The sequence below is a fragment of the Dipodomys merriami genome, unplaced genomic scaffold, assembly GCF_024711535.1.
Source record: "Dipodomys merriami isolate MVZ:Mamm:240054 unplaced genomic scaffold, mDipMer1.0.p SCAF_59, whole genome shotgun sequence".
Lineage (NCBI taxonomy): Eukaryota > Metazoa > Chordata > Mammalia > Rodentia > Heteromyidae > Dipodomys > Dipodomys merriami.
In genome coordinates, this window is record NW_027206168.1 from 3,465,495 (window position 1) to 3,519,533 (window position 54,039).

At 50.2% G+C, this 54,039-nt stretch overlaps 7 protein-coding genes across 12 annotated transcripts; 5 read left to right on the forward strand and 2 right to left on the reverse strand.

Annotated features, from left to right (window-relative positions):
* Window positions 1-4,702: 4,702 nt before the first annotated feature.
* On the forward strand, window positions 4,703-6,925 carry Cldn7 (claudin 7). Its single transcript, XM_070001549.1, has 4 exons — window positions 4,703-5,326; window positions 6,091-6,255; window positions 6,341-6,425; window positions 6,537-6,925. Exons 1-4 carry the CDS (start codon window positions 5,104-5,106, stop codon window positions 6,697-6,699), a joined length of 636 nt encoding a protein of 211 aa, XP_069857650.1. The 5' UTR covers window positions 4,703-5,103; the 3' UTR covers window positions 6,700-6,925.
* Window positions 6,926-7,389: 464 nt separating this feature from the next.
* Window positions 7,390-18,482, reverse strand: Elp5 (elongator acetyltransferase complex subunit 5). Of its 3 annotated transcripts, none has more exons than XM_070001552.1 (9): window positions 18,365-18,482; window positions 18,138-18,283; window positions 17,912-17,972; window positions 17,746-17,826; window positions 13,458-13,675; window positions 9,699-9,802; window positions 9,054-9,146; window positions 8,381-8,481; window positions 7,390-7,733 (listed from the first exon to the last, which is right to left on the reverse strand). In XM_070001552.1, the coding sequence occupies exons 2-9, from the start codon at window positions 18,181-18,183 to the stop codon at window positions 7,619-7,621; spliced, it is 819 nt and encodes a 272-aa protein (XP_069857653.1). In that variant the 5' UTR covers window positions 18,184-18,283; window positions 18,365-18,482; the 3' UTR covers window positions 7,390-7,618. The 3 variants fall into 3 exon arrangements, with proteins under 3 accessions (XP_069857653.1, XP_069857651.1, XP_069857652.1); XM_070001550.1 differs by having other exon boundaries at window positions 9,621-9,802; XM_070001551.1 differs by lacking the exon at window positions 18,365-18,482 and having other exon boundaries at window positions 9,621-9,802; window positions 18,138-18,335.
* A 170-nt stretch (window positions 18,483-18,652) lies between these two features.
* Window positions 18,653-26,743, forward strand: Ctdnep1 (CTD nuclear envelope phosphatase 1). Its single transcript, XM_070001554.1, has 8 exons — window positions 18,653-19,499; window positions 22,977-23,043; window positions 23,135-23,253; window positions 23,459-23,530; window positions 24,150-24,266; window positions 24,381-24,492; window positions 25,725-25,809; window positions 26,106-26,743. The coding sequence occupies exons 1-8, from the start codon at window positions 19,398-19,400 to the stop codon at window positions 26,164-26,166; spliced, it is 735 nt and encodes a 244-aa protein (XP_069857655.1). The 5' UTR covers window positions 18,653-19,397; the 3' UTR covers window positions 26,167-26,743.
* A 1,080-nt stretch (window positions 26,744-27,823) lies between these two features.
* Window positions 27,824-30,753, forward strand: Gabarap (GABA type A receptor-associated protein). Its single transcript, XM_070001555.1, has 4 exons — window positions 27,824-28,030; window positions 28,614-28,692; window positions 28,843-28,961; window positions 30,254-30,753. Exons 1-4 carry the CDS (start codon window positions 27,941-27,943, stop codon window positions 30,317-30,319), a joined length of 354 nt encoding a protein of 117 aa, XP_069857656.1. The 5' UTR covers window positions 27,824-27,940; the 3' UTR covers window positions 30,320-30,753.
* Window positions 30,754-32,397: 1,644 nt separating this feature from the next.
* On the forward strand, window positions 32,398-36,933 carry Phf23 (PHD finger protein 23). 2 transcript variants are annotated; one of them, XM_070001556.1, is made up of 5 exons: window positions 32,398-32,605; window positions 34,143-34,174; window positions 34,327-34,419; window positions 35,175-36,018; window positions 36,138-36,933. In XM_070001556.1, exons 1-5 carry the CDS (start codon window positions 32,572-32,574, stop codon window positions 36,350-36,352), a joined length of 1,218 nt encoding a protein of 405 aa, XP_069857657.1. In that variant the 5' UTR covers window positions 32,398-32,571; the 3' UTR covers window positions 36,353-36,933. The 2 variants fall into 2 exon arrangements, with proteins under 2 accessions (XP_069857657.1, XP_069857658.1); XM_070001557.1 differs by having other exon boundaries at window positions 35,376-36,018.
* A 555-nt stretch (window positions 36,934-37,488) lies between these two features.
* On the forward strand, window positions 37,489-47,207 carry Dvl2 (dishevelled segment polarity protein 2). 2 transcript variants are annotated; one of them, XM_070001569.1, is made up of 15 exons: window positions 37,489-37,872; window positions 40,886-40,955; window positions 41,232-41,377; window positions 41,511-41,620; window positions 41,745-41,880; window positions 42,032-42,122; window positions 42,245-42,314; window positions 42,400-42,539; window positions 42,623-42,699; window positions 44,203-44,270; window positions 44,470-44,598; window positions 44,705-44,836; window positions 45,205-45,384; window positions 45,803-46,021; window positions 46,165-47,207. In XM_070001569.1, the coding sequence occupies exons 1-15, from the start codon at window positions 37,679-37,681 to the stop codon at window positions 46,611-46,613; spliced, it is 2,211 nt and encodes a 736-aa protein (XP_069857670.1). In that variant the 5' UTR covers window positions 37,489-37,678; the 3' UTR covers window positions 46,614-47,207. The 2 variants fall into 2 exon arrangements, with proteins under 2 accessions (XP_069857670.1, XP_069857671.1); XM_070001570.1 differs by having other exon boundaries at window positions 41,511-41,608.
* Window positions 47,208-47,250: 43 nt separating this feature from the next.
* Acadvl (acyl-CoA dehydrogenase very long chain) lies at window positions 47,251-53,390 on the reverse strand. 2 transcript variants are annotated; one of them, XM_070001571.1, is made up of 20 exons: window positions 53,254-53,390; window positions 53,101-53,176; window positions 52,770-52,835; window positions 52,611-52,683; window positions 52,455-52,519; window positions 51,989-52,123; window positions 51,079-51,223; window positions 50,690-50,819; window positions 50,474-50,599; window positions 49,678-49,876; window positions 49,300-49,404; window positions 48,779-48,865; window positions 48,637-48,699; window positions 48,447-48,548; window positions 48,257-48,354; window positions 48,110-48,182; window positions 47,953-48,025; window positions 47,776-47,848; window positions 47,617-47,692; window positions 47,251-47,544 (listed from the first exon to the last, which is right to left on the reverse strand). In XM_070001571.1, the coding sequence occupies exons 1-20, from the start codon at window positions 53,295-53,297 to the stop codon at window positions 47,404-47,406; spliced, it is 1,950 nt and encodes a 649-aa protein (XP_069857672.1). In that variant the 5' UTR covers window positions 53,298-53,390; the 3' UTR covers window positions 47,251-47,403. The 2 variants fall into 2 exon arrangements, with proteins under 2 accessions (XP_069857672.1, XP_069857673.1); XM_070001572.1 differs by lacking the exon at window positions 52,770-52,835.
* Between the last annotated feature and the right edge of the window lie 649 nt (window positions 53,391-54,039).

The window sequence follows — 54,039 nt, forward strand, 5'->3', positions numbered from 1 at the left end:
CATAAACAGAAAAAGCTGGAAGAGGTGCTGTGGCTCAAGTAGTAGAGTGCTAGCCTTGAGTAAAGAAGCTTAAGGACAGTGCCCAGATCCTGAGTTCAAGCCCCAGGATTGGCAAAAAAAAAAGTCTCATGGATAGACTTTCTTGTTTGGGCTGGCTTCAAACTGCAATCCTCAGGTATCAGCCTCCTGAGTAGCTAGAATTATGGGTGTAAACTTCCAGCGCCCGACTATGACTATAAATCTCAAACAGGCAATTGACACAGGGCCTTTGCTCTTACAGTTCTTTCTGTCTGTAACTGGTTCACTCATGTCTGACTCATTATTTAAGTCATTTCCCTGAATAGAAACTCTTCCTGACCTCAGTTGGGGTTAGATCCAATCTCACTCAATACCCTACTGCATTGCCTTTGAAGCATGCACCATTTTATTGTCTGTATTGCCTGCTTCCTCCTTTTAGAAAATCAGTTACAGGAGCATAGAATCCTTATCTGTTTTTCTCATTCCTTATGCCTAGGGTTAAATATAGTGTTGGTACATTATGGCAACTCAGAAAATGTTTGTTGAACAGTAGGCAAAAGTATTAGTTATTTGCAATTCTTTCTTCCTTCCTTTTCTTCTTCCTTTCTTTCTCTCCCCCTGCCCTTCTCTCTTTTTCATCAAATCGCCATTGGTAATAAAATCCAGACATATCTCAACCCTTTTGGAACTTACAGTACAATGGGAAAACTGACATTGACTCAATGTGCACACAAAGTAAATAGTTTCAGACTAACAGAAGGACTTTGAAAGAAAAATCCAGATAGCCTGAGAGTATTCATGGATGATCTGACTCAGTCTGGGGTGGGATAGTTAGGCCAGGCTTTCTAGAAGTGACACTTAAGCAGAGAGCTGAAGGGTGACTCAGTTATCTGGGGAGCGGTGGGGAGGATGGCAGAGTATTCAGGCATAGAGAACAGAGTGGAAAGTGCTTTGCAGGGACAGAATGTATGCAGCACGTTTCCAAAACAGAGAAGGACAATGTGATGGAGACAAGGACTCATGTATTTATCTCAGGAGCACAAGAGCCACTGAGGGCTGAGGCTGTAGCTTAGCAGTAGAATACTCATGTGAGGCTCTAGTTCCATCCCTAGTACTGAAAAAACCAAAACAAAACCCAGAAGTGTCACTTAATGATTTTCAAAAGAAATGACAAGGTCTCCATTTATATAAAAAGATCAGTGTTTAGAAACAGATTTTAGGACAAGGGTAGAAGCAGGTAGATTAGTTTTGGGGGCAGTTTCTTTTCTTTTCTTTTTTGCCAGTTCTGGGGCTTGAACTCAGGGCCTGGGCACTGTCCCTGAGCTTCTTTTGCTCAAGGCTTGCACTCTATCACTGGAGCCACAGTGCCACTTCTGGCTTTTTCTGTGTATGTGGTACTGAGGAATTGAACCTGGGGCTCCGTGCATGTGAGGCAAGCACTCTATCACTAAGCCAACTTCCCAGGCTTGGCGACAGTTTCAGAGAGTTTGTAGAGAGATAAACCCAGGGCCTTGAGCCTGTTAGGCATGCAGGTATAGAGTTATATCCCCAGCACTTTTGTTTATATTTTGTTTCTGAGTTGGGATATAAACATAACTTTGTCTGGCTTGGCCTTGAACTCTCAGTCTTCCTGCCTCTGTCTGCAGAATATCTAGGATCAAAGGTGTTTACCACCACTCTAGGCTGGATAGACTTAAATAATGAGAAATGTGGACTCAGAGCTGCAAAGTATCTTCCCTTGCCCCAGGTCTTGCTATGGTCCAGGTTGAACTCAAACTATTTATTTATGCACTTTCCCCACCCACCTCCTCTCCTGCTACATCCTCACCTGTGCTGCCTATTTGTTTATACTTTCCTATCACTCTAAAGCTTGAATCCCCTTAGATCTTTTTTTTTTTCTTCTCCAGGCTGGCACCTTACTACTTGAGTCATATTTCCACTTCCAGCTTTTTTTTTTTTCCTGGTTGGTCGTGGGGCTTGAACTCTAGGCCTGGGCACTCTCTCTGAGCTCTTCAGCTCAAGGCTAGCACTCTACCACTTGAACCACAGTTCCAAGTCAGCTTTTTCTGCTTACGTGGTGCTAAGGAATTGAACCTAGGACTTCATGCATGCAAGACAAGCACTCTACCACTGAGCCATCTTCCCAGCCCAAGAACTCAAACTCTTGATCCTCTAGACTCAGCCTGGGATTACGGGTGTGGTCCACCACACTCAACCTGGACCGTACCTTTAATCTCTCTGCTAGTGGTTTACACCTGTAATATTAGCTACTCAGGAGACTGAGATCCAGTGGATTGTGGGTTTAAGCCAGTCTGGGCAGAAAAGTCTGAGACTCCATCTCCAAGTAGAGATGGTGTGGCTCCAGTGGTACAGAATCAGCTATGAGCAAGCAAGCTAAGAATGGAGATCCTGCTGGTACTGGCAAAACAAAACAAAAGTCTTTCATTAGTCTAAAGTACAATATATATGAATAACAAAGTTCACAAAGATATAAATGTTATATGTAAAACAGCTTAAACCAGTTGGACACCATCACCCAGTAGTATATTTGATTAAGAGTTACCAAAACAACGGGCTGGGAAGGGGCTCAGTGGTAGAGCACTTGCCTTGCAAGCTCGAGGCCCTGGGTTCGATTCCTCAGCACCACATAAGCAAAAAGAAAAAAGCCGGAAGTGGCGCTGTGGCTCAAGTGGTAGAGTGCTAGCCTTGAGCTGAAGAGCTGAGGGACAGCGCCCAGGCCCAGAGTTCAGGCCCCACGACTGGACAAACACACACACACACACACACACACACACACACACACACACACACACACACACACACACACACACACACACACACACACAGAGTTACCAAAACAAGGCAGCGGTGGCTCACACCTGTAATCCTATCCACTAAAGAGGCTGAGATCTGAAGATCGCAGTTCAAAGCCAAGCAGGGAAGCAAAATCAATCCGTGAGACTCTCATCTCCAATAAAACCACCAGGAAACCAGGAGTGGAGCTGTGGCTCAAGTGGTAAAATGGTAGCCTTGAGCTGAAGAGCTGAGGGACAGCACCCAAGCCCAGAGTTCATGCCCCAAGACCTACAAAAAAAAAAAGAGTTACCAAAACAAAAAAGTTGAAAAGGAAGAACACAAATGGAATATGTGAAGCAACTGAGGTAAAAAATAGATGAAAACCAGACCCTGGTGGCTCACACCTGTAAATCTACCTACTCAAGAAGCTGAGATCTGAGAACAGCAGTTCAAAGCCAGCCTTGACAGGAAAGTCTGTATGTCTTCAACACGCCCCCCTCCTACCAAGCCAGTAGTGGAGCTGTAGCTCACTTGGTAGAGTTCCAGACTAGAGAGGAAAAAGGTAAGGGATCCCAAGGTCCTGATTTCAAGTCCCTTACCAGAATACAACAACAATAATAAAAATAATGATAATAGTACCGATGGCTTACATCTATAATCCTAGCTTCTCAGGAGGCTGAGATCTGAGGATCATGGTTCAAAGCCAGCCCAGGCAGGAAGGTCTGTGAGATTCTTATCTCCAATAAACCACCAGAGAACACCGAAGTGGCACTGTGGCTCAAGTGGTAGAGGACTTGCCTTGAGCTGAAGAACTGAGGGACAGTGCTCAGACCCAGAATTCAAGCTCCACGACCGACAACAACAACAACAAAAAAAAAAAAAAAAAAGGAGAGAAATTGTTGCCAAGCTCCATGCAGCTGGAAAAAGGGTACCAGGGCAGAGTAAATGGGGGAGTGAAAAAGGATGCTACAAAGTAGAAAAGGCAGGAAGGGGGAAATGATCAAAAAGGGGAATGAGAAAGTTGGAAAAAATGTTGCGAGGAGGTCCGGGGCATAGGAGAGACTAAGAAGAACAGGTGGTAAGGTGGTAAAGATGTGTGCTCAAGGATGGTAGGGAAGTGAGTGGAGGTGGGAGGCGAAAGTGGAGAAAACTCATAGGAAGGCGAATGTTGGGTGTGTCAGAGATTCTGACCTCCACCTTACCCTACCCCCATATGCTGTCCTTAGTGGTTTCTTCCATATGCTAGGAGAAGCCTTGCTGCTGCAGAGGATGGCCACCCGCTCATACATTAAACTCTGCTAGGGTTAGGAATGGGGGACCAGGAAGCTAGAGTTGTTGGGAGCCATGCTCAGAAGCCAGCTGTCTGTTTGTTGGAGGGCCTACCAGGAGGGCAACAGTAGAAAAAGGGAGGGGTGCTGAGAGTTGTCTCTGGGAGCAGAAACTTCAAGAAAGGTGCAGCGAGAGTTGATTCTCTGGGGTCTCTGAAGGTGGAAAGGACAGCTTTGGAAACAGAAGAAAAGGAAGAAAGACTGCTTGAGGCAGAAACAGGAGGGGAAAGGGTGGCACCCAGTCTTTCCAGGAACATCCCCCAGCTCGGGCTCCGCGGCGTCTCGGGCACACCGACTGCAAAGGGTGCCAGAGGGCTGTCCAGCTTGGATGGATTTCCGAGAAGCCACAGCCTCTCCTTCACCTGCCGTGGAAGCCGAGCAAGTGAAGGGGCGTGACCCTGGGGCTCAGGTTTCTTCCTCATCACCTGCGCTCGGAGGGGGGTAGGGGCCAGGACTTCCGGTTCAGGTGAGTGTCCCTTCAGTGACGTCAGGTCACCCTCGGCTGCCCCTCCGGTCCCGCCTCCCCCTCGCGCGCTCCCTGCGCCCTACTTATACTCAGGTGCGCCGCACCTGTCCGCCCTCACCTCCGGACTCTCCGCGACGCCTCTGCCCGCTCCCTACAGCCTGGGGCCGAAAGGCCCAGATACACCCCGGGGATCGCGCCCACACGGCTCCTCCATTTTTTCGGGGTAGGGTCGTGAGAGCGCCTGGCCTCCGGGCACTGCTTTTGTCTGGAACCTGTCCTTCGAGTGCAGCCAGTTCCCACGGCTGCCAGGGGTGTTTTTGTTTTACTTGGGGTGACAAGATTTTGCAGTCACTGGCTACAAACTTTTTTTTTTTCTTTTTCGTCTCAGGGTGACTTAAAATTCCAACCGGGTTGTCTTTGGTGAAGCTGTCCTTTTCGATTCTATTCGACTTGTAGGCTCGCCCTCCCAGGTTCCCATCTTTTTGGAGGGCGGAAATGGCCAATTCAGGCCTGCAATTGTTGGGCTTTTCAATGGCCTTGCTGGGCTGGGTGGGCCTGGTGGCATGCACCGCCATCCCGCAGTGGCAGATGAGCTCGTACGCGGGCGACAACATCATCACCGCCCAGGCCATGTACAAGGGGTTGTGGATGGACTGCGTCACGCAGAGCACCGGCTTGATGAGCTGCAAGATGTTCGACTCGGTGCTCGCACTGCCGGGTAAGGCCGAGGGGCCGACGGGACGGACGCGCCCGGGTGGGGCAGGGCCGGAGCTCCTCGGCCGGGCGCCCTGTGGTTTCCAGGGAGCTGGAGAAGTGGACACACCGGGGGCCTTGGCTAGATCTGGCCTAGATTCTGGAGGCCCTGCTGTGAGTCCGCACCTGGGCCGCCCGCCGGGCCCGCTCCCTCGGCTGGAAGAGTCCAGGCCAGGGCGCGCGCGCTCCTCTGCGACCCCGACCGTCTGTGGTCAGGTTTGTCTTGGACAAAAGGGCGCGGCGCGGAAGCCGTGGCCTGGGCCGCCAGACCGTGCTGTTTTGTTAGACGTGGGCCGCCACCTGCGACCTCTAATCTTATCGGCCGATTAGCCGAAGCCACAAACCCCGTGGCTTCGATAGCGGGGTGAGAGTTGGGACTCGAGACGGCCGGCGGCTGAGCCCTCGTGCTGCGCGTCCTTTCCCACGGCCCCCTTCCCCCTGCCCAGCGCGGTTTCATCGAAACCCAGGCGCCCCGGGCGGGTTCTGGGGCAGAGGGCGGGGCCGTGCGTTGAGCGGGAAGGCCTCGGCCTAAGGCGGGGCGGGGGCGGGTGGCTGCGCCTCGGGCTTTGGCCTGGGGCAGGGGGCGGGGAGCGTTCCAGATCTGCTGGGGAACGGAGAGCTTCAATGATAGTCTCTGAACTTGGCGGGTGCAGCCTGGGGCTTGAAGGCTAGGGCCTTCCCGGGCCTCCCCGCATTTCCAGCGATGACAGGGCTCTTTCTTCTCCACAGCGGCCCTACAGGCCACTCGGGCCCTCATGGTGGTGTCCCTGGTGCTGGGTTTCCTGGCCATGTTTGTGGCCACGATGGGTATGAAGTGCACGCGTTGTGGGGGAGACGACAAAGTGAAGAAGGCCCGGATAGCCATGACTGGAGGCATCATTTTCATCGTGGCTGGTGAGCCTCAGATCTAAGGTCGGCCTGAGGGTGGGTAAGGTGCTGGTTTAAGACACTGGGAGTATCAGAATCCTTCTCTTTCCAGGTCTTGCCTCTTTGATAGCATGCTCTTGGTACGGTCATCAGATTATCACAGACTTCTATAACCCCTTGACCCCCATGAATGCTAAGTAAGTTTGGGACCCTTGCCTCTTAAAAGACAGATCTGAGGTCCTGGGATACTGGGATAGGAAACAAGGCAGACAGGCCAGGATTCTGATTCTAACCCCTTCTCTCCACAGATATGAGTTTGGTTCTGCCATCTTTATTGGTTGGGCAGGGTCTGCTCTGGTCCTCCTAGGAGGTGCGCTGCTGTCTTGCTCCTGTCCTGGGAGTGAAAGCAAAGCTGTGTATCGGGCACCCCATTCCTACCCCAAGTCCAACTCTGCCAAAGAATATGTGTAACTTGACACCCTTATGCCCCAGTCTGATGGGCTGTGGGTGTGTCCAGATGATTCAGAAACTTAGGGCAGAGGACTCAGCCTGTGAGCAAGGTGTGAGACAAAGGCCTCCTGGTCACTCCATCCATGCATACCGTGTACAGTTCTCTGGGAAGGGGGTGGGGGGAAGAGACAAAAGGGGAGTATGTGCTTTTTGTACAGTAATAAAAACTACATTTTAGAAAGCAGGTTTTTTTCTTTCTATGCCTCTTGCTTTCTTTCCATGTAAGTTGTGCCTACTTCAGTTCAGTGAAGCTACAGAGCACGATGGTGCCAGGCCATACAGTCTATTTTCATTGTTTAGGCTTAATACCTCACACGTCTGGCTTCCTTCATTCCCAACCCACCACTGTTTTAAATAACTACCAAAGAGGTGCATTAAAAAAAAAAAAAAAAAAGAGGTAGCCAGAAGCTGGTGGCTCGCGCCTATAATGCTAGCTACTCAGGAGGCTGAGATCTGAGGATCTCAGTTCAAAGCCAGCCTGGGCAGGAAAGTCCATGAGACTCCAATAAATCACTGGAAAACCGGAAGTGGCGCTGTGGCTCAAGTGGTAGAGTGCTCGCCTTGAGCTGAAGAGCTCAGGGACAGCGCCCAAGCCGAGTTCAGGCCCCATGACCGACCAAAAAAAAAAAAAAAGAGGTATATACATACATATATGTGTGTGTATCTGTATATATTTTAATTTGGAAGGTTACTTGCTTGCCTTACAATATACTCTCACCCATTTGCTGCCCTGATGACATGCTACTTCTTGGCACAGCAGGGCATACATACACAAAGCAGCAAAGGTGGTACAGGGACAAGGTAAGGTCAAGTCAAACAACACAAAGGTGCTTCTAAGTCCACAGTGTTTCTTCTCGTTGGTCTAGTCAAATCTGGTCAGTCAAATATCTAGGTCTTCATCGGGGTCTTCTTGGTCCAGATCATCATAAACATCTGGCTCATAGAATATGTGGCTGGAAGACTGACCTGGTCCAGGTCGCAGCAAAGCCTGCTGTCTGAGGAGGAAAGAGTTGATGCTGAGGAGGATGAGTGACAGGAGTCAAGTGTGAATTTACTTTTCCATATGACTCAGACAATCATGACTCAGACAGGCCCCTGTACCATTTTCTTGGTCCAAGTCCCTTTCTTTGACCTTCATGTTTGGTTAGAACTAAAGTTTCCCCAGACCATTTGGATTTGGGATAGTGCTTTTTGTACAACTAACAAAACTTACATTCTTAGCAGCCTGAGGGCCAGGATTTGGTATCCTTGTATCACCCATCCACAGGCAGGGAAAGGCATATACTCTGCCACTTAACCAGCCTTGCCACACCCATGTAGTTTCCTGTCCTAGCACTGCTGTAGAGGAAGAGCCACATTTCCGCAGTATAGTTTGACTTAGCCAAGGCCCAGAATGTTATGGGGGAGAACCACAGTGGTGAGTCTAAAGCTCTAATGAAGAGATAAGACAAAACCTTCCGCCATTGTGGGAGGGTATATGTGAATAGAGAGCCAGTACCACTCCCTACTTGTCTCTGCAAGGTGGACTTCAGCCCCTATAAAGTCATAAAAGGTTAATCAATAATCTGTCAACACCCTATCACTCTGTGATCCAGTTGCTCAGCTCTACCCAGGAATCCAGGCATTTATGTTCCAATCTTACTTTTCAGAGCTGAATTGGAAGGGCAGAGTCAAGTTATCTTTGGCTTCTCTTTCTTTCTTGGACAGGTGAAGGTTAAAAGTCAAGTGAGTTGTGGGATCCACCTGTAGGTACAAACATATGCTGCCACTCAGCCACATCACTGGGGGTCCCTGGCCTCACCCCCAAACCTCTGCAGTTTGTATTTCCCTCTCTTTTTTTTTTTTTTTTTCCCTCTGTCGGTCGTGGGGACTGAACTCTGGGCCTGGGCGCTGTCCACACTCAGCTCTTCAGCTCAAGGCTAGTGCTCTACCATTTGAACCAGTGCCACTTTTCTGGTGGTTACTTAAAGAGTCTCACACTTTCCTGCCCAAGCTGGCTTTGCACCACGATCCTCAGTTCTCAGCCTCCTTAGTAGCTAGGATTATAGGTGTGAGCCATTAGCACCCAGCTTCACTTCCTTTTTCTAGCCCCCAAACTTTTTTTGTTGTTGTTAGAACTGGGGCTTAAACCTAGGTGCTGTCCCTTTTCTGCTCAAGGCTAGTGCTCTACCACTTGAGCACAGCTCCACTTCTGGATAATTGGAGATTATGGGTGGGTAGGTAATTGGTGATATGACTTTCCTGCTTGGGCTGGCTTTGAACCACAATTCTGGGTAGCTAGGTATAAGCACTGATGCCAAGGCAAACATAAATACCAGAGGTACGTGGGAACTTGGCTGCTGCTGGGACTCTACAGGTCCCTCTTGGAGATCCAGGTTGAAGTCAGGAAGGATGGAGAACCACTGAGTCTGTGTATAAGAAAAAAAGTTTTATTTATTTTTAACGTTTCAGGACCTCATAGCTCCTTTCTCCAATAATCTTAGGATTTTAAACTTTCCATTTTCTGGAATATAGCATTTTTCCATAGTTAAGTTGGCAGGCTGAATCAAAAACAATCCTGAGTTCAAATGCTGGCTATGCCACTTGCCACTTATAGTTTTACTATCTTGGCCAAATGGCTTAAAGTTAAACTTCTATGGACTTGTTTCACAGTCTGCAAAATGGGGATAAAATGTACTCACAGTGAAAATAAAAGGAGGTAAATGATAGAAAACATAAGAGGACCTGGCTCAGGTGTACAGTATATACTCAGCACACATACATGGCCCAAGGCCCTGGGTTCTATCCCATGCACACTAAGCCATCAGCTTTCTCCCGGCACTTTCCATTATGACACCTCTTTCTGACCCAAATATCTAGTCTTCCCTGTTGCTTCTGTTGACCTGATAAGCTGGGCGCTGTTGGGGCCTTCGATAGAGTATGTGAACTGAAGCCTGGCCCATTTTACCATCCATGGTCACCTCTGTTTGAGCAAGGCTGCTCAGTGCTCCCAAGGGGCCTTGCCCATGAAGCTCTTCATGCAGCAGGCCCAACACACGCACCTCCCCTACAGGGGGGTTAACACCTGGAAGCGGGCAAAAAAAAAAAAAAAAAAAATTAGGGCATGAAGGATAGTGGGGAGCATTCAGGATAGGCATAGAAATAGGGAAGAAAAAGGAAGGAGAGGTGCACAATCTATCAACTCAGCCACAACCTCAATTTACCTTGACCAATCTTAATGCCCTGCCCTGAGTTTGTTTATTTATTTATTGGGTCCAGTTGTGGGGCCTGAACTCTGGGCCTGGGCGCTGTCCCTCAGCTCTTCAGATCAAGGCTAGCGCTCTACCACTTGAGCCACAGCACCACTTCCGGCTTTTTTCTTTTTGCTTATGTGGTGCTGAGGAATTGAACCCAGGGCCTCAGGCATGCAAGGCAAGCACTCTACCACTGAGCCAACTTCCTAGCCCCTGAGTTTATTTTTTCCCTCGGACTGATCCTGGGGCATGAACTCTGGGCTTGGGTGCTGTCCTTGAACTAGTACTCTACCACTTGAGCCACAGCACCACTTCCAGCTTTTTCCGTGACTAATTAGAGCTAAGAGACTCACAGACTTTCCTGCCCTGGTTGGCATCCAACTGCAATCCTCAGATCTCAGCCTTCTGAATAACTGGGATTTCAGGCATGAGTCACCAGTGCTTGCTAATGTTTGTCTTTTTTGGTCAGTCATGGGGCCTGAACTCAGAGCCTGGGTACTGTCCCTGAGCTGTTTTGCTCAAAGCTAGTGTTCTACCACTTTCAATCACAACACTGCTTCCAAGTCCACACTTTTAATAAACCTTACTCTAGTGCAATCTGACCAGGGCACAACTCTGACTTCGACTTTTCAGCATGGAACTTAATACTGGCATCCATTAACTCCAGCCATTTGTGTGTGGGGTGTGTGTGTGTGTGTTGGTACTGGGGCTAGAACTCAGGGCCTAGGCATTGTTCCTTTGCCTTTTCTACTCAAGGCTAGCAATCTATTACTTGAGCCACAGCTCCAGTTGGCTTCTGGTGGTTAACCCCATGGACTTTCCTGCCCAGGCTGACTTCAAACTGTGATCTCAGATCATAGCCTTCTGAGTAGCTAGGATTGATTACAGGTGTGTGCTTCCATTGCCCCAATCCAGTTCATCTCTTAATGAACTACTTGCAATTTTTGGAACATATCTTCTCCTTTTGGAAGCATTAACAGTACTAAACACTATCACTTTAATCCTCACAAAGTCAGCTCATATCATGTGGCAATTTCAAGGAGTTTAATTCTAATGCTACCTATCACAGGCCCCACTGTTGCCTCTGCTTCCTAAAAGTGAGGATTACACTCATGCCAACTTTTTGTCAGCCATGGGGCTTGAACTCTGGGCCTGGCACTGTGCCTCAGCTCTTCAGCTCAAGGCTAGTGCACTACCACTTTGAGACATAGTACCACTTCTGGTTTTGTGAGTGGTTTATTAGAGATAAGAGTCTCATGGACTTTCCTGCCTGGGCTGGTTTTGAACTGTGATCCTTAGATCTCAGCCTCCTGACTAGCTAGGATTACAGGTGTGAGCCACCGGCACCTGGCTCATGCCAACTCTTTATATGTCCCGCTTTATACTCTTTATAAGGAAAAGTAAAGCATGAGAAATCAAGTACTTCAACATATGGCTGGTTGTGTCTGACCCCAGGTGTATGCTAGTATCACAGTGCGCTTCAGGGCTAGTGCCAAATCTGCCTGGCTGATCTCTTGCTCTTCAGGATATTCAAGGTAATTCCTTTCTTCAGGTGCCTGGTGGACATCCTTTTATCATCACAGTCCCTAAGACACCTCAGCCCTATCAGATTATCTTGTAACTGCCTGTTTATTTCTCCATATCCTTTTTGAGACTCTGAGCTCCAGGAAGACTACATGTTAATCTTTACTTTTTCATTATTTAAAATGGACCTGATACATTGTATGTACTTAATATTTATTGCATCACTGTAAGGAGTTAACAAAACTTTGTTTTCAGCCAGCCAGGCACAGGTGGTTTATGCCTGTAATCCTAGCTATTCAGGAGGTGCCATCTGAGGATCAAAGTTCAAAGCCAGCCCGGGCAGGAAAGCTCATGAGATTCTTATCTCCAATTAACCACCAGAAAACCAGAAATAGTGCTGTGGCTCACATGGTAAGAGTGTTCACCTTGAGATGAAGAGCTCAGGGACAGCGGCCAGGCCCAGAGTTCAAGCTCCATGACCAACAACAACAAAAAATCCAAAACCAAAACTTTGGGAAAAAGAAAACAACAAAACAACAGGGGCTGGGAAGGTGGCTCAGTGGTAGAGTGTTTGCCTTGCATGCATGAAGCCCTGGGTTCAATTCTTCAGTACCACATAAACAGAAAAAGCAGGAAGTACTATGGCTAGCACCCTACACCTCAATTGGTAGGGTGCTAGCCCTGAGCTGACAAGCTGAGGGACAGTGCTCAGGCCCAGAGTTCAGGCCCCATGGCCGACATAAAAACAAACTTTATGGATGTGGCAGCACACACTAGTGATCCCAACACTTGGGAGGTGGAGCCAGTAAAACAATGAGTTCAAGGCCACCAGAATTATATCCTGAGACCTTATCTCAAAAAAGAAAACTGAAAGCAAAACATCAAAAGAATGCTCTTGGCTGGGAATGTGGCTTAGTGGTAGAGTGCTTGCCTAGCATGCATGAAGCTCTGGGTTTGATTCCTCAGTACCACATAAATAGAAAAAGCTGGAAGTGGTGCTGTGGCTCAAGTGGTAGGAGTTCTGGCCTTGAGCAAGGGGCAGGGACAGTGCCTAGGCCTTGAGTTCAAGCCCCAGGACTGGCCAAAAAAGGAAAAAAAGATGTTTGTAGTCAGAGCATTGGGGAGGGAGTCACTCCCTGGGTGCCTCTAATTCAGCCTGAGTTACACAGCAAGATCCTGTCTCAAAAATAAAAGCAAGTGCCGGGCGCTGGTGGCTCACGCCTGTAATCCTAGCTACTCAGGAGGCTGAGATCTGAGGATTGCGGTTCAAAGCCAGCCCGGGCAGGAGAGACCGTGAGACTCCTATCTCCAATAAACCACCAGAAAACCGGAAGTGGCGCTGTAGCTCAAGTGGTAGAGCGCTCGCTTTGAGCTGAAGAGCTGAGGGACAGCGCCCAGGCCCAGAGTTCAAGCCCCACGACCGACAAAAAAATAAATAAAAATAAAATAAAAGCAAGTGGGGGGGGTAAGGGGGGGGAAAGTGACCTTTCTCATCCTATGTCCTAAAGACAAATTAACAAAAATAAATAACCAAGCAAAAAAATAAAAAGCAACACAAAATTGTAACAGCAACAAAAAAAGCTTAACAGGCTCATGCCTATAATCCCAGATCTCAGGAGCCTGAGATCTGAGGACCGTGGTTTGCGAATCTTAATTTCCAACAAACTATATTAAAAAAAAAAATCTGCAAGTGGAGTTGTGGCTCAAGTGTCAGAATGCTTGCCATGAGCAAGAGAAACTCAGAGACAGCACGCAGGCCATGAGTTTAAGTCCCAGGACACACGGACATGGACACACACACGACACACACACACTCGAAAACACAATGAAAATCAGTAATCCCCCCAAAATAGTTAAAGAGATGGCAGAAGGCCTGACAGGAGATAACTGATTATTCTTCTTAGGGTGGGAGGGAACAGGGGACATTGTTTGGCAGGAGATATATGAGAGGAGAGGTCTTACCAGGGTAGGAGTTTCCATGGCTCAGAACATGCAGAGTCTGGCAGAGTTCAGTACAGGGAAGATGAAGCAACAACCAGCTGAGGGAATCAACAGCAATGGTGATAGAACAAGAGTCTGTCCTGTACATGGCTCTCAAGGCGCCCAGAGGTCCCCCAGGATGGGCCTCCCCAGTTTTTGACCAGTTGAGCGGGTCTCTAAAGAGGTCATGGTAAATGAGACTGTAAAAGAAAACAGGAAACCTATTTATTACCTTTAACCCCAACTTCCAAATTTCTTCCTTAGATCTTTGGGACTGTTTCCTCAATTTTCTCTAATACTCCAAATATTAATGAGAACTAATTACTGAGAGGCCAATGACAACCTAAACACTAAGCTTGTTTTTATTACTTGCCCAAGGTCACCTGTCTGGGAATTCTAGCCAGTAAAATCTCTGACATTTGTTCTAAACTCTCCATCCAAACTGCCACTGAATGAAACACTTCTAGCAGTGTTTTCTAAGATTTATTAGGGCAGGAAATAAGTCTGCTCATCCACTGTTCTGCCTCCAGTGCCTAATACAACACCTGCTTTACAATCTGTGCCCACTATACACACAACTAATAAGTGAACCTGGATTACTATAATAGCCTTCCTACCTCATCTCCCAGTCTCTAGGATGCTTCCTTCCAAACCACCTTTCACACGGTGATTACTGGACTGTTTTTTTTTTGTTTTTGTCGGTCATGGGGCTTGAACTCTGGGCTTGGGCACTATCCCTGCGCTCTTCAGCTCAAGGCAAGCACTCTACCACCTGAGCCATAGCGCCACTTCCAGTTTTCTAGTGGTTTATTGGAGATAAGAGTCTCACAGACTTTCCTGCCCTGGCTGGCTTTGAACTGAGATCCTCAGATCTCAACCTCCTGAATAGCTTGGATTACAGGCGTGAGCCATCAGTGCACCGCTTTGGACTGTTCTTTTTATCAGGTATAGTATTAGCATTCTCTTCCCAATTGCCTTCGGGATACCATTTCAATGCCTTTTCATGCTCTGTAAGACCTTTTGAAGTCAAGAATTTATTGGGTACAATAGGAAGCTCTCCCTCCTTCCAAGAACAGATACCATTTATCATACTTTCATACTTGCTATTTCTAAGTCAATCCCTCAGAAGCCTTCAGTTAAAATTTTGATTCAAGTCTGGAATCTATGACTGAATTAAATACCATTAGATTCTAAATAAGTCAAAGGCAGAGTTTGCTTATTCTTACTTTCTAGTAGGGTTTCTAATGCTGAACTCTATCTACTACAGTCTTCCATTTATTCTTTGTTTTGTTTTGTGCTGTTCTGGGACTTGAACTCAGGGCCTGTACCCTGTTACTAGTTTTTCTTGTTTTTTGTTTTTGATCTGTCCTGGGGCCTGGGCACTGTCCCTTACCTCTTCAGTTCAAGGCTAGCACTCTACTACTTGAGCCACAGCACCACTTCTGGATTTTTGGTGGTTAATTGGAGATAAGAGTCTCATGGGGGGCTGGGAAGGTGTCTCAGTGGTAGAGCGCTTGCCTTGCATGCCTGAGGCCCTGGGTTTGATTCCTCAGCACCACATAAGCAAAAAGAAAAAAGCCGGAAGTGGCGCTGTGGCTCAAGTGGTAGAGTGCTAGCCTTGAGCTCAAGAGCTGAGGGACAGCGCCCAGGCCCAGAGTTCAGGCCCCACGACTGGACCCCCCCCCCAAAAAAAAAAAAAAAAAAAAAGAGTCTCATGGACTTTCCTGCCCAGGCTGGCTCTGAACTGCATCTTCAGATCTCAAGTCTCCTGAGTAGCTAGGATCAGGCATGAGACACCAGTGCCTGGCTACCCTGGATATTTTTTGCTCAAGGTTAGTCCTCTACTACTGAGCCACAGCTACACTTCTGGCTTCTTTGGAGATAAGAGTCTCATGGACTTTCCTGCCAGGGCTGGCTTTGAACTACAATCCTCAGATCTCAGCTTCTTGAGTAGCTAGGTTTACAGGTTATGAGCCACTGGTGCCTGGTTTTATTCATTTATTTTGCAGTACTGAGTTTTGAACTCAGTACCTTGTGCTTGATAAGTAGATGCTCTACTGCTTAAGCCTCTCTCTACTTAAGTCCCTCTGCTAACCCCTTTTTATGTAGGTTATTTTTGAGATAGAGTCTCACTTTATGCCTGGGAAGTTCTGGAATGAGAGTCTTATTTGTGCTTCTCTTTGTGTCTGGGATGACAGGTGAGTACCACTGCATCTAGCCATTATCCAAGATGGAGTCTCAAAACTTTCATGTTAAGGATGACCTTAAACCATGGTCAACTCCTCTCCTCCATTATATCTCAAATAGCTAGGATTACAGGCATGGGCCACACATCCAGTTTACTTCTATTACTCTCTCAACTTCCAGGGTCTCTACTTTGGATTGTTCAAGTCATCACCATTTCTCCCTTATCTTTGCTCTTACTAATTCTCATCTTCTTTGTGATTTACATCCATTCTTTCAATGAATACTTAAGAAGCTGCTCCTAAAACAGGAATGACCACAAGGAATAAAAAGTAAGTAAGTTTGGGGCTGGGAAGGTGGCTCAGTGGTAGAGTGCTTGCCTTGCATGTATGAGGCCCTGGGTTTGATTCCTCAGCACCACATAAGCAAAAAGAAAAAAGCCGGAAGTGGCGCTGTGGCTCAAGTGGTAGAGCACTAGCCTTGAGCTGAAGAGCTGAGGGACAGAGCTCAGGCCCCATGACTGGACCCAAAAAAAAAAAAAAAAAGAAAGTAAGTAAATTTTAGGCTCTTAAATTGTTACCTGTTAAAAAGCAGGCTGCTGACAATTTTGTTATAAAATATCAGAAAGGTTCACAAGGCTAGAATGTTTTAAACTAGACCATGTTAAACCTTATAGGTGGGGGGCGGGGGGCTCAAGATGGCCATACAAATGATAAAGACAATTAGAAACTGTTACCAAGGAAAAACCTCATCCTATAAAACACTACAAGTCTGGGGCCCAGCGCCAATGGCTCACGCCTAATCCTAGCTACTCAGGAGGCTGTCATCTGAGGATCCCCGTACAAAGCCAGCCCAGGCAAGAAAGTCCCTGAAACTCCTATCTCCAATAAGCCACCAGAAAACTGGAAGTGGCACTGTAGCTAAAGTGGTAGAGCGCTAGCATTGAGCTGAAGAGCTGAGGGACAGCACCCAGGCCCAGAGTTCAAGCCCCATGACCAACAAAAACAAAAACAAAAACAAATACAAGTAATCAAACCTGTCAGCAAAATCAGTTTTCTGACTTAAAAATATATCACTGATTTTGCTGGGCAATGATGGCTCATGGCTGTATTTTTAGCTACTCGGATGGCTGAGATCTGAGGCTTCTAATTTGAAGACAGCCCATACAGACACATCCTGAGGGAGACTCTTATCTCCAAGTAACCAACAAAAGCCAGAGTGGAAGTGTGGCTGGCTCAGGTGGTAGAGTTCCAACCTTGAGCAAAAAAAGCCAAGGTTCTCAATTTGAACACCTGTATTAGCACACTCATGCATGTACACACACACAAATCAATAATTTTGGAGGTCACACAGCAAAGGAGATACATTTTTTTTTTGTCGGTCGTGGGGCTTGAACTCTGGGCCTGGGCGCTGTCCCTCAGCTCTTCAGCTCAAGGCGAGCGCTCTACCACTTGAGCTACAGCGCCACTTCCGGTTTTCTGGTGGATTATTGGAGATAGGAGTCTCACGGTCTCTCCTGCCCGGGCTGGCTCTGAACTGCGATCCTCAGATCTCAGCCTCCTGAGTAGTTAGGATTACAGGCATGAGCCACCAGCGCCCGGCTAGGAGATACATTCTTAACTTCTACTAATTTGCTGGAGATAGCATCTAGTGACTTGAAGGTTAGGATAATAGTTGCGAATCAAACGGCTTGTTTAAAACATGTAGCATGGTCACACTTGTTTCCCTACCACTAGTTTTGGCTGTCCAACGTCACTACTACATACCAGGTTGTGGGTGGTTGTTGTTTTTTAACTGCTGAGGAAGTCCTTTAATTTTTTTTTTTTTTTGGGTCCGGTTGTGGGGCCTGAACTCTGGGCCTGGGCGCTGTCCCTCAGCTCTTGAGCTCAAGGCTAGCACTCTACCACTTGAGCCACAACGCCACTTCTGGCTTTTTTTCTGCTTATGTGGTGCTGAGGAATCGAACCCAGGGCCTCAAGCATGCAAGGCAAGCGCTCTACCACTGAGCCACCTTCCCAGCCCTGAGAAAGTCCTTTAGCACCAGAGAACCCACTCCTAATGGAAATCCCTTTCCATATGTACTTACCGGCTGTTGACATCGGATTCAAAACCTTCTCGAAATTCTTCCTCGCTCACTTCACAGCCCAGGACATGGACTTGCTCCCCACTAAGGCAGAGGGGAAAGTTTAGAGTCAGTTATAGACTCCCTTCCCAGGGCAGGATGGGCAGGCCCTCACTGAGGGATAACTCACCTTAGCGCAGATTTCTTGACAAGAGCCTTCAGGAGACTGCGCCCCTCCCACTCCACGGAATCTGGGGAGAGCGAGGGACGGATTAATTCGTTCATGAGATTTCCGGCTTCACAAGTTCCTACCTGTGACCCAGGACCCAGGATCCTTTCCCTATACTCCCCCGACCCCCCCCCCCCCCCCCCCGCCCCGCAAGGCCGGACTCTTCCCCGAAGGCTCAACATCTCACCTCGAAGCAGCACCAAGCCACCAATAGCCAACAACGATTCCAACATCTCCGCGCAGCCCGCGCGTCTTCCGACGCTCCAAGATGACGTCACGGCGCCGGCGCCGCCCCCGCTTCGTCGGGGCGTGGCACTCAAGATTACCTAAAGTCTGGAATAAGAGGTGATTTCGTGTTCAGTGTTCCCAGGGCGCTTACGTGAATGAGCCCCTCCCCAGCCTCGGCACACATACGTAGAGACATCCAATCTGCATGTTCACAGTGATCGCGGCCTGCAGAGGCTTTGGGGAGAGCTGTCAGTGGGAAAGGAAGGGCGTCGCGCTATTCTACCTCACTCCTCCCCTGCGCCGGCCGAACTTTGACCACGTGACGTCACCCACCCCGTCACGTCATTGGAGACTGCGGTCCACGCCCCGCCTAGCGGCCCTTCCGCGCGTGCGCAGTATTGCAGCCTTGTCCTGGGGACTCTCCACTTTCCTTAACCCTACCCTCTGTAAGACCGAGTAGAAGGCACAGTAATCCGGGTAAAGCGAATACACGTCACCACCGGAAGTATTGTCAGAAGGGAAGAGGAGGGGGGGGATATAGGAGGAGGGAGCCCTCTGGGCAGTAAAATGGCGCCTGTCAGAGTGGGAAAACCAGCTGCAGAGGCTGCAGCCCTGCTCCTCAGCGGCTAGGAGACCCCCGGCCTCGGGGAGGGGGAGGCCACCTCGGCCCAGCGCTCCGTGCCTTCCGGCTCCCCCTCCCCCTTCCTCGCTCCTGTGCTCCGCCAGCTCGTTCTCTGCCGTCGAGGCCTTTCGCGCGCCGCTAGCCCCCACCCGCCCCTTTCCCGAGGGCAGCTCCCTAGCGCGCCTGCGCAGCGGGCCACCCTCCACTTCCCCCTCCTCCCCTCCCCCTCCATCCCTGACCCCCCTCCCCCACAACCCCTTCCCCCCCAATTCTCTATACCCCTTCCCTCCTGGTCTCCGAGGACCCCATCCTAGCCTGATCTGTCTCTGCCAGAAACCTCCGTGAAGGCGCCTTTGCTACCCCCCGTCCATGTGGGCCCCCGCGGGCTGCCCACGCCTGTCCCCCAGCTCCCGATTCCGCTGGGCTTTTCCCTCGCCGGGGGTGGCTCTGTGAGCCGCCCGCTTGGTGCCAATCGCTGCAGCCTCTCCTGCCACTCGGGGCCCCCGTTCTCCCTCCCGGAGGCGGGGGGCTGCCCCCGGGGGGCTGGCGGAGCTGGGCCGCGGGGGCCCCGGGGCCGGCGGTGCCGGGGTCATCGGGATGATGCGGACGCAGTGTCTGCTGGGGCTGCGCACGTTCGTGGCCTTCGCCGCCAAGCTCTGGAGCTTCTTCATTTACCTTTTACGGAGGCAGATCCGCACGGTGAGTTTGGGTGGGTGCTGGGGTTGTTAGGGTTCACTGTCAGCGGTTCTTGCCTTATCGATGTGTATTGAGCCTCGGGGCCTAGGAATGGAGTCTTGGGGACCTTGGAGTGGGGAGGAGGAGACCTTACAATGGAACCGAGATTTGGTGGGTTTTTTATTTGTTTTGTTTTGTTTTGTTTTTTTGTGGCCTGGATGGTGGTGCAGGATCTGGGAACGCTTGGGGGCTAGAGTGGTGGGTGGGGTTTTCTTTAAGAAAGCTGGAGTTGCTAAAGAAACGGGGAGGCGAGAACACCTGTTTGCTGGCAACCGGAACTGTTGATTTGGGCTGGGGAAAGACCCTCCTATTAGGACCTCCGGGTATGTTTGGTCTAGGCGAGACTGGCTTGTGTGTCAAGGTGGGAGTGGATTGAAGGGCGTATGTAACAAGGATGGACGAAACTTGGGAAAGTCCTGGGTGTGAGGGAGAAATCTCTGTGGTTCCCGGCAAAGGGAACTCCTCCAAAACGGCCCTGGAAACATTTCATAGTGTGGGTGTGGGTGTGGGTATATGAATATATTGAAGTCTTGGGACTGAAAAACATGCTTTTATGATGGATGTCTTTACTTGTGGAAGGGAACACATTAATGTTGGTCATCCCTGTTGCAGGACTGGGTGGTCAATTGTAGACCTTGCACTTGAAGACATGCTTGCTTCTCCAGGAGTCCGTTGCATTATGAAGGGATACTTTGGCTGGTGGAGATTGTATAGATGTTCCCAATCATCTGTGGGCTCCCTCCCCCTGAGCTTTTCTCCAAGGTCAAAGCTCCTTCAACTAATATCACTTACTGAATGTGCTCTTGTGTTCTCATCATCACTGAGACAAAGTCTCTGAAGTCAGAATTTTTTTTTTTTTAGTCCGGTTGTGGGGCCTGAACTCTGGGCCTGGGCACTGTCCCTCAGCTCTTCAGCTCAAGGCTAGCGCTCTACCACTTGAGTCACAGCGCCACTTCCGGGTTTTTTCTTTTTGCTTATGTGATGCTGAGGAATCAAACCCAGGGCCAGGCATGCAAGGCAAGCGCTCTACCACTGAGCCAACTTCTCAGCCCCTGAAGTCAGATTTTTAAGGAACATTGACTGAGCTGGGGGCTACAGCGGGCTGTATTTGTAGCACACTTCATTACAATTTGAAAGAATGAAATCAGGGAGAGACAGCCTCAGTCAAAGCAGATTGTGAGACATCCCTAGAGGTAGTGGGGATTGACTTAATTGATTTGGAGGAATGGCCTGACATTGGGTTCACTCACTTCTCTACCAGTGTATTCCTTCCACTTCCTGATTTAGGATGAGGACTGCATTCTATGGTAGTGGTTGTAGAAATGGCAAGTTTCTTAAGACAGCAAGGAGACAAGAAGAGAAATTGTGGTCAGAGAAGATGAGACAGCTAACTCCTGGGATTTTCTTTTATGTGTTAAAAGTTGTCAGTACATTCTGCTGGACCCTGTTCTGAGAATCTCGCCTTCTCTATAACACATTAATTTCCTAGACATAGGGAGTAGTTTAGCCCATGTATTGCAGCATTCATTACATTTAAAATTGCTCTCCTTTGAGCAGCACTGACCCCACAGCCTTTTGTCCTCTCTTCCCTTCACTCTGGTTCCCTGCCCCCTCTTTCTGACAGATACTTGGAGCATTCCCTACATGCCCAGCATATGCAACCCGAGATAGCAGGGCAAGACACCCGAGCTGTTTCAGCCCTCATCACAGGCCCAGAGAGCAAAGAAGGACAGATGCCTTGGGATTAAAGGGAAGAGGGCCTTTGGTTTGCAAAAGGGGAGACTAGTTCTAGTGTGGCTTGGGGCCTAGGTATGAGCAAAGAATGTTTTTACTTTACAAGAAAGTAACAGAGGAAGGAAATCACCATGCATGGAGATCTGAGTATTAGGAAATAGCCTTTAAAGTATGCTTGGAGAGCAGAGCTAGAAGGTTGAGGTGGTGATGTCCTTGTCCCTTCTTCACCTCTCACAGCTCTTCCCTGGCCTTCTCCATACTCTTGACAGTCAGCCTGGCAGGTGGGGCTTTCCAATGTTTTCTGTCTTGCCCTAGGTACAGGATAAGGAGGTTGTTCAGAGGGCTGAGGTTTGCTGCAACTTGTGACTTGGCTAGTAAAGATATAAGTGGACAGGTGGCTGGTTAAAATAGGTTTGGTGGCCTCTAGCCAGAGGAACTTAGCTGACCTGACAACCTCTGGGCTCCCTTATCCTCTATTCCCCTTAGAGATCCAAGGACTTCCTCTCCTGATTATTACTTCTTGTCTGCCAGGAGTGTGAAGCCCTTGGCTCCCAATGCGAGAGGCTATGAATGACCACAGTCAGAGTCCTTGGGGTGTATTTTGGACCCATGTATTTCTTTGTTCATCATCAGGCTAAGATTTTTTTGTTTTTAACTCACTACCCTTTTTCTATAATGTTGTAGGCACTGGGAAATAGCCATGATTGAAACAGAATTCATGCTTTCCTGGAGTTCATTCTGTTGAGTAGATAGGTCTACCTATATGGCATCAGATGAATTATTAACTCCTCCAAGCCTGTTTCACCATACTCAAGAAAAATTTGCAATAGCCAGGTACTGTTGGCTTATGCCCATAATCCTAGCTTCTCAGGAGGCTGAGATCTGAGGATCCTGGTTTGAGGCCCACTCAGGGAATCTATGAGACTCTTTTTTTTTTTTTTTGGGCCGGTTCTGGGGCCTGAACTCTGGGCCTGGGTGCTATCCCTCAGCTCTTCAGCTCAAGGCTAGCACTCTACCACTTGAGCCACGGCACCACTTCTGGTTTTTTTCTTTTTGCTAAAGTGGTGCTGAGGAATTGAACCCAGGGCCTCATGAATGCAAGGCAAGCACTCTACCACTGAGCCACTTTCCCAGCCCTCTATGAGTCTCTTATCTCCAAATAACCACCAGAAAACTACAAGTGGTGCTGTCCCTCAAAGTGGTAAAGCACTAGCCTAGAGCATAAAAGCTCAAGGGCAGTGCCTAGGTTCTGAGTTCAGGGCCCACAACTGACAAAAAACAAAGAGGCTGAGCAAAAGTGAGAAGCCCTGAGTTTAAGCTCCAGTACTGGTGCATACACACACACACAAAAGGAATAATATTAAGATTGTCTTGGGGCTGGGGGTTTAGCCCAGCGGAAGGGCGCCTGCCTGGCGTGCCCAAGGCCCTGGGTTCGGTTCTCGGCCCTAGTTTAAAAAAAAAAAAAAAAAGATTGTCTTTTGTTTTCGTTGTCTTGGGGATTGAACCCAGGCTTCCTCTAGGCTAAGCAAGTGCTCTGCATTGCGCTTCATACTCAACCCTATTTATACAGTTTTAAGGATTAAGTGAAATAATCTAAATCATACATACGGTGCCTATCAAATATTCAGTATATATTACCTGTTACTGTTAATAGAAAAGGTTTCCTTGTTAAAGGGTCTAATTCTTTCTCTCTTTTGTTATTCTTAGGTAATTCAGTACCAAACTGTCCGATATGATATCCTCCCCTTATCTCCTGTGTCCCGGAATAGGCTAGGTGAGTACACTGGCTAGGAAGACTCTTGGAGGTAGGGTTCCAGCACTGGGCTGGAGGTCGGTTGTTGTTGTTCCTTCCCATTGTGGTTCAGCCCAGGTGAAGAGGAAGATCCTGGTGCTGGATCTGGATGAGACACTTATTCACTCTCATCACGATGGGGTCCTGAGGCCTACAGTGCGGCCTGGAACACCTCCTGACTTTATCCTCAAGGTGTGTAGGGGGGGAAAGTGAGGAAATGCTTATGTCTGTTACCCTGCCCAGACCCAGACTCTCTTACCCAGTCCCAGGGCCTGGTCTCCTTAAAGCAAAGAAGCAACCAATGGAAGTGGGGGGGGGGGAGGTAGTACCATGTCCTCTAGGCCTGTAAGGTGGTAAGTATAAGGGACGTCCCCGACCATGCCCTATTCCTTTATAGGTGGTAATTGACAAACATCCTGTCCGGTTTTTTGTTCATAAGAGACCTCACGTGGATTTCTTCTTAGAAGTGGTGAGTGTATTTGGGATAAAGACAGCTTTGTGGGGGCTGGGAAGGTGGCTCAGTGGTAGAGTGCTTGCCTTGCATGCATGAGGCCCTGGGTTCGATTCCTCAGCACCACATAAGCAAAAAAAAAAGCTGGAAGTGGTGCTGTGGCTCAAGTGGTAGAGCACTAGCCTTGAGCTGTAGAGCTGAGGGACAGTGCCCAGGCCCAGAGTTCAGGCACCATGACTGGCAAAAAAAAAAAAAAAAAAGACAGCTTTGTGGTCAACTGGTTGTAGGGTTCTGGTTGGAGGAAAGGATGAGAAGTGGGTTAAAGAAGTTTTGGTAAGGAAATAGCTTACAGTATTTGACGATTCATCTGTTATACTGATGCAATTCTATTTTTCCACAGGCATTCTGTGCTTTTGTATCAGCGTATCTGAATCTTAAAAGCTGCAGGATGTCTCAGACACTGAATTTGAAAGTTTGGGGGAGGAGGTTCAAAGTTTTGTGTATTTAGAGACATGTGATGTTGCTTTAAGGCCTGAAGGTCTTGATTGAAAGAGAACTGTGTCTGAACAAATAATCAACTTATATTATACACATCTCTCCCTCTCCCAATCCTTACCCCTCTGCCAATCAATTTCAGGTAAGCCAGTGGTATGAGCTTGTGGTATTTACAGCAAGCATGGAGATTTACGGCTCTGCAGTGGCAGACAAATTGGACAACAGCAGAAGCATTCTTAAGAGGAGATACTATAGACAGGTAAGTGGCTAGAATAAGGTTGGAGATATGGACTGGGTGGGAAGGATCTGAGTGTGAGGCATTTGTCTTCATGGGGATATTGGCAAGAGTGCTACTAAATCCTCTGCTTTCCAGCACTGCACTTTGGAGTTGGGCAGCTACATCAAGGACCTCTCTGTAGTCCACAGTGACCTCTCCAGCATTGTGATCCTAGATAACTCCCCAGGGGCTTATAGGAGCCATCCAGGTATGTGGGAAGGTGGGGAGGTTTTTGTTTCATTTTTTGGTGGTACTGGAGTTTGTACTCTGGCCCTTGGGTTTGCTTGCTCAGTTGGCACTCTACCATTTAGAGTCATCCTCTATCTCTGTTTTATTTTTTTGTTTGTTTGTTTGTTTTTGTTTTAAACAGGGTATTGTATAGTTAGGCTAGCTTGAACTTTTTTTTTTTTTTTGATGGTGCTACTAGGTATAGAATCCAGGACCTTTACCACTGAAGTACACCCGAGGTTCCTGAGATTGTGTGTGTGTGTGTGTGTGTGTGTGTGTGTGTGTGTGTGTGTGTGTGTGTGTGTGTGTGTGTGTGTGTGTGTGTGTGTGTGTGTGTGTGTGTGTGTGTGTGTGTGTGTGTGTGTGTGTGTGTGTGTGTATTGGGAATTGAACTCAGGGACTCTGAATTCTATGCAATCTACCATTGAATTAAATCCCTACCTCTCTGGAAAGTATTTTGAATATAGGGAACTAGTAAATAGGACACCTTGGTTTTGGTCCTAGAAATTCCTTGGTATACTATAGGTGTAAAACACTAGTTATTTTTTGTTGTTGTTTGTTTTTTTTGGGGGGGTCCGGTCGTGGGCCTGAACTCTGGGCCTCGGCACTGTCCCTCAGCTCTTCAGCTCAAGGCTAGCGCTCTACCACTTGAACCACAGCGCTACTTCTGGCTTTTTTCTTTTTGCTTATGTGGTGCTGAGGAATTGAACCCAGGGCCTCATGTATGCAAGGCAAGCATTCTACCACTGAGCCACCTTCCCAGCCCCAACACTAGTTATTGTAAATGAAACCCACTTATCCATTTCATAGTTAACTTCTTAGTCATATTTACCTCAAGTAAGGCGAACTAATAGTAAGTTTGACTAGAAGTCTCACACTAGTCTAAGATCTGGTGATTAATAATTTTAAGGTTTTTGGGCTGAGTGGCTCAGTGGTAGAATGCTTGCCTCATATGCATGAGGCCCTGGGTTTGATTCCTCAGTACCACATAAAAAGAAAAAAAGCCAGAAGTGGTACTGTGGCCCAAGTGGTAGAGTGCTAGCCTTGAGCAAAAGCAGCAAAAAAAAAAAAAAAAAAGAGCATAAGGTTTTAAGTTGATGACTGTGGGGGTGGGCCATGAACAGTATGGCTTTTTAAGAAACTTTTCCGAGAATAAACAACAGGTTTTCTTGAATTCTTTGTTTCTTCTCATCTGCATTTCACCCACTCTAGACAACGCTATCCCGATCAAATCCTGGTTCAGTGACCCCAGTGACACGGCCCTTCTTAACCTGCTCCCAATGCTGGATGCCCTCAGGTAAGGGAAGTAGGCTCTAGACACGTGGATTTCTGAGGAAAGGAGAAGGTGAGGAATCCCAAGAGAATAAAAAAAAGTTTGTCCTATTTTACTTATTTACCTCTCTTCCCTTAAAAAAGATTTAGTGTTTGAAAGGTCTTCCTACTCCAAAGATCATCACTTTCAACTATTAGGTTTTGGTCAAATTGAACCTGTCTCATGTGAAAGTCCCACTTCTCCAGTGAGGCTGCCTTATGCTAGTGTTGTTAAGATGTCAACTAAAGGTACTCCACCAATGCAAGTTATTGTCATCCCAGGTTCACCGCTGATGTCCGTTCCGTGCTGAGCCGAAACCTTCACCAACATAGGCTCTGGTGACAGCTGCTCCCCCTCCACCTGCATTGGGGTGGGGGGGAAAGGGAGGGCCAGCCCTTGGGATGCCTTCAGTTGCTTTGTTCAATGTGAGGACTGCCTGGGCAGGGTCTACCCCTCCCATCCCTCTCTGCCCTGGGAGCCCTACACTCCACTTGGAGTCTGGATGGACACATGGGCCAGACTGAGAAGCAGCCTCACTCTCACTTCGTGTTCACACTCCATGGAAATCCCAGACTGGGACAGGTGGAAGCCTTGGAGAGCTGAAACAGTATCTGTTGGAGAGGCAGGACTGGCCAGAGTGAGAGACATACATACAGTGATCCTGGAGGCTTAAAGAGAAGCCAAGTCAGCTTTGTTGTGATTTGATTTTTTAAAAATTCTTGTACAAAACTGATCTAATTCTTCACTCCTGCTCCAAGGGCTATGGGTGGGAGATTGGGATTTTGGGCCACTGGATCTTCCTCAAACTTGTCCTTCCCTCATTTTTTCTTTCTCTAGAATCCCCAATACCTGTAACCAACTTTCTCTTCCCACCCCCTTTCCTCTCTTTTAAACCATGCATTATAACTTTGAAACCAAATCTGCCCTAGGTCCTTCTCTGGGTATTTGGGAAATGGAGGAAACTTTATGTCCCACCCTGTCCCTGAGGCAGAGGGGAAAGACTGCTGTTGGGGTAAAGGGGAAAGTGGCTTTTAAAATGAGAATGGAGTAGCCCAAGTGACAAGATGCTGTGGTGGGGAATGGATGGACCGCTCCAGAGTGGCAGGATAATACAGGAGAAACGTGGACCCCTAAAAATGCTTAAAGCAAGAAAGCTTTTGCTGGGGGTAGGAGGGGTAGGGAGGAGCAGGGAACTGACATGAATATGCTAAGCAGGCCCTGCCCTAGGGCTGCTGGCACCAGGACGCCCTGCGGATCGGGGCGGGGCTGCGGCCTTTCTGCTCCCTGTAGGCCCCGCCCCGGCGGCTCCTCCCCAAGCCGGCTCTACTTCTCACTAGCCACGTGATGCTCCTCCCTCCAGGTCACATGATTTATCCAAACCTGAAGTGTTCCTCCGCGCTAGCGTAATCCTTACTTTTCGGATCCCTTCTGCAGTTCCTGTTGGACCACTCCTTTGTGAACTCCAAGTGTTATATGCGTCTTTCTAAACCTCTGTTGCCTTTCTACCCTGTTATTTCTGGTACTCAACTTTTTTGGGGGTACTATTTTGTTTTGGTGTCAACGGCCGCCTTCAGCGTAACAACACGTTTCGTGAATAGCCAGCCTTGTAATTGTCTGCTCTTCCTCCTACGTAATTTCCGAAAAGAACAGAACGTCTGGAAAACTAAGCCCCATTGCCACTTTCTACCCTCTTTTCTGCCCAGACTTGTGGGGGATGGAGATCGGGAAAGGGTTTTCAGTTATTTACAGCAGCAGCAAAAGCCAACCATCTTTGCTACGTTTCTGGCGTAGCCCACAAATAGGTTCCAAAGCGATTACGCTGAATGCGGGGGGGGGGGGGGCGCCGCGGGGGGAAAGGGGGGAAGAGGTTGAGCGTGTTGCTACGTTTGCGGCGGTCATGTGCTCCGCCAGTGGCGTATCTCAGCAGGCGGGGCTCTCCCGGATGGTCGGGGGCGGGGTTGGTGAATAGGGAAGTGGCGCAAATTCGTGGATCTTTCCGCTGAGTCTGCCCGCGCGTCGCCTCCTCCGCCGCCGCCTTAGCCGCCGCCGCCCCCTATCCCAGCCCCCCTCCCCCGGTTCCCTCTGCGCATCTCGGTCCAGCCCGGTTCCCGGGAGGATGAAGTTCGTGTACAAAGAAGAGCATCCGTTCGAGAAGCGCCGCTCTGAGGGCGAGAAGATCAGGAAGAAATACCCGGACCGGGTCCCGGTGAGGACAGTAGCCAGGGCCCAGGCGGCGCTGGTCGCTGACGCCACAGCTTCGGCTTGGGTCTCAGGACGGGCAACTCGGGGTTCAGCCTGCAGTTTGTGGTAGGGCTGGGAAAGCCTGAAACTACTGTACTGGAACCAGGAGTGAAAAGAGTGGAGTTGAGGGTGAAATGATGCACGCGCGCGAGAGAGTCAGAGAGAGTGGGGGGGGGGAGATCGGTATCCGTGGGAATGGAGGTCTTAAGACTTGAGTTTGACAGCCGGAAGCTCACATGGGTTGTGCGGTTATCCTCCCAGCTAGCTAGGTTTTCGACAGTGAAGCTCAAATCGACCCAGGTAGACCATCCTGTTCATCGGGTTAAGATGGTTGTTTATTATGACGTGCTATCCGGGATCGATCGTCGATATAAAGGTGAACTAGTGGGGTCAGGATCACTGCTTAGGACTGCACCGTGTGTACAGGACAAAGAGAAATGGGATTGGCATAGGTCTAAGTACTGGAAACATTATAGCTTGAGTCCTTGACATGTGGAGCTGTGGGTTGTATTCCTTACATCTTCTAATTTACATTTTCCTTTTGTCAGGTGATAGTAGAAAAGGCTCCTAAAGCTCGGATAGGAGATCTGGACAAAAAGAAATACCTGGTGCCTTCTGATCTCACAGGTAGGAATCTGATCTAAGTCCCGAATTTGCCTCCTGAGGGTGGGTGGGGGTGCCATCTCTCTGGGGAGACTCTACCTAACAGCTGGGTTGGGTTTATGTTTTTCTTAGGTTGATGATCTCTCTCTCTCTTGCACCTTTTATCTTTGGCAGTTGGTCAATTCTATTTCTTGATCAGGAAGCGAATTCATCTCCGAGCTGAGGATGCCTTGTTTTTCTTTGTCAACAATGTCATTCCACCTACTAGTGCCACGATGGGTCAGCTCTACCAGGTATGGTAGCTGGGAAGTATTGGAGGTTTTGGAGAGGAGTCTTAGGAGAGTTGAAAATCAGCATTTCTTGGACTGCTTACCTGCTGGCTTGCTAGCCTTAAAATTTCATGATAGTCTTGGGTTGGGCTTTGGACAGAGAAGTGAGTATAGAGAGAAGGGCAGAGGCCTGTGAGTTAGAAGAATTGTTCTGATGGTGATTCTACCTAGGTGTCTAACCAGTTCCAAGATATCAAAGAACAGTTAAAGGGGTGTGTGTGTGTGTGTGTGTGTGTGTGTGTGTGTGTGTGTGTGTGTGTGTGTGTAATTTTCTTTTCGGTTGTGGGGCTTGAACTGAGAGCCTAGGCACTGTCTTTGAGCTCTTTTTGTTCAAGGCTAGTGCTCTACCACTTTGAACCACAGCTTCACTTCTGGTTTTCTGGTGGTTAACTGGAGATAAGAGTCTCTCAGACTTTCCTGCTGAGGCTTGGCTTTGAACCACAACCTTCAAATCTCAGCCTCCTCAACTAGGATTACAGGTGAGCCACCAGTGCCCAGCTCCATGAGACTCTCCAATAAATTACTCAGTGGCGCTGTGGCTCAAGTGGTAGAGCACTAGCTTTGAGCTGAGAATACCTGAGGGACAGCGCCCAGGCCCAGAGTTCAGGCCTCACTACTGACAAAAACAAAACAAAAAACAATGGTTCTTATCTGTGCTAGTCGCTTATGCCTGGAAGCTGAGATCTGAGGATCACAGTTCAAAGTCAGTCTAGGCAGGAAAGTCTGTGAGACTTTTATCTCCAATCAACTCCTCAGAAAAAGCCAGAAGTGATTCTGTAGATCAAGAGTTAGAGTCCTAGCCTTGAGCACAAAGAAGTTCAGGGACAACACCCTAGCCCAGAGTTCAAGCCCAAGGCAACAATGGTTCTTGCTGAGAGCTGGGGCTTAAACCCTTAATTGTAACTACTCTTAAGGCTGTGATCTTTGATCAGAGCCAGTCCCAAAAGATGAATCCTTGAGACACTTCTCTCCAGTTAATTAGCAGAAAGCTAGAACTGGAGGAAGTGTCAGCTAAAATGTTCTTACCGAGCATGGTAATGTATTCATGTAATCTCAGCACTTATGAGGCTAAAGCAGAAAGATTTTGAGTTGGAAGGCAGCTTAGCTTGGGCTACATATAATAAATGCAAGGCCAATCTAGATACATAGTTAGATTCTGTCTCAAGAGAAAAAGGAATTGAAGAATGTATCCCAGTATAGGTGGTTCAACTAACTGAAGCCTGGTTACCTGAATACGTTTTCCATTTTCACTCTAGGAACACCATGAAGAAGACTTCTTTCTATACATTGCCTACAGTGATGAAAGTGTCTACGGTCTGTGAAGCTACTGCCCCAAAAGTGGGGGATCCCATTCTACAAAGAGAGAGGTGGTGTCCCTTCCTTGACTCAACCATCTCCTTCAGGCTCAAACACCATCTCCCTTCTTCAGGACCTACACTTTTTAATGTTCAAGGCTTTCTCTCCATCCCCTCTCAGCAGGAGGGGTAATGGTGGACGTGGCCTCTTGTACCTCTCCTTTCTCTTTCTTCCACTTCCTTTTACCCTCTGACCTATTCTTCTTTAGACTTCTTGATTGTCAATCTCTGTCACATCCAGCGATTGTTTGGTTTCTATTTCCTTTCTAACTGCCCAAGGGGCTCAAAACCCCAACAATCCATCCTTTCACTACCTTCTTTTTTTGGGGTAGATGGAATGGACTGAAATTGGAAGGGTAGGAGGCACGTCAATAAAGAGGAAACCACCAAGCTGAACTGAATTTTGCCTTGTGTTTTCCCCTTCTCCTTTTGCTTTTTGTCTCTGGAATGTTAATGGGCTTCAATGGTGGAGAAAAGATGGAATGAGGGAAAAGGAGGTTGGAAGACTAGAAATAAATTTTGGCTTATTTTGTTGAAGTTGGGGAATTTTCTTCTCTGCAAAGGGTATATTTATCTACTTACATATTTTAAAATTTGTTATTCCACATTTTGTAGGCTTTTCATGTATACTATTTGGTATCTGGTGCACACGCGCACACACACACACACACACAATGCCAGCTCCAGGGCTTGAACTCAGGGCCTTGAGAACTTTTTGTTGTTTTGCCTTGGCTGGCACTCTACTATTTGAGACACAACTTTAGATGGCAGGTACATTTTTCTGTGAGTGGAATATTTTTGCGTTTTTTTTTTTCATGAACCTTTAGTGTGCTTTTTGTTTTTGTTTTTTCTGGTTGGTTGTGGGACCTGAATTCTGGGCCTGGGCGCTGTCCCACAGCTCGTCAGCCAAAGGCTAATGCTCTAGCACTTTAGCCACAGTACTTCCAGCTTTTTGTGCTTATGTGGTGCTGAGGAATCAAACCCAAGAGCCTCATGCTTGCAAGGCAATCACTCTACCACTGAGCCACCTTCCCATCCTCTGAAACAAGTTTTATGTGCTATGCCACGTTCTGATATTTTAAAAGTATACTGGGTTTTTTTGGGGGGGGGAGTGTCAGTCGTGGGGTTTGAACTCTAGACCTGGGCGCTGTCCCTGTGCTCTTCAGTTCAAGGCGAGAGCTCTACTGCTTGAGCCACAGTGCCACTTCCGGTTTCCTAGTGGTTTTGGGGAGATAAAGAGTCTCAGGGACTTACCTCTCATGGCTGGCTTTGAATTGTGACCCTCAGATCTCAGCCTCCTGAGCAGCTAGGATTACAGGCGGCCACCGGTGCCCACTCAAGTATGCTGATTTTTATTGCAAGTTTCTGAGAAGTTGGAAAACACCTGCTTTAGATTAAGCCTATCACAGTTTAATAGATGAAGGAAAGAAAAGATACTCATGTGGCAGCTGGTAATAGGAGTATCTTCAGTTGCATGTCATTTGCAGAATTTATGCCAGCATGTGAGCTGCTAAGGAGTGGAATTCCAACTGTGGACAAAACTGGGAAGAGGAGGCCTTTATTACCAGAAGGACTTCATTTCCCAGCAACCATTTCTCCGTCTGGCCGGAAGTGGGGCGGTCCCTCTGGGGAGAAAGAAGGTGCAAATGAGGCAGTATGGTGGCCGAGAGTTTTAATCCCTTCTTCCTCTTCTTTCTTGGTCCCGCCCAGCCTACACTTCCCAGGAGCCTGCGCGCGCTTTTCCGTTCTACTCTAAGGCTCCTGCTCTCCCCGCCACTCCCCAGGGGAGAGGGAGCGTTTTTACTGCGCATGTTTCAGCACGTGGCTTGCTGGGAACTGAAGTTCTGGAGGCTCTTACGCTCTCTTTTCCGTGGTCCCCGACGGACTACATACCCCTTGGTGCACTGCGCGCCAGCACTGGCGGGGAGGGAGGGAGGACGGACGAGGAGTGAGGTGGGGGGGAGAGGAGGAGGAGGAGGAGGAGGAGGAGGTGGAGGGAGCAGGCGGCCGGCGGCGCGGGGGGAGGGGGGCCCGGTCCGGGAGTGCGGGAGGCTGTGGTGGAGGGAGGTGGCGGCAGCGGCTAGCGGACTGGAGTTCCAGCCCGGCCGAAGCGTACACTTCTGCGAAGCGAGGCCGTAGGAGCAGCGAGCACCGGAGGCGGCACTGGGATCCCCGGCTCAGGGGAAGGGGGCACCGGGCCGGGAGGTGGGGAGGGGGCGATGCTGGAAGCCATGGCGGAGCCCAGTCCCGAAGGTGAGCCCTCGACCGGCACCGAGCGGTGGGGGGCGGGTGAGAAATCAATTGGCAAACTTGGAGGCCGAGCCCCGAAGCCCCGCAGGGATGTGCGGGAGCGGGGGGTCTGGGGCCCGGCTCTGGAGGTGGGAGGGCGACGAGTTGAGAGCCCTTGGAGAAAGGGGTGGGAGGTTGGGCAGGGGTAGTTGGAGAGCTGGCCGTGTTTGTTGGGGAGGAGGCCCGGAGTCGGAGCTGGAAGCTCTCAGCGTACGGGGGTCAGGGGCTGAAAGGGCCTCCGACTGTTTGGGGCCCTGGCGTTGGGAGGTCCGAGTTGCTGGGGGCCGGAGAGTTGGGAGGCGGGAGGACGGGGCCGAGGGCTGAGCGAGGGGGCCAGGAGTTGGCCGCGGCGGGGGGAGTTTGTGACGGTGGTGCCGGAGCTCCGGTAGTTGCCGCCAGAGATCGCCTGGTGATTGTTACAGGGTGATCAGGTAGTTGTGGGGAGAAGAGCGGGTCTGGGTATTGTCTGTGGCAGAAAGACCTGTACCGGCGGGGCGGCTGCGGGGCCAAAGAGCTGGGACGGGGCGAGGACGGCGGGGCGGGGTGGGGGTTGAGACCGGCGACTTGAGCGGCGGGGGGGGGGGGGGTCGGCGAGGTTGAGAGCCCGGGAGTTGTGGAGGGTGAGGCGGGCAGCGACGGCAGCGGCGGCGGGGCTGCTGTGGAGAGTAGCTGCTTGGGCGGAGGAGACTTGAGTTTAGGGGTTCAGAGCGTAATGACTTGGTGAGTTCGGGGGGCAGGGGGGGGTGGACGGTGGGGGGGGGAGGCGGCGGCTGGAGCAGCTCAGGACTGGGCCCGGGGCCCCGGCGGGGAACCCGAAGAGCTCGAGACGGGGAGGGGCCAAAGCCCCGGATGGGGGCGGAGGGAGGGCGAAATTGTGGGGAGCACGATGTGGGGGGGCAGGTGGGGCCGCGTCCGGGAGTGAGCTCGCTGGGTCTGTCCCGGACGCAAAGTAGGGCTGGGTGTGTGTTTTGGGTGGGGGACAGGGGCGCGCCCGGCCTCGTGCTCGAGTGGAAGGGGCCGGAGGGCGGGGAGCGGCTCGGCGTGGTCATCTTGGACCCTGGGGGCCGGCGGGCGGCGTGTGCGGTCTCGGAGGGCCCTGGGTGGCGGAACACGGCCGAGTGCGAACTCTGAGCTCCGAGCGCGTGTGAAGGACGGGGGCGAGTAGGGGCCCGAGCCGGGCTCCGGGAGCGGTATGGCGGGGTGGGGCGCCGAGAGAGCCTTGTAGACTGGTGGAGCCGCGAGCGGGGGGCGGGGCGCCGGGCCTCCGGTTGGGTTGGGGGAAGGGGAGCGCTATAGCGAGGCCTTGGAGGGCGCGGCGCCCAGGCTCCGCCCCTCCTGGGGCGGAAGGGAAGCGGGGGGCGTGTCCAGTACAGCTGGGCGCCTATTGCCCTGGCGGGGAACCTAGGAGGGGGGGGGTTCATCTGGGACCTCCTAGGTTTAAAGGCGGGGTTTTTTAGCAGACTTTCTTAGTGGCTTGACTCAGCTTTTATTGCTTCCACAGATCCACCTCCGACTCTTAAGCCAGAGACTCAGGTAAGAGACCTTCCTTACCTTTGTTGGCTCCTATCATTTGATTGTGCTCCCTCTCCTTTCCTGTATTTCTCACTTTAGGGGCTGTGTCTGTGGGATTGTCCCCTTAACACTTGTGTTTGGCTTTCATGTGACCTATATTTCCTTCCTTTCAGCCGCCAGAAAAACGTAGGAGAACAATTGAGGATTTCAACAAGTTCTGCAGTTTTGTCTTGGCCTATGCTGGTTATATCCCCCCTAGCAAGGAGGTAGGGACAGAACTACCACCCATTTGAGGGGAACTGTACTACTTCATGGGAGGAGCTTGCCTGAAATGATACGCAACACTAAGGAAATTAGAAAAATTTAAGGCTGTGGTCGTGTGGGAGGGATAACAGAGTTGGGCTGGCTTGAGCAGCCCCTGATGAGGAATTTGAAGGTATCTGTTAAGATTTTGGAATGCTCTTGGCTTACTGTTAATGGAAGGTATTTCTGGAATAAATTTTAGGGAGATGACAGCAAACCAGACTGCAGAAATAACAAAAGGAATAGGTCTCTATGAGAAGCAGGTTTGGGCAGAGTAGTGGAGAGATGGCTTAAGACTTTGAGCAGAAAGGAAGCGATTAGAAAGAGATGACAACTGGGATGGTGGCTCAGTGGTAGAGCACTTGCCTTGCATGCCTGAGGCCCTGGGTTCCATTCCTCAGTACCACATAAGCAAAAAGAAAAAAGCCGAAGTGGCGCTGTGGCTCAAGTGGTAGAGTGCTAGCCTTGAGCTGAAGAGCTGAGGGACAGCGCCCAGGCCTAGAGTTCAGGCCCCATGACCCGACCCCCGCCCCCCCCCCCCCAAAAAAAAAAAGATGACAATAAGACAGGACACTGGTAAGTTTTGTGTACTGAGGCAGTTTGGTTGGATGGGTATGATACTTTAGCAAAGTGTAGTCCTTGATATTCTGGCTAGATTTGTGGAGGGGGTGGGATGACATTAGGTTCCTGCTGATCCTGGTCTCTTCCTCCTTTTAAGGAAAGTGACTGGCCAGCCTCAGGCTCTAGCTCTCCCTTGCGAGGTGAGAGTGCAGCAGACAGTGATGGCTGGGACTCAGCCCCCTCAGATCTTCGAACAATCCAGACCTTTGTTAAGAAAGCAAAATCATCCAAAAGAAGGGCAGCTCAAGCAGCTCCCAATCAGCCAGGACCCCCAAGGTCCACTTTCTCTCGTCTGCAGGCTCCTGACAGTGCCACCCTACTTGAGAAGATGAAGCTCAAGGACTCTCTCTTCGATCTGGATGGGCCCAAAGTGGCATCTCCACTGGCACCCTCATCCCTCACACATACCTCCCGGCCCCCTGCTGCTCTCACCCCAGTGCCCCTTTCCCAGGGGGATCTCTCCCAGCCGCCTCGAAAGAAGGACCGAAAGAACAGAAAATTGGGGCCAGGAGGTGGGTCTGGTTTTGGGGTGCTTCGGAGGCCTCGGCCAGCTCCTGGGGATGGGGAAAAGAGGTCTCGAATCAAGAAGAGCAAGAAACGGAAGTTGAAAAAGGCAGAGCGAGGGGATAGACTCCCACCTCCTGGTCCTCCCCGAGCACCCCCAAGTGATACAGACTCTGAAGAGGAGGAGGAGGAGGAAGAGGAGGATGAGGAGGAGGATGAAGAAATGGCAGCAGTGGTAGGGGGTGAAGCCCCAGCCCCTGTGCTCCCAACACCCCCTGAAGCCCCTAGGCCCCCTGCCACTGTGCACCCTGAAGGAGCTCCCCCCACTGACAGTGAAGGCAAGGAGGTAGGCAGCACTGAAACAAGCCAAGATGGTGATGCCAGCTCCAGTGAAGGCGAGATGCGGGTCATGGATGAAGACATCATGGTAGAATCAGGTGAGAAGTTTGGGGTTGCCTAGGGGGCAGCTGCCCAATGATAGAGGATTGGGGGTGGGGGTGGGGGTTGTAGATCCAAGAGCTCAGGCAAAACTCCAACCAAACTTTGTTTTTACCAGGTGATGACTCATGGGATCTGATCACGTGTTACTGCCGAAAGCCCTTTGCAGGAAGGCCCATGATTGAATGCAGCCTTTGTGGCACTTGGATCCACCTCTCCTGTGCTAAGATTAAGAAAACCAATGTCCCTGACTTCTTTTATTGCCAGAAATGCAAGGAACTCCGGCCAGAGGCCCGGCGGTTAGGAGGGCTCCCCAAATCTGGAGAGCCCTGACATGACCATCTTGGGCTGGAACTCTGAATGACAACATGACTTGGGAACTGAGCCTCGGGGTCCTCAGCCTATTCCCTGGAGCTTGGATATTGTGACTTCAAGGCAGGAATTTCCAAAGGAGACTTGTTTGGAATTGTCTTCATTCCTACCCTAGCCTTCCTGCTCCATGGGCTTGAAATTGGATTCTGTCGGAGTCAGCTGGGGGGGGGCGGGTAGGAGGGGACTGTCTGGATCTGTGGACACAGTCTGTCCCGTAGACCTGTTATCCCTCACTTTCTGGGCCAGGGTTCTAATTGGAGTGGAACAATTGTCTACAAAACTAGTGTAAATATAGCACTCCCCTCCCTCATCTTCTATTTCACTTTCCAGTTATTTTCTTCTACACCGGTTGTATTTTTGATTTTGGACTTCCCCTTTTGAGCATGGCAGCTCAAAGGTGAAGTACCAGAGCCATGCCGAGTGAGGAAGGAAAGCAGAAAGGTGATGATTATCACTCACCTCTTGTTTTTAATAATATTGGCCAGCTGTTTGTACAGCCTACATGTTGTAAATAAAGCAGAGTGGGCTCTTTTGTGTTCATAGCCCTCACTGATTGTCCTGCTTGGGAGGGAGGCTTTGGAAAAGCTGGCTGAAGACCCAGCTGAAATCCATCTTTCAAAGACCTGGGTTTGTAACTTACACATCCCAGAATTACTCTGGAGTAGCCAAACCCTAGGTCCCCAATTGGCTTTGCTCTTCCCACTCCCAGTCCTGCTCCCATCCCAGTAGTTGCCTTTCTCCCAGTGCACACATTCTGGTTGGTTCCTCGTGCCGGCCCAGCCTAGGAAGAGTAAAGCGGGGCGGGGAGGAGGGCGGGGCCTGGCCCACCGGGTGGCCCTTCGGGTGGGTGGGGGTGTCAGGGGGCGGGGTCCTTTAGGGCCGGGAGACCGTTGCGCCGGGCAGCGGTCACGTGGCCGGGGTGCTCAAGAGGATCCCGGGGGTCACGTGATCGGAAAGAGCCACGTGATGGGGCGGGCCCTGTCGCGCGCCGTGGGCAGGATCACGTGGCATGGGGAGAGGTGGGCGGGGACTGGGGGAGTGCTCACGTCGGCGGCGGCAGCGTCTGCGCCCCCACATACACACCCGCCCTCCGGCCCCCCCCGCCCCAATCCCCATCGGTTCCCTCACTCCGCTCCGACGGTCCCACGCCTTACCCTTCTGCCCGTCTTCCACACAGGCCGGGTCCTGTCGGCGTTCGCACATCTGTTTTCGGTTGTGCGCAGGCGCCGCGGGGGTTCTTTGCTGCGTTGGGTGGGCGGCGAAGCCCGGGAGTGCGCGGGCGAGACCATGGCGGGCAGCAGCACGGGGGGCGGTGGTGTCGGGGAAACGAAGGTGATTTACCACCTGGATGAGGAAGAGACACCGTACCTGGTGAAGATCCCCGTTCCCGCCGAGCGCATCACCCTCGGCGATTTCAAGAGCGTTCTGCAGCGGCCCGCAGGCGCTAAGTACTTTTTCAAGTCTATGGATCAGGATTTCGGGTGAGCATAAGGCCTAGGCTGGGAAGGATGGGGGCCGAACTAGAGCGGATTGGGCCATATGGAGGGGCACCGAGCTACAATCGAATTTTCTGCCTATAGTGGAGCAGATTGTACTATGCTGAGGACGATTGCCTATCCCAGGAGGCTAAGGTTATCCTTGGACCCTGGTACTCGAATCTACAGAAAGCCAAGACTGGGCTTTAGTAAACCAGAATAGAGGTTAAGTTTTACTGGAATAGATGGAGGCACATTGGTTGGTTTGGAGGATATTCTGGACTGTACTAAAACAGATTGATCAATCTGGTAGTTTGGTATATATATGGTTAGCAGTTCTGAAGAATAGACTGTGTAGGAATATTCTGTAATCTGATGTAGATTGTATGGTTCTGGGGCAATTTGACATGTTTTGGCCTATAATCGGTAAGGATTATTTTGGGGACATCCTAGTTTATACTAATGCAAAAAGGCCTATATTGAGATGTCCAGGGTAGATTTTCTTAGAAAAACTCGAGTCATTCTTGACTAAACTGGGTTGGTTTTTAAGTTTCTCTTAGGGACAGGTATTTTATTGGGTCAGTTAATACAGGATAAAATAAGGCAATTGAGGCCTGTATTAGCCAGTACAGATAATGCTATTGGAATATTGTCTATATTGGTGCAGACAACTGCTTGTTGAGACATTGTAGGCTATACTAGAATAGATTGGCCAATCCTGGATTAATTTGGAATCTTTTTGGTGACCCTCAGTTAGACTGGGAATGTAAATAGTGCAGAATAAACCCTCTTGTATTTATATCCTTTGAGACTGAGCCCTCTGGGTCCTCAACCTTTTTAAAGGTTGGTTGGATTAGGTTGGGACAATCTGGGTTGACAGTAACAGGTGTAGGTGTGTGCTAGGGACAAAAGATGAGGAGACTTCCCTACCTGGTAAGATCCTGGAGTCCAGTGGAGAATATAACCTTGGCTAAGAGAACTTAACGAACTGGAATCTACTTAGATTGTTCAACATGGGAATTCTGTTGGATTTAAATTAAGATTCTGTTTGTCAGCTTTGTGATTTTGAGCAGTTTAAATTTTGTGCCTTGATTTCCTCATCTGTGGCATGGAGATGATCGTAGTGTGAAATGCTCAATTCAGGTGCATGGCACATTATAAATTCTTGGCAAGTGGCCATTTTTATTAGAATTGAGACTAGCACCATAGATTAGATTCTAGTGATACAGGATGGCTGAGCTATGCTCAGGTTGGGATTCAGTGACAAAAAAAACTGCAATATATTGAGCAGATTGGTACAGACTGGCCCGTGTTGTTACCTTGATAGCAAATAGACTAAGATGGCATATATCCAACTCTCTCAAACCATATTGTTAAAGAGTTATCAGACAGATATCCCCATATGAGGGTGAGGGTTTGTGTATGAAAGTCTCATAACTCCTATGGATTTTCTTTTTTTTTCATTTAGTCAACAGGTATTTGTTAATGCCTACTAAGTGTAAGGGATGGTGCTGGGTGCTGAACAGAATTTGTGTTAATGATTGGATGGATGGGGAGTGGTAAGAAGAAGGGACAAATCCAGTCCACTTCAAGAAACTGTTCGAGATACTGATCCTTTGTGGTTGGGCTTTGGGATTTATTAGACTGAGGAGCTTGCTTAGGGCTGTTTTGTGCCAAGTGAAGCACAGGGGAATGGGAAGCCTGGCTTTCTCTCTTCTTGGGAGCTTTCCTCCCAAGAAGTGATTTGGAGGTGATTTGGAGATAGTGTTGTTTCATCTTAATGGATATTTTTGTTGGTGGTGTTGTTTTGGTTTGTATTGGTTCTGGGGCTTGAACTCAGGGCCTGGATGCTATCCCTGAGCTTTTTTACTCAAGGCTAGCACTCTACTACTTGATCCACAGCTCTACTTCTGGCTTTTTTTTTTGGGTGGTTAATTGGAGATTAGTGTCAAGGACTTACCTGCCCAGACTGGCTTAGAACTGCAATCCTTAGATCTCAGACTCCTGAATAACTAGGATTACAGGCACGAGTGAGCCACCAGTGCTTGGTTTTGTTGTTCCATCTTAGTGTTTTTTTTGTTTGTTTGTTTTTGTTTTTTTGTTGGTCGTGGGGCTTGAGCTCTGGGTTTGGGCACTGTCCCTGTGCTCTTCAGCTCAAGGCAAGCACTCTACCACTTGAGCCACAGTGCCACTTCCAGTTTTCTAGTGGCTTGTTGGAGATAAGAGTCTCATGGATTTTCCTGCCCTGGCTGGCTTTGAACTGCGATCCTCAGATCTCAGCCTCCTGAGTAGCTAGGATTACAGGCGTGAGCCACCGGCGCCCAGCCTTAATGAGTGTTTTTACCCAGGCAAAGACCACATATTTGGACTGCTATCTAGTGTGAGTTAAAGAAAACAGAAGGGAAGTGGAACACTAGGGGCTTCTTTTTTATTTTTTTGGGTCCGGTTGTGGGCCTGAGCTCTGGGCCTGGGCGCTGTCCCTCAGCTCTTCAGCTCAAGGCTAGCACTCTACCACTTGAGCCACAGTGCCACTTCCCGTTTTTTTCTTTTTGCTTATGTGGTGCTGAGGAATTGAACCCAGGGCCTCATGCATGCAAGGCAAGCGCTCTACCACTGAGCCACCTTCCCAGCCCCAACACTAGGGGCTTCTATGAGGACCAAAGCTCTTTGAGGCAGATAGTGTGAAGTATGGGGATGGGATTGGAGGGAGACTGCCAGCCAGACTCCTAAGTCAGACAGGTATTTTAGACATCTGGGTAACCATGGGAGGTGGCCTTTGAAATTGTCCTGGAAGAATTGAATCAGTCTGAAGGAAATCTTTTGAACAGTTTTGTGCTCTTAAGGATATATTGGGAAGAGAAAATGAGTGTGAGTGAATAGTTTTAGTAAGGAAAGAGGACTTAGGTCAGGAGAGACTTAACATCCTTGTACTGGATGGAGATTGGGAGAAATGTTGACTAGGATCGAGGGTGGGGATGGCTAGCCTAGCCTTGCTGACCTCTCGTGTGTCTGTCTGTAGGGTGGTGAAGGAAGAAATTTCAGATGACAGTGCTCGCTTGCCTTGCTTCAATGGAAGGGTGGTATCCTGGGTAAGTGGCCCTGACTCATTGCCAAGCTGCTCTGAGCTTTAGTCTGTTTTGATAGCCTTGTCTTTCCAGTAGTTGGTATCCTTCATTGTCTGCCCCATTACCTACTTGAAGAGCCATTGTGAGTCCCTTAGCCTTCTATTTCTGGAGCTACTCTTTTTCTAGGCTCTTTCCCCAGGATCTCTGAGACTCTGTCCCCTTGCTAATTGTTTCCTTGAGCCTTGTCTTTTATGCTCCCCATCTCAATGGAGCTACGTTTTCTCATTTGCCCTCTTCTAGCTAGTGTCATCAGATAATCCCCAACCCGAAATGGCTCCCCCAACCCATGAATCTCGGACAGAGCTGGTGCCTCCACCCCCACCATTACCCCCTTTGCCACCTGAGAGGACCAGTGGCATTGGGGACTCAAGGCCTCCATCCTTCCAGTGAGTCTTCTGTATTCCTGACTCCAGGGGAGGGAGATGAGGAGGGAATCCAGGCCTTTGGGAGGAGAGACTGACAGTTTGGAGCGCTGTCCTTACTGACCTGGATTGGAAACTTATCTCTCTGCCTGTCTAGCCCTAATGTGTCCAGCAGCCATGAAAATCTGGAACCTGAGACAGAAACGGAGTCAGTAGTGTCACTGAGGCGGGAACGACCTCGAAGGAGAGACAGCAGTGAGCATGGCGGTGAGGGGGACTAGGCCCTGGAATGGCTGGTTAGATTGGGAGCCGGGAAGGGGGCCAGACCTCAGCCTCAATGAGGATATGAAGGACAGGAGTCCTGTTTGCTAATTTTCTTGTTCATGTGTAGCTGGGGGTCACAGGCCCGGCGGTCCCTCAAGGCTTGAGCGCCATCTGGCTGGGTATGAGAGCTCCTCTACCCTTATGACCAGTGAGCTGGAGAGTACCAGCCTGGGCGATTCAGATGAGGACGATACCATGAGTAGGTATGGTTCTACCTGTCTCCTAGGATTTTTTTCCCTCCTTTCCCCTATTCTGTTTTATTTTCCTTCCTTGCAAACAGTTCTCTCATTATTTCTCATGGCCCCATGAGAACCATCTGAGCCTCCAAATGCTTCCTTTCCCAACTGCTGTCAGGTTTAGCAGCTCCACGGAACAGAGCAGTGCCTCCCGCCTTCTGAAGCGCCACCGACGGCGGAGGAAGCAGCGGCCACCTCGCATGGAGAGGGTGAGGGGGCTCTCATGGGACAAGTGGGGCTTCGTTTAAGGGGGTCCCTAGGACACAGAAGCCTCAGGCTTATTTCTAGGTTATTGAAGGGCAGTCCAGATCCTTTCCTTCTTCCACCCCAGACCTCATCCTTCAGCAGTGTCACAGATTCCACAATGTCTCTCAACATCATCACAGTCACGCTCAACATGGGTATGGAGGAGCCTGGCCGGGGAAAGGGGCAGCATGGGTCTCCAGGGGCTTCCCCTTCTCCTTCTTACATGGGTTACCTCCACAGAGAAGTACAACTTCCTGGGCATTTCCATTGTGGGCCAAAGCAATGAGCGGGGTGATGGAGGCATCTACATCGGTTCCATCATGAAGGGGGGAGCTGTAGCAGCTGATGGGCGCATCGAACCTGGGGACATGCTTTTGCAGGTGTGCTGGGTGGGCTGCTCTCCTCACTTGGTCAGGGAGAGTGCCTTTCCATCCTGCCTTTGACTCATTTCCCTTACTTCCAGGTGAATGACATGAACTTTGAAAACATGAGCAATGATGATGCCGTGCGGGTACTGAGAGACATTGTGCACAAGCCTGGGTGAGCCTCTGAGCTGGTCTCAGGTCCTTAGGTCTATTGACTAGTTCACCTTTTGTTTTGTTTCTTTTTTTTGGGGAGGGGGAGGCGGTCTGGTCGTGAGGCCTGAACTCTGGGCCTGGGCGCTGTCCCTCAGCTCTTCAGCTCAAGGCTAGTGCTCTTCCACTTGAGCCACAGTGCCACTTCTGGCTTTTTCTGCTTATGTGGTGCTGAGGAATTGAACCCAGGGCCTCATGCATGCAAGGCAAGCACTCTACCACTGAGTCACCTTCCCAGCCCCTCACCTTTTGTTTTGAAATAAAAAACAAGATAAGACTCATTTTGCACAGGAATGTAGAATGAAACAATGCTAGCGTGACTACACATATCAGTACCACCTAGATCATGAAACAGGAAAGTGCTGATACTTCAGAAAATCCACTGCTTAACTTTCCTCTTTCACTTCCAACCTCCTCCCCCCAGAGAGTAATCATCCTCTTGGCTTCTTCTTTTTTGTTTTTTGGTCAGTCATGGGACCTGAACTCTGGGCCTGGGCGCTGTCCCTCAGCATTTCAGCTCCAAGCTAGCACTCTACCACTTGAGCAACAGCACCACTTCTGGCTTTTTGATGCTTATGTGGTGCTTAGGAATTGAACCCAGGGCCTCATGTATGTTAGGCAAGCACTCTACCACTGAGCCAACTTCCTAGCCCCCTCTTGACTTCTTTGGTCAAGAACATCTTTGCTTCATTTGATGGTTTTTCTACTATGCATGAATCCTGAAACAGCATGGTTCAGTGTAACCTGTCTGATATTTGCTGTAAATAAAATTGTACAGCATGTATGCACTCCCTCCTCTTCTCCTGGAGTATGTGTTTTGTTTTTGTTGATTGTGGGCTTGAACTCCAGGCCTGGGTGCTGTCCTTGAGCTCTTTTTGCTCAAGGCTAACACTTTACCACTTTGAGCCACAGACCCACTACCAGTTTTTTGGTTGTTAGTTGGAAATAAGAGTCTCATGGACTTTCCTGCCTGGGCTGGCTTTGAACCATAATCCTCAGATCTCAGCCTCTTGAGTAGCTAGGATTACAGGCATGAGCCACCGGCACCCAGCTAGCAGTATTTTTAAAAATTATCTGAGTTGGTGAGTTGTCCACATTATAGATGACGACCCCCCACCCCCTTTCTGTGGCCCAGCCATGTGTGTACTTTTCCTTCTCTGTCTCTCAGTCCATTCTAGTGCCAAGCCTTGGCCCTCTTTCTTTTTTTGTTTGGTCGGTTGTGGGGCCTTACCTCTGGACCTGGGTGCTGTCCTTCAGATCTTCAGCTTAAGGCTAGAACTCTACCACTTGAGCCACAGAGCCACTTCTGGCTTTTTTTTTTTTTTCTGCTTATGTCGTGCTGAGGAATTGAACTCAGGGCCTCATGCATGCGAGGCAAGCACTCTACCACTGAGCCATCTTCCCAGCCCCAAGTCTTGGGCCTCTTGAGACCTCTTCTTTGTCTTGATTGGCCTTCTCTTTCCCACAGCCCCATTGTGTTGACTGTTGCCAAGTGTTGGGATCCCTCTCCTCAGGCCTACTTCACCCTCCCTCGAAGTAAGTGATAATCAGGAGTCTGAAGTCAGGAGATTGGGGAGTGGAGAGGCCAGAAGTAGGTCTGGATCTCATACTGTAGGATATGGGTTGGGGGGGGTGGGGGTCTCAAGGAAGAGATAGAACAGGAGGCTTGAGTTCTGGAGTGACAGAGCTGGTTTCCTGAAATTGAGAAGTGATTAACTTGGTATCTTTGTCTCAGATGAGCCTATCCAGCCGATTGACCCTGCTGCCTGGGTGTCACACTCTGCTGCTCTGACTGGCACCTTCCCAGCCTATCCAGGCTCATCATCCATGAGCACTATTACATCTGGATCCTCTCTTCCTGATGGTGAACCCCCAGCCCAACTTTGTGGTAGACTGGCCAACTGTGATCTTCCCTGTTAACCCTGTGCCAGTGGACCCTTTCTCTCATTCTCTATTGTCTCCTCTGTCAGGCTGTGAGGGCCGGGGTCTCTCCATCCATATGGACATGGCATCTGTGACCAAAGCAATGGCAGCTCCAGAATCTGGGCTGGAAGTTCGGGACCGCATGTGGCTCAAGATCACCATCCCCAATGCCTTTCTGGGTACTGCTGGGCCCTGTGCAATGTGGCATGGGAAGGAGAGGAAGCGACCCCTGGTGCACCCCTGGTGCAGGCAGGGGTAAAGGTGGATATTGGGAGGAGAATCTGAGGCCTTTGGTGGGTAGGAATGTGGCTTAGTGGTGGTAGAGTATTTGCCTAGCTTGCATGAAGCCCTGGGTTCCATTCCTCAGTACCACATAAACAGCAGAAAAAGCCAGAAGTGACACTGTAGTGCAAGTGGTAGAGAGCTACTATCATTGAGGCACAGAGAGGCTCAGAGACAGTGTCCAGGCCCTGAGTTCAAGCCCCAGGACTGTCAAAAAAATAAGTAAATGGAATCTGAGGCCTTTTTCCACTGTGGGTGATTTCAGGCTCAGATGTGGTCGACTGGCTCTATCATCATGTGGAGGGCTTTCCTGAGCGTCGAGAAGCCCGCAAGTACGCTAGTGGGCTGCTGAAGGCGGGTCTCATCCGACACACTGTGAACAAGATCACCTTCTCTGAGCAATGCTATTATGTCTTCGGGGACCTCAGTGGTGGCTGTGAGAGTTGTAAGTCCCCAGCCCTGGCCCTAGGAGAGCAAATCGGTCTACCTTGTCCTGCTTCTATAACAACTGGACTTACAGCCAGGGCTGTCATTGATGATCATGGTAGTGTGTCCTGTACTGGCCAAGGATGAGACCAGGGTGGCTGATCGACAACCAAATTCTGCTGAATAAGCCATATACTGGCTGCAGAACTGTGTCCCCTGGGGTAGGGCAAAAAGGGCACCTCTTGCTGAGTCCCACAAAAGCATATTGGGTTAGTGGTGGCCCTAACCTATAAGCAGGCTCATGTCAAAGCCCTTGTAACCTCTTTGACCCCTGTCATAGTGGCTCTGGGGAAATGGTCTCTATTTTTCTCTCTATTCTTGGGAGGCTTGGCTTCTGAAAGCCAAGACTTGTTACTCTTAACCTTTATGTTTTCCAGACCTTGTCAACCTGTCTCTGAACGACAATGATGGCTCCAGTGGGGCTTCAGACCAAGACACCCTGGCTCCGCTGCCTGGGGCCACTCCTTGGCCCCTGTTGCCCACTTTCTCCTACCAATATCCAGCTCCTCATCCCTACAGTCCCCAGCCTCCACCCTACCATGAGCTTTCATCTTACACCTACGGGGGCGGCAGTGCCAGCAGTCAGCACAGTGAGGGTAAGTCATCCCGATACCAGTGCAGCCAGAGACTCAGGGCACAGTGGAGGGGAGCTAGGGAGGACAGGCTAGATGGAACAGGGGCTGCCAAAGCCAGAGGACTGGGTTGATGTTCACTTGTTCTATCCAATCTCCCCTCACAGGGAGCCGGAGCAGTGGGTCAACACGAAGTGATGGGGGGGCCGGACGGACAGGGAGGCCTGAGGAGCGGGCCCCTGAGTCCAAGTCTGGCAGCGGCAGTGAGTCTGAGCCCTCCAGCCGGGGGTGCAGCCTTCGGCGGAGTGGGGAAGCTGGTGGGACTGGGAGTGGGGGCCCTCCTCCATCCAGGGGTTCAGCGGGCGGTGCTCCTAATCTCCGAGCCCATCCAGGGCTTCATCCCTATGGCCCTCCCCCTGGCATGGCTCTCCCCTATAATCCCATGATGGTGGTCATGATGCCACCACCTCCACCCCCTGTCCCTGCAGCAGTGCAGCCCCCAGGGGCCCCTCCAGTCCGAGACCTGGGTTCTGTGCCCCCAGAACTGACAGCTAGCCGCCAGAGCTTCCACATGGCCATGGGCAACCCCAGTGAGTTCTTTGTAGATGTGATGTAGAGCCCACTATGGGGCCGTGTTGGGTCTGTACCATGGGCCTGACCACTCTTGGTTTGGTGCTTCTGTTCTGTCAATCCTATTTCATTGTTCCCTTACAGTGCCTAGAGGCTGCTGCCTGCCATAATGTTGTTACTGCCACTGTGACTCTCACCAGCAGTGCCTGGTCCTTCCCCTTCCTTCAAGGGCAGGCAAGGAGGGAGGGCCCTTTGGGGTTTTTTAGCTTTATTTTTTATAAGCCTTTTGGGGGGTAAAAATAGACTTTTCTTATATTTTGGGGACTATTTTTTAAATAGGCATTTCCTCTTTTATATGAAGAATCCCTGTCTCCTAAGTCCCTTCTTACTCCACAATGTGATCTCCTCCAGGCACCCAGGCAGTGCTGTCCTGTGCAGGGTGAGGGAAGGGGGTCAGTGGTACTCCAGGAGGAAGAAGGGGTTTAGGTAACCTAGATCGTAGTCCAAGGAAGCTGGGGTATTTGGTATTTGGGGGGCATGTAGTTGCCTTTGTTCTATTTATTTTAGTTACTTGTATAAAACACTAAATAAAGCAATAGAGGCAAACTCCCCAAGCCTCTGGCTCCTTTCTTTGGGAGGGAGGTAGACAGTAGAGGGAAAGAACTGAGAACCAGAAGCAAAGCTTGCCTTGTTAGAAACTGTATTGTGAGGCACCAAGTATTCCTGTGAACAGGCACAATCCTGGGAACACAGGCCCCCTCCAAGGGTAAACAAGGGTGCCCAGGATTGGGGGGGTGGGGTGGAAAGCTATGTGGTCAGGCCCTGGTTGAGAGAATTCAGAAGCCCAGGGGGTTGCTGGTGACCACACCACCTCGCTCCACCATTGCCTGGGAGATGGTTTTGAAGTTACGGAAGAGTTCCTGCTGCCGTGGGTCGGACTTCAGAGCAGCCATGTTTTCCCGGATCCGAGCTGAAGCCTGGGAAGAGGGAAAAAGTGATCAGGCCTGTGCCTTCAGCCCCCACCTACCTTGGGTAGTCTCAAGGCTCACCTCAATACACCAGCTGTTACAGAGCATTTTTTCATGCTGGGCTGTAGGGTGGCCCTTATTCAGAGATCTTGAGGCCCTGGCAGGGAAGTAGAAGATAGCCCTGAGGTGTGCCCCTGGCCCAGCACCCTGTGGCTCAGGCCTTCCATCCTGCCTTCTTACCTGGAGAGAACCACCACCATGGCATAAAGGTCAATGGCCCCGTCGGCTAGGCGCTGTAGCAGAAACTGCTCATCTGTCAGGTAAATAGGGAGGATGGGGCCGTAGCTGAGGGAGGGGACATAGGTGTGTGTGTGGCCGGGGAGGGGGGAGGGGCTGTAGGAGGCAGAGCACACTCACTGACAATCCCTTTCTTATGTTTTATCAGCTTGGCCTCCACCACAGTGGCAAACTGCTCCAAAGCCTGTACTGCCTGAGGAGATGGGGCGGGTACGTAGCTCAGGAGCCATCCATGGCAGCCCTTACTGCAGGCTCTGCCCCACCCCTGACTACTCACCAACTCACCACTCTGACTTAACTCCGGGTGGATAACTCCACTGAGACTCAGGCCACTGCCCAGCCCTGCCCGCCTGGGAAGAAGAGGGAAGAAAAGGTTGCTACACGCTACCATCCTGCCCTCCCCTGGCCTGTCCCCTCAACTTACCGCCTCAGCTGTTTCCCTGCCTCTCCTAGGAGGAGGCCAGCATTCCCAAAAGGATTCTTTAGGGCATTGCCAAGCCCAGAGAGTTCCTTGCCTTTGTCCTGTGGGGCAGGAGGGTCGAACAATCAGGAATCCCTGTGATCCCCGTCTGTTTACCGTAATCCCATCTGTTCTCCCCTTTTCCCCTCCTTACCATACAGCCCTGAAGAGCCACAAACAGCCGAAGAATGTCATTTGTTCCCTCGAAAATCCGGAAGATGCGAGTATCTCGGAGCACGCGCTCTACCCCAGGCTCCTAGCACAGGGGAAGACACATCGTGAGCCTCTGCTGAGATGAGCACGTCTGCTCCACCCAACTGCCCTTGCCAAAGACCCGCCTGCACCTTCATGAAGCCCATGCCACCCATGATTTGGATGCACTCGTCTGTCACTTTCCAGGCAGCCTCCTAGGGACAAAATGCCAGATGAAATTGGTTTGGGGGCTGAGCTGTCAAACCGGACTCTCCCTCCTGTCAGAGTCCTTACCGAGCTAAAGATTTTGCTGATGGCAGCCTCGATCTGGAAATCCGTGGATCCTTGGTCCATGTTGGCACTCAGCATGTAAGCCATGGACTGAGATGGTATGGTTGGGACATGGGAAAGAAAATTGTAAAGGGCTGTGTCAGACACCCAAATCTCCAAGACCAGGTCTGATCTCATCCCCCAGGGCCCATTGCATTCACCTTCTTACTCTATGGTTAAGTACATCTAAATATGTGGTCCTCTGACATGGTACACCAGGGGCTTCTGAACATTGGACTTCTTAAAAAGGGGAGGAGATGAGTGAGGATGGAGTAGATGAACTTTCAGTATCTTTGGGAAGCACCTCAGTGGAACAGCATTACTTCCTTCACAGAAGCTGGACTGACTATGCCTCCCCGCATCCCCTAGGGCATTGGTGTAAAGCTGGAGACCCACTGCCCCAGGTGCTGCTGGGAGTTGTAGTCTGACCCGACCCTGAAGAAAGCCCCACATGGCTCTAAAGAAAGGCATTGGTGTCCCCTCACCTCAGTCACATACTGCAGCATAGCCATCCGGGCCAGCTTTTCCTGGATCAGCCCAAAGTTGTGAATTTTGTCCCCAAACTGGGTACGATTAGCAGCATGGTCTACCTGGAAGAGAGCATACAAATCCATCCTACTATGGGTCTGTAGTCTGTCTAGGTGGGGGCTGGGATTAGAATGGAGGAATGGGCTTTGGCAACAACTAAGAGTTAAGTCCACACCTGCTGGAGACCTAAGCTAGCAGGTCTGGAGCTGCCAGGAGGGGAGGGGTCTCTAAAGTAGAGTGTGCCTGCAAGGGAACAGGGACACATGGAAAGGGGGACAACATGATTTGCTTAGGCCAGCTCTGGAGTCAGGTCTGAATATACTCAGGATACGCACCGCCTTGGCAATGATGGCTTTCATGGTGCCAGCCAGTGTTGCAGCCATCCCAAACCTTCCATTGTTGAGGATGTACATGGCGACCTTGAAGCCACCCCCGACCTCACCCAGTACATTCTCTGATGGCACCCGAACTCCATCAAAGTACACCTCTGTAGTGTTTGAGGCCTTGATGCCCATCTTCTTTTCTGGAGGTCCACTGTTATAGGGCAGGAAAGTCAAGATGAAAACATGATTGCCATGTTTCCTTCCTTCTTTTCTTCCTTTTTTATTGGTCATGGGGCTTGAACTCTGGGCTTGGGCGCTGTCCCTCAGCTCTTCAGCTTAAGGCAAGCACTCTACCACTTGAGTCACAGTGCCACTTCCAGTTTTCTGGTGGTTTATTGCAGATAAGAGTCTCATGGATTTTCCTGCCTAGACTGGCTTTGAGCCGTGATCCTCAGATCTCAGCCTCCTGAGTAGCTAGAATTACAGGTGTGAGCCACCGGCGCCCCGCTTCCCTCCATTTCTTATGATCAAGGAGGAACTGTAACTCCCAGACTGTTAGCACATGTACACATTGTACCCCTTGTAGTTTGGGATTAGAGAGGCCTGGCTATATCCTGCTTCCCTGCATTGGATTTGGTTGATGGTACTAAGGCTGTGGGTCAGTTCCATACATACATCCCAAAGGGCACATAGTGCCTACATGTTTTGCTTTTGCACACACTACCCCTCAGGGTGACCTATAACAGCCATGTTCCCTGTGGCTGCTCCCCTTCTTTGGTTTTACCACTTCCTCCCCAAACCCACTCACTGGGTGACACCTCCAAAGCTCCTTTCCACGACAAAAGCTGTGATCTTCTCTTTCACGGCCCCCGTGGCTGCATCTGTAACTGGTGTCTTGGCAAAGACTGTGAAAATGTCTGCCAGGCCCCCGTTACTGAGGAAGAATGAGGAGGCGGTTAGCATGGAGGGCTCAGAGCAAAGGAGGCTGAATTAGGTTGAGGGGGAGAAGAGGGATAAAGATTGCCTGATCCAAAGCTTGCTTCCATTGAGGGTGAAATATTTTCCACAGGGGCTGGGCACAGCTGAGCTTCGGATGGAGGCTGCGTCAGACCCACTTGAGGGTTCAGTGAGACAAAAGGCGGCTATAGACTCTCCTGGTGAGGAGAGAGCTTTTTTACCAGGAGTCCTGATGGGTATCCAACTGTTGTCATCTCCCCTTATCCTCCCAGGCAGATCTTCTTAACATCTCTGGCACAATCCAGTTTCTTTGCATTTTCCCATCAGAACTTTGATGCCTTCTGGGACTTGCGCCCCCAAGGGATATGCCAACTAGGGGGTGATCTAAATAGCAACTGGTGGAATCGTTCCAAGCCCAGGACACCTCCCAATCACTGAGTCTCAGGGTTGCCTTACCAGATGCCACTTTGGGGAGGTATTTTTCTTTCTGGGCCTTTGTGCCAAACAGCAAGATGCCTTTGAAACCGATGCTCTGATGAGCCCCCAAGGTAACACCCACACCAAGGTCATGTGTGCCCACAATCTCTGCCAAGCGAGCGTACTGTAGGAGAAGCAGACATCTGGGCTGTAACTGGCTTCACAGGGTCTTGCCTTTAGCAGGAGAGTGTGGACAACAGGGCAGGACCTGGTCTGGGCCATTTCTCCATGTGGGGAAGGAAAGAGGAATCAAAAAGCAATGCAGGGCTGGGAAGGTGGCTCAGTGGTAGAGCACATGCCTTGCATGCTCAAGGCCCTGGGTTCGATTCCTCAGCACCGCATAAGCAAAAAGAAAAAAGCCGGAAGTGGCGCTGTGGCTCAAGTGGTAGACCGCTAGCCTTGAGCTGAAGAGCTGAGGGACAGCGCCCAGGCCCAGAGTTCAGGCCCCACGACCGGACCCAAAAAAAAAAAAAAAAAAAAGCAATGCAGCTGGGGATAGAGTGGGTAGTAGAGTGTCTACCATGTGTAAAGCCCTAGGTGCCATCTCCTGCACTGGGTATTGGTGGGTAAGGCAGTGTGTAGGTGGGTGGTACTTCAGTGAGAGGTATTGGTGTATGCCTTAGCTCTATTACCCTACTGTTGTCAGTTCTCAAGGACTTGGGAACCAGGGTGAGATCTATGGGGAGTAAGAGACTGCATGTATATGGTGTTTTGTTTTAGGGTAAGGGTTGTCCACACAGCTGAGAAAGTCAACAGTTCCACCATGCTGCTCTGCACCCCCTAGGCATAGCAGTTGGCTTGGAGAAGACCTCGGTCCTAGGAGTGAGAAGGAGCTGAACTGCCAAATTGGAGTAGGGTGGAACACTGCTGAATAAGAGGCTCCTCTCACCTGGGTGTTGCTGAGGCCCACACCACCCAGTTCACTGGGCACTTGTAGACCAAAGGCCCCCAGCTCCTTGAGCCCCTGCAAAGTGGTCTCTTCTACTCGCTCCAGAGTGTCATTCTTGGCAGGATCGTTCACCTCCTGGAAAGAAAGCAAAGGATCTCATACACAGGCTTTTTTTGGGGTGGGTGGGGGCTGTTCTGGGACTTTAGGGCTTGGGTGCTGTCTCTGAGCTCCTTTTGCTCTAGGTTAGCACTCTACCACTTGAGCCATACAGTGTCACTTCCAGCTTTTTCTGAGTAGTTCACTGGATTTTCGTGCTTCACTGGCTTCAAACTATGATCCTCAGATCTCAGCATCCTGAGTAGCCAGGATTACAGCTGTGAGCCATGGGTGCCAGGCCCAGGCTCTTTTTATGCTCCTTCACATCTCCACCTACCCCATCAGGGATTGTATGAAAGTTATTCCTCACCTCAAAGAAACGGGACACAGGCCCCACCAGTTCTTTGAGAAACTGAGTCTGCTCCTCGTTGAGCACTGCATAGGTGGAGAAGAAAGGAACAGGCTAGTCAGGGTGATGTTTCAGAAGATATCCCTGAACCACACACAGTACTGACCTTCCTCCTACCTGATGGATATGGGAACACCTGCTCAGTGATGAGCTGGCCTTTGAACATCCCCACAGCAAAGGACTTGGATTCCTGGGCAGGGAGAAAGGTGTTTCAGGGAGCTGGTTGGGGCAGGTCCACCCCCAGGCTTTGGTAAACTCTGCCTCCCAGCCACATACCGCTTTGGCTGGTTTTTCTTTGGTGGCAGCATCTGAGGAGAGGGTGTCTGATTTGTCCAGAACCGCCTAGGGAAAGGGATAGTTGCCAGTTTGGGAAAAGAGTTTCTGGGGCTAAGGAGAGCTCAAAGGAAGAGCTAGCTGTGGGGGTTGGGTGGATTCGTTGCCTTTTCCCTAGTCTGATCCTGGGTCACCCTGGCTTGCCCTTTCCCCTACTTTCGGTGTCAGAACTGCCACCAGGTGACATGGAGGAGGGAGACCTCTACTGGTAGCAAGGTGGTGAAAGCCGCGGTGGAATCGCTTCCACAGCCTTTCCAGGACCGCTGTCACTTACCTGACTGGTCCCACTAGCGTAAGGTCGACGGGCAGGGACAGGCCAGGGCTGCCCCAGGAACTCACTGGGTCGCAGGCTGTGGGGAGTAAGGAGTTTAGTTCTGGCCCGGTTCCCAGTCTCGCTGTCCCCCAACTGTTCCTGTTATACACACACCTTCGGCCCCTCAACTTCAGCAGCTGTCGCCCCACTGTTTGCATCTCTGAGCCTCTCCAGATGCCACTTCCTTGGACGCCGACCCGTCTGGCTTGTCCCGCTTGTACAACGCTGGGCGTCCCAGCCCTGACTCATCGCCCACAATGCACCGCGCGACGGGGAGGCGGGGATTCCGGGTGCTGGTGCATTTGGGAGTTGTAGTTTCGGACAGTCCTCGCATAGTCTCACTTAGTGGGATCTCCAAGCGTCCCGGGTCTCTCCCCAAACCTTTCATACTACCGGTCTGAACTAAAACCTAGTCTCCTGAAGGGAGGATGGGATAGGATGGGCAGAAGAGGAGTTGCTTAGGCAATAGCAGCCAAAGGTATGGCGGTAGAAGGAAGGGAGGACTTCTCAGGTAGAGCAGAGAGAAGTGAGAAGAGCAAGGTAGATGCTTGAGACTCAGGCATAGGTTTTCGTGAACTTTGGCCCCATTAACACAAAAAGAGAGGAATGGCGGGGCAGCAGACTTGACCTGGAGTGTGTCCCAAGCAAATTCTCTTGAGACCTAGGAGTTGTCACTAACTCAAAACACAAAAAAGTGCACAGGAGGAGGAATTCCTGGGTTCACTGTCAATTCCTTAAGGCTTCTGGGAGCTTCCTGAACATCTGTGCTCTGCTTCTTGCAGAGCCCTTGTGCCCTGGCTAGACCTCTAAACAGTTGGATTCTTCCAGGCCCAAGAAGGTCTATAGAAATTCTCCTGCTCACAACCTCCCACCCTACCTCTCTAGCCTTTGGTCAAGAAG

What these genes read in the sequence shown, in the direction of transcription:
- Cldn7 (XM_070001549.1), top strand. Translation starts at nt 5,104, where the DNA reads ATGGCCAATTCAGGCCTGCAATTGTTGGGCTTTTCAATGGCCTTGCTG. An exon ending in CTCGGTGCTCGCACTGCCGG is followed by an intron (nt 5,327 to 6,090) that starts GTAAGGCCGAGG and finishes TCTTCTCCACAG; the next exon opens with CGGCCCTACAGGCCACTCGG. An exon ending in TTGACCCCCATGAATGCTAA is followed by an intron (nt 6,426 to 6,536) that starts GTAAGTTTGGGA and finishes TTCTCTCCACAG; the next exon opens with ATATGAGTTTGGTTCTGCCA.
- Elp5 (XM_070001550.1), bottom strand. Translation starts at nt 18,183, where the DNA reads ATGTTGGAATCGTTGTTGGCTATTGGTGGCTTGGTGCTGCTTCGAG. An exon ending in GTCAAGAAATCTGCGCTAAG is followed by an intron (nt 17,827 to 17,911) that starts GTGAGTTATCCC and finishes CCTCTGCCTTAG; the next exon opens with TGGGGAGCAAGTCCATGTCC. An exon ending in AACAGCGCCCAGCTTATCAG is followed by an intron (nt 9,147 to 9,620) that starts GTCAACAGAAGC and finishes TCTTATACACAG; the next exon opens with ACTCAGTGGTTCTCCATCCT.
- Ctdnep1 (XM_070001554.1), top strand. Translation starts at nt 19,398, where the DNA reads ATGATGCGGACGCAGTGTCTGCTGGGGCTGCGCACGTTCGTGGCCTTC. An exon ending in TGTGTCCCGGAATAGGCTAG is followed by an intron (nt 23,044 to 23,134) that starts GTGAGTACACTG and finishes ATTGTGGTTCAG; the next exon opens with CCCAGGTGAAGAGGAAGATC. An exon ending in CTCCTGACTTTATCCTCAAG is followed by an intron (nt 23,254 to 23,458) that starts GTGTGTAGGGGG and finishes ATTCCTTTATAG; the next exon opens with GTGGTAATTGACAAACATCC.
- Gabarap (XM_070001555.1), top strand. Translation starts at nt 27,941, where the DNA reads ATGAAGTTCGTGTACAAAGAAGAGCATCCGTTCGAGAAGCGCCGCTCT. An exon ending in AATACCCGGACCGGGTCCCG is followed by an intron (nt 28,031 to 28,613) that starts GTGAGGACAGTA and finishes TCCTTTTGTCAG; the next exon opens with GTGATAGTAGAAAAGGCTCC. An exon ending in CGATGGGTCAGCTCTACCAG is followed by an intron (nt 28,962 to 30,253) that starts GTATGGTAGCTG and finishes TTTTCACTCTAG; the next exon opens with GAACACCATGAAGAAGACTT.
- Phf23 (XM_070001556.1), top strand. Translation starts at nt 32,572, where the DNA reads ATGCTGGAAGCCATGGCGGAGCCCAGTCCCGAAG. An exon ending in GGCGGAGCCCAGTCCCGAAG is followed by an intron (nt 32,606 to 34,142) that starts GTGAGCCCTCGA and finishes TTGCTTCCACAG; the next exon opens with ATCCACCTCCGACTCTTAAG. An exon ending in AGACATCATGGTAGAATCAG is followed by an intron (nt 36,019 to 36,137) that starts GTGAGAAGTTTG and finishes TGTTTTTACCAG; the next exon opens with GTGATGACTCATGGGATCTG.
- Dvl2 (XM_070001569.1), top strand. Translation starts at nt 37,679, where the DNA reads ATGGCGGGCAGCAGCACGGGGGGCGGTGGTGTCGGGGAAACGAAGGTG. An exon ending in CACAGTCACGCTCAACATGG is followed by an intron (nt 42,315 to 42,399) that starts GTATGGAGGAGC and finishes TTACCTCCACAG; the next exon opens with AGAAGTACAACTTCCTGGGC. An exon ending in TGGATCCTCTCTTCCTGATG is followed by an intron (nt 44,599 to 44,704) that starts GTGAACCCCCAG and finishes CTCCTCTGTCAG; the next exon opens with GCTGTGAGGGCCGGGGTCTC.
- Acadvl (XM_070001571.1), bottom strand. Translation starts at nt 53,297, where the DNA reads ATGCAAACAGTGGGGCGACAGCTGCTGAAGTTGAGGGGCCGAAG. An exon ending in TCAGCAAAATCTTTAGCTCG is followed by an intron (nt 48,700 to 48,778) that starts GTAAGGACTCTG and finishes TTTTGTCCCTAG; the next exon opens with GAGGCTGCCTGGAAAGTGAC. An exon ending in TGGCTCTTCAGGGCTGTATG is followed by an intron (nt 48,355 to 48,446) that starts GTAAGGAGGGGA and finishes CCTGCCCCACAG; the next exon opens with GACAAAGGCAAGGAACTCTC.